Genomic DNA, 71,321 nt, shown 5'->3' with positions numbered 1-71,321 from the left:
TCGTGACAAGAGGATAAAATATCTATGATATGATCATAGAGATGAATATCTGAATTATGAGTTTGGCACAAAATTAAGACATTGTGGAAATCGTTTCACAACTAATACAGCCTGGAACACCATAGTGTGATGGTGTGTCCGAACATCATAACTGCACCCTATTGGATATGATGCATACCATGATGTCTCTTATCGAATTACCATGATAGTTTATGGGTTAGGCATTAAAGACAACCACATTCACTTTAAATAGGGCACCACGTAATTCCGATGAGATGACACCGTATGAACTATGGTTTAGAGAAACCTAAGCTGTCATTTCTTAAAAGTTTGGGACGCTTATGTGGAAAAATTTCAGGCTGATAAGCTCGAACCCAAAGCGGATAAATGCATCTTCATAGGACACCCAAAATAGTTGGGTATACCTCCTGTCTCAGATCCGAAAGCAATAAGGGATTGTTTCTAGAATCGGGTCCTTTCTCGAGGAAAAGTTTCTCTTGAAAGAATTGAGTGGGAGGATGGTGGAGACTTGATGAGGTTATTGAACCGTCACTACAACTAGTGTATAGCAGGGCACAAAGAGTTGTTCCTGTGGCACCTACACCAATTGAAGTGGAAGCTTATGATATTGATCATGAAACTTCAGATCAAGTCGCTACCAAACCTCGTGGGATGACAAGGATGCGCACTACTTCAGAGTGGTACGTAATCCTGTCTTGGAAGTCATGTTGCTACACAACAATGAACCTACGAGCTATGGAGAAGCAATGGTGGGCCCGGATTCCGATAAATGGCTCGAGGCCATATAATCCGAGAGAGGATCCATATATGAAAACAAAGTGTAGACTTTGGAAGAACTACTTGATGGTCGTAAGGCTGTTGAGTGCAGATGGATTTTAAAAGGAAGACAACAATGATGGTAAGTGTCACCATTGAGAAAGCTCGACTTGCCGTTAAGGTGTTTCCCGACAAGTTCAAGGAGTTGACTACGGTGAGACTTTCTCACTCGTAGCGATGCTAAGAGTCTGTTGGAATTATATTAGCGATTACTGCATTATTTATGAAATCTTGCAGATAGGATGTCAAAAAACATTGTTTCCTCGACGATTTTCTTGAGGAAAGGTTGTATGTGATACAACCGGAAGGTTTTGTCAATCCTGAAAGATGCTAATAAGTATGCAAAGCTCCAGCAATCCTTCTAAGGACTGGAGTAAGCATCTCGGAGTTGGAATGTATGCTTTGATGAGATGATCAAAGATTTTGGGTGTATACAAAGTTTATGAGAAACTTGTATTTCCAAAGAAGTGAGTGGGAGCACTATAGAATTTCTGATGAGTATATGTTGTTGACATATTGTTGATCAGAAATGACGTAGAATTTCTGGAAAGCTATAGGGTTATTTGAAAAGTGTTTTTCAATGAAAGCCTGGATTAAGCTACTTGAACATTGAGCATCGAGATCTATAAGGATAGATCAAAACGCTTAATGGTACTTTCAAATGAGCACATACCTTGACATGATCTTGAAGGTGTTCAAGATGGATCAGTCAAAGAAGGAGTTCTTGCCTGAGTTGTAAGGTATGGAGTTAAGACTTAAAGCTCGACCACGGCAGAATAGAGAGAAAGGACGAAGGTCGTCCCCTATGCTTAAGACATAGGCTCTACAGTATGCTATGCTGTGTACCGCACCTGAAATGTGCCTTGCCATGAGTCAGTCAAGGGGTACAAGAGTGATCCAAGAATGGATCACAGGACAGCGGTCAAAGTTATCCTTAGTAACTAGTGGACTAAGGAATTTTCTCGATTATGGAGGTGGTAAAAGAGTTCGTCGTAAAGGGTTACGCCGATGCAAGCTTCGACACTAATCCAGATTATTCTGAGTAGTAAACTGGATTCGTATAGTAGAACAGATATTTGGAATAGCTCCAAATAGAGCATGGTAGCTACATCTAGGAGATGACATAGAGATTTGTAAAGAACACACAGATCTGAAAGGTTCAGACCCGTTGACTAAAACCTCTCTCACAAGCAACATGATCAGACCCAGAACTCATTGAGTGTTAATCACATAGTGATGTGAACTAGATTATTGACTCTAGTAAACTTTTTGGATGTTGGTTACATGGCGATGTGACCTGTGAGTGTTAATCACATGGCGATGTGAACTAGATTATTGACTCTAGTGCAAGTGGGAGACTGTTGGAAATATGCCCTAGAGGCAATAATAAATTAGTTATTATTATATTTCCTTGTTCATGATAATCGTTTATTATCCATGCTATAATTGTATTGATAGGAAACTCAGATACATGTGTGGATACATAGACAACACCATGTCCCTAGTAAGCCTCTAGTTGACTAGCTCGTTGATCAATAGATGGTTACGGTTTCCTGACCATGGACATTGGATGTCGTTGATAACGGGATCACATCATTAGGAGAATGATGTGATGGACAAGACCCAATCCTAAGCCTAGCACAAGATCATGTAGTTCGTATGCTAAGAGTTTTCCAATGTCAAGTATCTTTCTTAGACCATGAGATCGTGTAACTCCCGGATACCGTAGGAGTGCTTTGTGGGTATACCAAACGTCACAACGTAACTGGGTGACTATAAAGGTAGACTACGGGTATCTCCGAAAGTGTCTGTTGGTTGACATGGATCAAGACTGGAATTTGTCACTCCGTATGACGGAGAGGTATCACTGGGCCCACTCGGTAATGCATCATCATAATGAGCTCAAAGTGACCAAGTGTCTGGTCACGGGATCATGCATTACGGTATCGAGTAAAGTGACTTGCCGGTAACGAGATTGAACGAGGTATTGGGATACCGACGATCGAATCTCGGGCTAACATTGAACAAGGTATTGGGATACCGACGATCGAATCTCGGGCAAGTAACATATCGATTGACAAAGGGAATTGCATACGGGGTTGATTGAATCCTCGACATCGTGGTTCATCCGATGAGATCATCGTGGAGCATGTGGGAGCCAACATGGGTATCCAGATCCCGCTGTTGGTTATTGACCGGAGAGTCGTCTCGGTCATGTCTGCTTGTCTCCCAACCCGTAGGGTCTACACACTTAAGGTTCGGTGACGCTAGGGTTGTGAAGATATGTATATGCAGTAACCCGAATGTTGTTCGGAGTCCCGGATGAGATCCCGGACGTCACGAGGAGTTCCGGAATGGTCCGGAGGTAAAGAATTATATATAGGAAAGCTGTTTCGGCCATCGGGACAAGTTTCGGGGTTATCGGTATTGTACCGGGACCACCGGAGGGGTCCCGGGGGCCACCGGGTGGGGCCACCTGTCCCGGGGGGCACATGGGCTGTAGGGGGTGCGCCTTGGCCTTCATGGGCCAAGGGCACCAGCCCCTAGGCCCATGCGCCTAGGGTTTCCAGGGGAGGAGTCCCAAGTGGTGAGGCACCCCTAGTGCCTTGGGGGGGGGGAGAATACCCCTCCCTTGGCAGCCGCACCTAGGAGATTGTCTAGATACATATTGAAAGTGGGAGCAATTAGCTAGAGTAGCTCCGTGCAGAGCATTGTTGACATAAATATTTGCAAAATACTTACTTACGGATCTGAATATAACAGACCCGGTGACTAAAATTATCTCACAAGCAAAACATGATCACACCTTAGTACTCTTTGGGTGTTAATCACACAGCGATGTGAACTAGATTACTGACTCTAGTAAACCCTTTGGGTGTTGGTCACATATCGATGTGGACTATGGGTGTTAATCACATGGTGATGAGAACTATTGCTATTAAATCACATGGCGATGTGAACTAGATTATTGACTCTAGTGCAAGTGGGATACTGAAGGAAATATGCCCTAGAGGCAATAATAAAGTTATTATTTATTTCCTTATATCATGATAAATGTTTATTATTCATGCTAGAATTGTATTAACCGAAAACATAATACATGTGTGAATACATAGACAAACAGAGTGTCACTAGTATGCCTCTACTTGACTAGCTCGTTAATCAAAGATGGTTATGTTTCCTATCCATGGACAAAGAGTTGTTATTTGATTAATGGGATCACATCATTAGTTGAATGATCTGATTGACATGACCCATTCCATTAGCTTAGCACCCGATCGTTTAGTATGTTGCTATTGCTTTCTTCATGACTTATACATGTTCCTATGACTATGAGATTATGCAACTCCCGTTTGCTGGAGGAACACTTTGTGTGCGACCAAACGTCACAACGTAACTGGGTGATTATAAAGGAGCTCTACAGGTGTCTCCAAAGGTACATGTTGGGTTGGCGTATTTCGAGATTAGGATTTGTCACTCCGATTGTCGGAGAGGTATCTCTGGGCCCTCTCGGTAATGCACATCACATAAGCCTTGCAAGCATTGCAACTAATGAGTTAGTTGTGAGATGATGTATTACGGAACGAGTAAAGAGACTTGCCGGTAACGAGATTGAACTAGGTATTGAGATACCGACGATCGAATCTCGGGCAAGTAACATACCGATGACAAAGGGAACAACGTATGTTGTTATGCGGTCTGACCCAAAAGATCTTTGTAGAATATGTAGGAACCAATATGGGCATCCAGGTCCCGCTATTGGTTATTGACCGGAGACGTGTCTCGGTCATGTCTACATTGTTCTCGAACCCGTAGGGTCCGCACGCTTAAGGTTTCGATGACAGTTATATTATGAGTTTATGAGTTTTTATGTACCGAAGGAGTTCGGAGTCCCGAATGAGATCGGGGACATGACGAGGATTCTCGAAATGGTCGAGACGTAAAGATCGATATATTGGACGACTATATTCGGACATCGGAAAGGTTCCGAGTGATTCGGGTATTTTTCGGAGTACCGGGTAGTTACGGGAGAAGCAATGGGCCTTGATGGGCTTTAGTGGGAAGAGGAGAAAGGGCCAAGGGGCTGCTGCGCCCCCCTCCCCTCTGGTCCGAATTGGACTAGGGAAAAGGGGGCCGACCACCTTTCCTTCTCCTCTACTTCCTTCTCCCTTCCTCCCCTCTTGGTGGACTCCTACTAGGACTTGGAGTCCTAGTAGGACTACACATCCTGGCCGCACAAATTGCCTTGGCCGGCCTCCTCCTCCTCCATCCTTCATATACTGAGGCAAGGGGCACCCTATGAACAGAAGTTGATCTTCGTGATCGTTCCTTAGCTGTGTGCGGTGCCCCCCTCCACCATATTCCACCTCGATCATATTATAGCGGTGCTTAGGCGAAGCCCTGCGACGGTAGTACATCAAGATCGTCACCACGCCGTCGTGCTGACGGAACTCTTCCCCGACACTTTGCTGGATCGGAGTCTGGGGATCGTCATCGAGCTGAACGTGTGCTAGAACTTGGAGGTGCCGTAGTTTCGGTGCTTGATCGGTCGGGTCGTGGAGACGTACGACTACATCAACCAAACGCTTCCGTTGTCGATCTACAAGGGTACGTAGATCACACTCTCCCCTCTTGTTGCTATGCATCACCATGATCTTGCGTGTGCGTAGGAATTTTTTTGAAATTACTACGTTCCCCAACACCATGGGCCTCCCCCTGCGCCTAGGGATGGAAACCCTAGGGGTGGGGGCGCCCCACCTGACTTGGGGGACAAGTCCCCCCTTGGCCACCGCCCCCCCCTTGGAGATGGGATCTCCTAGGGCCGTCGCCCCCCCTAGGGGCCCTATAAATAGTGGGGGGGAGGGAGGGCAGCCTCACCCAAGTCCCTGGCGCCTCCCTCTCCCCTCGTAACACCTCTCCCTCTCGTTGGAGCTTGGCGAAGCCCTGCCGAGATCACCGCTGCTTCCACCACCACGCCGTCGTGCTGCTGGATCTCCATCAACCTCTCCTTCCCCTTGCTGGATCAAGAAGGAGGAGACATCTTTCCCAACCGTACGTGTGTTGAACGCGGAGGTGTCGTCCGTTCGGCGCTCGGTCATCGGTGATTTGGATCACGACGAGTACGACTCCATCAACCCCGTTCTCTTGAACGCTTCCGCTCGCGATCTACAAGGGTATGTAGATGCACTCCCCTCTCCCTCGTTGCTAGATGACTCCATAGATTGATCTTGGTGATGCGTATAAAATTTTAAAATTCTGCTGCGTTCCCCAACAGTGGCATCATGAGCTAGGTCTATACGTAGTTTCTATGCATGAGTAGAACACAGGTTGTTGTGGGCGTTGATTTTGTCAATCTACTTGCCGTTACTAGTCTTATCTTGATTCGGCGGCATCGTGGGATGAAGCGGCCCGGACCGACCTTACACGTACGCTTACGTGAGACTGGTTCCACCGACTGACATGCACTAGTTGCATAAGGTGGCTAGCGGGTGTCTATCTCTCCCACTTTAGTCGGATCGGATTCGATGAAAAGGGTCCTTATGAGGGGTAAATAGAAATTGGCATATCATGTTGTGGTTTTGGCGTAGGTAAGAAACGTTCTTGCTAGAAACCTATAGCAGCCACGTAAAAACTTGCAACAACAATTAGAGGACGTCTAACTTGTTTTTGCAGCATGTGCCATGTGATGTGATATGGCCAAAAGGATGTGATGAATGATATATGTGATGTATGAGATTGATCATGTTCTTGTAATAGGAATCACGACTTGCATGTCGATGAGTATGACAACCGGCAGGAGCCATAGGAATTGTCTTAATTTATGTATGACCTGCGTGTCAACATAAACGTCATGTAATTACTTTACTTTATCGCTAACCATTAGCCATAGTAGTAGAAGTAATAGTTGACGAGACAACTTCATGAAGACACGATGATGGAGATCATGATGATGGAGATCATGGTGTCATGCCGGTGACGACGATGATCATGGCGCCCCGAAGATGGAGATCAAAAGGAGCAAAATGATATTGGCCATATCATGTCACTATTTGATTGCATGTGATGTTTATCATGTGTTACATCTTATTTGCTTAGAACGACGGTAGCTTAAATAAGATGATCCCTCACAATAATTTCAAGAAAGAGTTCCCCCTAACTGTGCAGCGTTGCGAAGGTTCGTTGTTTCGAAGCACCACGTGATGATCGGGTGTGATAGATTCTAACGTTCGAATACAACGGGTGTAAGCCAGATTTACACACGCAATACACTTAGGTTGACTTGACGAGCCTAGCATGTACAGACATGGCCTCGGAACACGGAAGACCGAAAGGTCGAACATGAGTCGTATAGAAGATACGATCAACATGAAGATGTTCACCGATGATGACTAGTCCGTCTCACGTGATGATCGGACACGACCTAGTTGACTCGGATCATGTATCACTTAGATGACTAGAGGGATGTCTGTCTGAGTGGGAGTTCATTAAATAATTTGATTAGATGAACTTAATTATCATGAACTTAGTCTAAAAACCTTTGCAAAATGTCTTGTAGATCAAATGGCCAACGCTCATGTCAACCTCAACGTCAACGCGTTCCTAGAGAAAACCAAGCTGAAAGATGATGGCAGCAACTATACGGACTGGGTCCGGAACCTAAGGATCATCCTCATAGCTGCCAAGAAAGCATATGTCCTAGAAGCACCGCTAGGTGAAGCACCCATCCCAGAGAACCAAGACGTTATGAACGCTTGGCAGTCGCGTGCTGATGATTACTCCCTAGTTCAGTGCGGCATGCTTTACAGCTTAGAACCGGGGCTCCAAAAGCATTTTGAGCAACACGGAGCATATGAGATGTTCGAAGAGCTGAAAATGGTTTTCCAAGCTCATGCCCGGGTCGAGAGATATGAAGTCTCCGACAAGTTCTACAGTTGTAAGATGGAGGAAAATAGTTCTGTCAGTGAGCACATACTCAAAATGTCTGGGTTGCACAACCGCTTGTCCCAGCTTGACATTAACCTCCCGGACAAGGCGGTTATTGACAGAATCCTTCAGTCGCTCCCACCTAGCTACAAGAGCTTTGTGATGAACTACAATATGCAGGGGATGGTGAAAACTATTCCTGAAGTATTTTCAATGCTGAAATCAGCGGAGGTGGAAATCAAAAAGGAACATCAAGTGTTAATGGTCAATAAAACCACTAGTTTCAAGAAAGGCAAGGGTAAGAAGAACTTCAAGAAGGACGACAAGGGAGTTGCCGCGGCCGGTAAATCAGTTGCCGGGAAGAAGCCAAAGAATGGACCCAAACCTGAGACTGAGTGCTTTTATTGCAAGGGAAAGGGACACTGGAAGCGGAGCTGCCCCAAATACTTAGCGGACAAGAAGGCCGGCAACACTAAAGGTATATGTGATATACATGTAATTGATGTGTACCTTACCAGTACTCGTAGTAGCTCCTAGGTATTTGATACCGGTGCGGTTGCTCATATTTGTAACTCAAAACGGGAGCTGCGGAATAAGCGGAAAATGGCGAAGGACGAGGTGACAATGCGCGTCGGGAATGGTTCCAAGGTCGATGTGATCGCCGTCGGCACGCTACCTCTACATTTACCTACGGGATTAGTTTTAAACCTCAATAATTGTTATTTAGTGCCAGCTTTGAGCATGAACATTGTATCTGGATCTCGTTTAATACGAGATGGCTACTCATTTAAATCCAAGAATAATGGTTGTTCTATTTATATGAGAGATATGTTTTATGGTCATGCCCCGCTGGTCAATGGTTTATTCTTAATGAATCTCGAACATGATATTACACATATTCATAGTGTGAATACCAAAAGATGTAAGATTGATAATGATAGTCCCACATATCTGTGGCACTGCCGCCTTGGTCACATCGGTGTCAAACGCATGAAGAAGCTCCATACAGATGGACTTTTGGAGTCTCTTGATTTCGAATCATTTGACACGTGCGAACCATGCCTCATGGGTAAAATGACCAAGACTCCGTTCTCCGGAACAATGGAGCGAGCAACCAACTTATTGGAAATTATACATACTAATGTGTGCGGTCCAATGAGCGTTGAGGCTCGCGGTGGCTATCGTTATGTTCTCACTCTCACTGATGACTTAAGTAGATATGGGTATGTCTATTTGATGAAACACAAGTCTGAGACCTTTGAAAAGTTCAAGGAATTTCAGAATGAGTTAGAGAATCAACGTGACCGAAAGATAAAATTCTTACGATCAGATCGTGGGGGAGAATATTTAAGTCACGAATTTGGTACGCACTTAAGGAAATGTGGAATCATTTCACAACTCACGCCGCCTGGAACACCTCAGCGTAACGGTGTGTCCGAACATCGTAATCGCACTCTATTGGATATGGTGCGATCTATGATGTCACTCACTGATTTACCGCTATCATTTTGGGGATGTGCTCTATAGACAGCTACATTCACTTTAAATAGGGCACTGTCTAAATCCGTTGAGATGACACCGTATGAATTATGGTTTGGGAAGAAACCTAAGCTGTCGTTTCTAAAAGTTTGGGGATGCGGTGCTTATGTCAAGAAACCTCAACCTGAAAAGCTCGAACCCAAGTCGGAAAAATGCGTCTTCATAGGATACCCTAAGGAAACCATTGGGTATACCTTTTACCTCAGATCCGAAGGAAAGATCTTTGTTGCCAAGAACGGGTCCTTTCTGGAGAAAGAGTTTCTCTCGAGAGAAGTAAGTGGGAGGAAAGTAGAGCTCGATGAAGTACTGCCTCTTGAACCGGAAAGTAGCGCAGCTCAGGAAGATGTTCCTGTGGTGCCTGCACTGACTAGAGAGGAAGTTAATGATAATGATCAAGGTACTTCGGATCAAGTTGCTACTGAACTTCGAAGGTCCACAAGGACATGTTCCACACCAGAATGGTATGGCAACCCTGTCCTGGAAATCATGTTGTTAGACAAAGGTGAACCTTCTAACTATGAAGAAGCAATGGCGGGCCTAGATTCCAACAAATGGCTTGAAGCCATGCAATCCGAGATAGGATCCATGTATGAAAACAAAGTATGGACTTTGACAGACTTGCCCGATGATCGGCGAGTGATAGAGAATAAATGGATCTTTAAGAAGAAGATGGACGCGGATGGTAATGTTACCATCTATAAGGCTCGACTTGTCGCTAAGGGTTATCGACAAGTTCAAGTGGTTGACTACAATGAGACCTTCTCATCCGTAGTGAAGCTGAAGTCCATCCGAATCATGTTAGCAATTGCCGCATACTATTATTATGAGATATGGCAAATGGACGTCAAAACGGCATTCCTTAACGGCTTTCTTAAGGAAGAATTGTATATGATGCAGCCGGAAGGTTTTGTCGATCCTAAGAATGCTAACATGGTATCCAAGCTCCAGCGCTCCATCTATGGGCTGGTGCAAGCATCTCGGAGTTGGAACATTCGCTTTAATGAAATGATCAAAGCGTTTGGGTTTATGCAGACTTATGGAGAAGTCTGCGTTTACAAGAAAGTGAGTGGGAGCTCTGTAGCATTTCTCATATTATATGTGGATGACATACTTTTGATGGGAAATGATATAGAACTTTTGGACAGTATTAAGGCCTACTTGAATAAGTGTTTTTCAATGAAGGACCTTGGAGAAGCTGCTTACATATTAGGCATCAAGATCTATAGAGATAGATCGATACGCCTCATAGGTCTTTCACAAAGCACATACCTTGATAAGATATTGAAGAAGTTCAATATGGATCAGTCCAAGGAGGGGTTCTTGCCTGTGTTGCAAGGTGTGAAATTGAGCTCAGCTCAATGTCCGACCACGGCAGAAGATAGAGAAAAGATGAGTGTCGTCCCCTATGCCTCAGCCATAGGGTCTATCATGTATGCCATGCTATGTACCAGACCTGATGTAAACCTTGCCATAAGTTTGGTAGGAAGGTACCAAAGTAATCCCGGCATGGAACACTGGACAGCGGTCAAGAACACCCTGAAGTACCTGAAAATGACTAAGGATATGTTTCTCGTATATGAAGGTGACGAGGAACTCATTGTAAAGGGTTACGTCGACGCTAGCTTCGACACAGATCTGGATGACTCTAAGTCACAAACTGGATACGTGCATATTTTGAATGGTGGGGCAGTAAGCTGGTGCAGTTGCAAGCAAAGCGTCATGGCTAGATCTACATGTGAAGCAGAGTACATGGCAGCCTCGGAGGCAGCGCATGAAGCAATCTGGATGAAGGAGTTAATCACCGACCTAGGAGTCATACCCAATGCGTCGGGGCCGATCACTCTCTTCTGTGACAACACTTGAGCTATTGCCCTTGCCAAGGAGCCCAGGTTTCACAAGAAGACCAGGCACATCAATCGTCGCTTCAACTCCATTCGTGAAAATGTTCAAGATGGAGACATAGATATTTGCAAAGTACATACGGATCTGAATGTCGCAGATCCGTTGACTAAACCTCTTCCGCGAGCAAAACATGATCAACACCAGGACTCTATGGGTGTTCGATTCATCACAATGTAACTAGATTATTGACTCTAGTGCAAGTGGGAGACTGTTGGAAATATGCCCTAGAGGCAATAATAAAATGATTATTATTATATTTCCTTGTTCATGATAATTGTCTATTATTCATGCTATAATTGTGTTATCTGGAAATCATAATACATGTGTGAATACATAGACCATAACATGTCCCTAGTGAGCCTCTAGTTAACTAGCTCGTTGATCAAAAGATAGTCATGGTTTCCTGACTATGGACATTGGATGTCATTGATAACGGGATCACATCATTGGGAGAATGATGTGATGGACAAGACCCAAGCATAGCACAAGATCGTGTAGTTCGTTTGCTAGAGCTTTTCCAATGTCAAGTATCATTTCCTTAGACCATGAGATCGTGTAACTCCCGGGTGCCGTAGGAGTGCTTTGGGTGTACCAAACGTCACAACGTAACTGGGTGACTATAAAGGTATACTACAGGTATCCCCGAAAGTATCTGTTGGATTGACACGGATCGAGACTGGGATTTGTCACTCCGTATGACGGAGAGGTATCTCTGGGCCCACTCGGTAATGCATCATCATAATGAGCTCAATGTGACCAAGTGTTTGGTCACGGGATCATGCATTATGGTACGAGTAAAGTGACTTGCCGGTAACGAGATTGAACGAGGTATTGGGATACCGACTATCGAATCTCGGGCAAGTAACGTACCGATTGACAAAGGGAATTGAATACAGGATTGATTGAATCCTCGACATCGTGGTTCATCCGATGAGATCATCGTGGAACATGTGGGAGCCAACATGGGTATCCAGATCCCGCTGTTGGTTATTGACCGGAGAGTCGTCTCGGTCATGTCTGCGTGTCTCCCGAACCCGTAGGGTCTACACACTTAAGGTTCGGTGACGCTAGGGTTGTAGAGATATTAGTATGCGGTAACCCGAAAGTTGTTCGGAGTCCCGAATGAGATCCCGGACGTCACGAGGAGTTCCGGAATGGTCCGGAGGTGAAGATTTATGTATAGGAAGTCCAGTTTCAGGGGTAATCGGTATTGTACCAGGACCACCGAAAGGGTCCCGGGGGTCCACCGGGTGGGGCCACCTATCCCGGAGGGGCCCATGGGCTGAAGTGGGAGGGGAACCAGCCCCTGGTGGGCTGGTGCACCCCCCATGGGCCTCCCCCTGCGCCTAGGGTTGGAAACCCTAGGGGTGGGGGCGCCCCACCTGACTTGGGGGGCAAGTCCCCCCTTGGCCGCCGCCCCCCTTGGAGATGGGATCTCCTAGGGCCGGCGCCCCCCTAGGGGCCCTATAAATAGTGGGGGGAGGGCAGCCGCACCTAAGTCCCTGGCGCCTCCCTCTCCCCTTGTAACACCTCTCCCTCCCGTTGGAGCTTGGCGAAGCCCTGCCGAGATCACCGCTGCTTCCACCACCACGCCGTCGTGCTGCTGGATCTCCATCAACCTCTCCTTCCCCTTGCTGGATCAAGAAGGAGGAGACGTCTTTCCCAACCGTACATGCGTTGAACGCGGAGGTGCCATCCGTTCGGCGCTCGGTCATCGGTGATTTGGATCACAACGAGTACGACTCCATCAACCCCGTTCTCTTGAACGTTTCCTCTCGCGATCTACAAGGGTATGTAGATGCACTCCCCTCTCCCTCGTTGCTAGATGACTCCATAGATTGATCTTGGTGATGTGTAGAAAATTTTAAAATTCTGCTACGTTCCCCAACACTTTGTGCACCTCACAATCCTATATATGTGTGTACATGAGTAATACCATCTAGTAATGATATTTCAAGATTATCTAGTCGCTATGTGGTATGTCTTCTCATGATAAATTCAAATTCTAAATTTTCCATTAATTATCTCTTGTTGGATCGTTATTTTGCCTCTTGTTTATCTTTAATTGGTATCACATTATGGGGGGGTAATATGCTATGTGTATATTACTAGCCTAGAAAATGTGTACATTTGTTATTGTAATTTATCTTGTTCCTAGGTGGCATGTTAGCTCTACAAGTTGCAATTTGCTTTTTGTTTGGTGCAAAGATGATGTCAGATATCCTTGCTATCTACCACCGGGAATTATTTCCAAATACTTCTTGTCTTCTGACAATTGGTACTCACTCTTGTGTGGTAGAAATTATTGATCATCTTTACATTAGCCTTTGCTTTTATTTGCTTTATCTCTTGCCTAGGATTGTGTCAACTCCCATTGTATTCCATACCACTTGTGGATCTTGTTAATTTCTTGACCTTGTCTAGTGTTTTCTAGATATAGTGAAAGTGGTGATCCCACCTCGTGCATTTTGTATTCAAATGCAAATTCTCTATAATGCACTAGTCTTGGGGGAGCTATCCTATTCTCTATAAAACACTCATCTTGTGATCCTTATCAAGTGTGTGTTTGTGGAAGGCAAGCAGTTTCTTTTTGGTGCTTTGTGCCATCATGAAACTTTGTAGAGGGCTTGGTTTGTTTGGAACCATTCTCTCTTTTGGGAGTTTGACATCTTTCTTTTTGAGTGTATCAATGGATATCTCATTCCTTGATGTATCTTTTATGGATATCCTCCAAGTGATGATTTATTCATTTGGTATCTTTTCTTCTCTTGGTATTTCTTTGTCTTTTGGTTTCGGTTCTTGAAAGTCTTGAGCATGCATATGTACTTCTTGTAGTTTCTGTGGCATGTTTTCTTTCTTTGACACAATATATAGGGGGAACTCCACCAAGTCTCAAATTGGATGAGATGTGCATGAAATTCATTTTCATATCTATATGCACATATTTATGTGGAGTTTGTCCTATGTGTTGTTGGTTCTCTAACTCTTTGGTCCCAATGAGTTTGGGTACCATTTTGTTTGTGTTGTTGTTCTAGGAACAAGTGGAGATGCATTGGATGCTCGGCTCACTCACAAGGAAGGTGTTGTCACCATGTGCTTATTGGAGTCAAGCTAGGATGATCAATGAACTACTTTGTACCTTCAATTGGTATCTACTACATCCTTCCAATGCTATCTCGGTAACAAGTATCTTCATATACTTCATGCACACATTTCTTGCATCAACCTTGTGTAGGTTGTATCATGGCATGTTATCCATTCTTTCTTGTGATACCTGTTTCCTTTCTCAAAGCATCCCAACAATGATGTCTTGTTGCTAGTTGTGATGTCTTTGATGTTCGTGTGGTTGGAATTCATTTATATACAATAAGACCATATCTAGCCATGTGCTATGCTCTCAAGCAAATATCTTATTGGTATATGTATGAATTCCTTTTGGATATCTTGTTCCTTCGTGTTGTAACTATTTCGGGTGTACATCCTTCTTTGTAGATATATATATCATCATGATTTCGTCTACCTAGAATCTTATACACTTGAGAGAAGTTGCATATCTAGATGATATCCTTTCTTTCACGTCCACCTTGTCTTTCTTATGTTATTTCTTTGGTGGCTCCGTGAAAGCTTTTGCCATGAGTGTGTGTCTTCTATCGTTACATCTTGATGCACTCTTGTGTGGTGAAGATTATTTTCCTCATGCTTATCTTTACGAGGTTTTTGCCATCTTAATTGCTATCCCTCGTCTTGATGAGCCTTTCATCTTCTATCTTTGTTGGAAATATGCCCTAGAGGCAATAATAAATTAGTTATTATTATATTTCCTTGTTCATGATAATCGTTTATTATCCATGCTACAATTGTATTGATAGGAAACTCATATACATGTGTGGATACATAGACAACACCATGTCCCTAGTAAGCCTCTAGTTGACTAGCTCGTTGATCAATAGATGGTTACGGTTTCCTGACCATGGACATTGGATGTCGTTGATAATGGGATCACATCATTAGGAGAATGATGTGATGGACAAGACCCAATCCTAAGCCTAGCACAAGATCATGTAGTTCGTATGCTAAAGCTTTTCTAATGTCAAGTATCATTTCCTTAGACCATGAGATTGTGCAACTCCCGGATACCGTAGGAGTGCTTTGGGTGTGCCAAACGTCACAACGTAACTGGGTGACTATAAAGGTACACTACAGGTATCTCCGAAAATGTCTGTTGGGTTGGCACGAATCGAGACTGGGATTTGTCACTCCGTGTGACGGAGAGGTATCTCTGGGCCCACTCGGTAGGACATCATCATAATGTGCACAATGTGATCAAGGAGTTGATCACGGGATGATGTGTTACGGAATGAGTAAAGAGACTTGCCGGTAACGAGATTGAACAAAGGTATCGGGATACCGACGATCGAATCTCGGGCAAGTATCGTACCGATAGACAAAGGGAATTGCATACGGGATTGATTAAGTCCTTGACATCGTGGTTCATCCGATGAGATCATCGTGGAACATGTGGGAGACAACATGGGTATCCAGATCCCGCTGTTGGTTATTGACCGGAGAACGTCTCGGTCATGTTTGCATGTCTCCCGAACCCGTAGGGTCTACACACTTAAGGTTCGATGACGCTAGGGTTATAAAGGAAGCTTGTATGTGGTTACCAAATGTTGTTCGGAGTCCCGGATGAGATCCTGGACGTCACGAGGAGTTCCGGAATGGTCCGGAGGTAAAGATTTATATATAGGAAGTCCTATTTCGGCAATCGGGACAAGTTTCGGGGTCATCGGTATTGTACCGGGACCACCGGAAGGGTCACGGGGGCCCACCGGGTGGGGCCACCTATCCCGGAGGGTCCCATGGGCTGAAGTGGGAAGGGATCCAGCTCAAAGTGGGCTGGGGCGCCACTTCCCTTATGGCCCATGCGCCTAGGGTGAAGGGGGGACCCTAAGGAAGAGTCCCAAGGAGGGAAGGCACCTCCTAGGTGCCTTGGGGGGGAGGGAAACCTCCCCTGGCCGCCGCCCCCTAGGAGATTGGATCTCCTAGGGCTGACGCACCCCCCCTTGGGCTCCCTATATATAGTGAGGGTAGGAGGGCCTCTTTAGACACCCCTTATGCCTTTGGTGCAGCCCCTCCCTCTCTCCTAAGTCCTTCTCCTCTCCCGTGGTGCTTGGCGAAGCCCTGCAGGATTGCCACGCTCCTCCACCACCACCACGCCGTTGTGCTGCTGCTGGATGGAGTCTTCCTCAACCTCTCCCTCTCTCCTTGCTGGATCAAGGTGTGGGAGACGTCACCGGGCTGTACGTGTGTTGAACGCGGAGGTGCCGTGCGTTCGGCACTTGATCATCGGTGATTTGGATCACGACGAGTACGACTCCATCGACCCCGTTCACTTGAACGCTTCTGCTTAGCGATCTACAAGGGTATGTAGATGCACTCTCCTTCCCCTCGTTGCTGGTCTCTCCATAGATAGATCTTGGTGACACGTAGGAAAATTTTGAATTTCTGCTACGTTCCCCAACAATCTTCACCACGGGTTGTCACAAGCATAGGTTCTCTATATGCTTATTAGTAAGCTTGTGAACCCATTTGCTAGTTGTGTGTGGGAATGATAGGCCTTGCACCGTGTGCCTCATTCTTTCAAGACTTTATTGATGCTTAATGCTCTTCTGTACATTAGTCTTCTCAAGTGCATTGCCTTGACTCACACACATCTTTTTGGTTGAGCCCACTCTTAAGTTGCCTCTCTTACTTGTTGCTCAACCATGTGTTTGTTGCAAGTACTAGGCATAGTTTCATATATGCTCTCTTGCACTTGTTGTAAGTTTCTATTGATTTTGGGGGAGCTATGATCCTATTTTGTGCACTTTGTATCCAGATACAAAAATTCTTGATGTGCACAAATGATGGGGAGCTTCTCTAGTTTCTTTAGAACACTGCTCTGCTCTTATCATTATATCCTTTATTCATGTGGCTCGTAGGATCATTGGCCTGGTTGGTTCAATTGGTATCCTTTGATAGCTTGCTTCAATAGATATCTTTTGATTGCTTGATTGCTTGTTTCTCTCTTTGTTATGTCTTTGTGGCATATCTTCCTTTTGAAATCTTTGGGCCTCAATATAGTTTGTCTTCCTCCAAGTATTTACCGTTGTATGTGTGTTTTGCATTCCACTCTCTTGTTGAGAAATACACAATTTATGGAGGAACACATTTTATATTGGCCTTCTAAGCTTGTGAAAGAACATGCGGTGCCCCCATGTTTGGTTTTGGTAATTGATGACAATCTCTATGGACTAATGGTTGCCTTGAGTTATATTTGAAGGTTTTTGTCCATAGGCTTTTCTTGGAGTACATGTGTTGGTTTCAAGGAGAGTTTGTGTCGACCAAGGTGCTATTCAAGGAATTACCTAAAGATTGGTCTTGTGAGAGGTTGATCAAGACTAAGTCAAAGAGTGAATCAAGTTGACCAACCCACAAAGCATAGAAGATGTACCGAGAGGGATCAAGTGATCCCATGGTATGGTAAGCATTGTCAATTACGCTTCGTGTACTAACCCATGGTCTTCGTGAGGATTCTTTGTGGGGTTAGGTTGCGGTGTGCAAGGTCAAGTGGAGCATCACAAAGAGATCAAATGCTTGAAGCTTGCCGTCCTTTGTGGTGACAATGGACTTGGGAAGATGTGCGGAAGAGTGGCTCACCCATAGTGGAGTATGGGGGGAGCAATCAACTAGTCTTCATCAAGTCAACCCAATCAAGAAAGGTGGTCCAACTTGAGGGAGTCAAGATCGTCTTCATCTAGCTCAAGTGGACCATGTGCAAGGCAAAGGTTTGCCCTTGATAGGTTTTCTATTTTACCGGTCTCATGATGGTAGTTGGGAGACTGGGTTATAGGATCGATTGCCGTACTATCAAGGGGGGCTCTCGATGAGTAGCTTGATCGTATCGTTCGCTGAGAGCTCAAACCATTGCATCCTTGCATCATCTTTTTTGGTTCTTGTTTGGTTCTCTTTGAGAGTCTTAGAGCTTTTGGTCATCTTGATGACAAGTTTGAGTTCATCGAAAACGGAGTTCGCTTGCATACTCTATGATGTTTTCGTTGTTGGAGGTTTTGCCGGTTCTTCTTGGTTGGAGGTTTCCCTCCTCTATTTGTTGGCATACCTCCCCTGCCTCTTCTTACTATAACCAGTCGCTATTTTGATGCTACTCGTCATCTTGTTTCCAACAAGCTTGAGTTTGCTCAATTCGGAGCTCATATGCAGAAGTTATGGCAGTTCTTGTTCTCTTGAGTGTGGTTTTGTCAGGGTCCGCGTTGGAAAGGTTTGGGTGGATTCATCATGTACACGTCTCCTTATTTTCCCCTCCTTCTTCCTTGGAGCTTCCTCCGTTTTCTTGCCTCCCTTGTGTGGCTGCCGTTGTTGGTTGCGGTAGTACTGCTCCCAGGAAAGCGGTAGTACCGTAGGCATCAGCGGTAGTACCGTGTAGTGGCACGGTAGTACCGCAGGTGCCCACGGTAGTACCGCTCCCCTGGAGCCACACTACCGCTGCCCACCAGGCTAGTGCCGCCCCTTTGCGGTAGTAGGAGCGGATGTAATTTTTTACATCCACACCTACCGCGGTAGTACCGCTTTCGCGTGCGGTAGTACCGCGCTATGCGGTCAGGCAGTAGTACCGCCCCTCGGCAGTACTACTATGTCGGGTTTTTGCTACTTCCGTTTCTTTGCGGAAGTAGGCACGGAAGTTTCCCTTTTCCCCTGGTTGGGACTTTTGCCTCGCGGTAGTACCGCATGGGGGGCGCGGTAGTACCGCGCGTGCGGAAGTTCCGCCCCCAGCTCCTGTGCGTCTGTTTATCAGTTCTGTGCTGGGGTTGCGGCAGTACCGTGGGTCGGTACAGTAGTACCGCACAGCCGTGCGGTAGTACCACTTGGTTGCAAGAAGTAGTACCGCGCGGCCTTGCGGTAGTACCGCTGGCCAGGCGCGGTAGTACCGCTGGCCGCGGGCTGGTTGGTGGGTAACGGTTGGATTTTTCCTCACCTATAAAAGGGGGTCTTCTTCCCCAATGGACCTTATCCTTTTAGCTCGTGTTCTTCCCCCATTGTTGACCTTCTTCGAGCTTTCTAACTCTCAATCCCTCCAATGATTCTTGCTAGTTCTTGAGGGAAAAGAGAGAGGAGATCTAGATCCTCGTTTCCACCAATCACTTTCTCCTCTTTGTGAGGGGAACCCCTTGGATCTAGATCTTGGAGTTCTTGGTGTTCTCCTTCTTGTTCTTCCTCTCATTTTCCTCCCTAGCACTAGTTGCTTCCGTGGGATTTGAGAGAGAAGGACTTGGGCACTCTGTGTGCCCTTGCCATTGCATTTGGTGCATCGGTTTGAGTTCTCCACGGTGATACGTGGAAGTTACAAGTTGAGAAGCTTATTACTCTTGGGTGCTTGGTACCCTTGAGCTTGTTCCTCTTGGGTGCTTGGGCGCCCTAGACGGTTGGTAGTGTTCGGAGCTCAATCATTGTGGTGTAAAGCTCCGGGCAAGCTTCGGGGTCTCCAATTAGGTTGTGGAGATCGCCCTGAGCAATTTGACGGGTACCGGTGACCGCCCCCAAGGGTTGCCAAAGTGTACGGGTTCGGTGACCGCCCCCAAGGGTTGCCATTTGTACGGGTTCGGTGACCGCCCTCAAGGGTCCCTTAGTGGAATCACGGCATCTTGCATTGTGCGAGGGCGTGAGGAGATTACGGTGGCCCTAGTGGCTTCTTGGGGAGCATTGTGCCTCCACACCGCTCCAAACGGAGATTAGCATCCGCAAGGGTGTGAACTTCGGGATACATCGTCGTCTCCGCATGCCTCGGTTATCTCTTACCCGAGCCCTTTACTTATGCACTTTACTTTGTGATAGCCATATTGTTTCTTGTCATATATCTTGCTATCACCTAAGTAGTTTATCTTGCTTAGCATAAGTTGTTGGTGCACATAGGTGAGCCTAGTTGTTTTAGGTTTTGCGCTTGACAAATTAACCGTTAGGTTTATTCCGCATTTGTTCAAGCCTAAACCGTAATTATTTTAAAGCGCCTATTCACCCCCCCCTCTAGGCGACATCCACGATCTTTCAGCTTGTAGCCCATTTTGGCAATCGATGCCAATGGGGGAGAAGTTTCAGAGAGTTTTGTGGAGAAGTTTAGAGAGTTGTCTCTTCTGGCTTTGGTTTGTTCCTAAGCATACGCATCTCCTTCGCATGCATTATTGGTTGTTGCATTGCATGGTGATGCATAATTCCTTATATAAACTCTCTTCAAAGTGATTGTCATCAATTACCAACATGGGGGAGATTGAAAAGACATGCGGTGCCCCTATGTGTGGTTTTGGTAATTGATGACATTCTCTATGGACTAATGGTTGCATTGAGTTATATTTGAAGGATTTTTCCATAGGCATTTCTTGAAGTCCATGTGTTGGTTTCAAGGAGTTTATGGGTTGACCAAGGTGCTATTAAGGAATTATCCAAAGATTGGTCATGTGAGTGTTGAGCTTATTGCAAGCATGTCTTGAAGAAGATTGTGTGATCATTCATGTTTACCTTCAAGACATCATCCAAACGAAGAGAGTTGGAAAGATTCAAGGTTGATCAAGACTAAGTCAAGAGTGAATCAAGTTGATCAACTCACAAAGCGTAGAAGATGTACCGAGAGGGATCAAGTGATCCCATGGTATGGTAAGCATTGTCCATTGCACTTTGTGTACTAACCCATGTTCTATGTGAGAGTCTATGTGAGGTTAGGTACGTGTCCATGGGCTTGCGTCAAGAGGAAGATATCATACAACCCATGGAAAGGATGACATCAAGTGGTGGTCGTCATCAAGATTGCCGTGTGCAAGTTCAAGTGGAGCATCACGAAGAGATCAAGTGCTTGAAGCTTGCCATCCAGTTTGGTGTCAATGGACTTGTGAAGATGTGCCAAAGAGTGGCTCACCCATAATGGACTATGGGGGAGCGATCATCTAGTCTCCATCGAGCCAACACAATCAAGAAAGGTGGTCCAACTTGAGGGAGTCAAGATCGTCATCATCTAGCTCAAGTGGACCATGTGCAAGGCAAAGGTTTTCCCTTGATAGGTTTTCTATTTTATCGGTCTCATGGTGGTAGTTGGGAGACCGGGTTATAGGATCGTTTGACGTACTATCAAGGGGGGCTCTCAAGTTGGTAGCTTGATCATATCATTAGTAGAGAGCTCAAACCATTGCATCCTTGCATCATGTTTCTTGGTTCTTGTTTGGTTCTCTTTGTGAGTCTTAGAGCTTATGGTCATCTTAATGACAAGCTTGAGTTCATCGAAAACGGAGTTCGCATGTGTCTTCTATGATGTTTTCAGTGTTGGAGGTTTTACCGGTCTTATTCGAGGAAGGGTTCTCACCATTTTCTTATGGGCCTTTTCTAATTTGCTTCTTATTGTTATTTCTATCAAGATTGTGTTAGCCCTTGTCGCTAGCTTTCCAACAAACTTGGTTTCGTCGAATTTGGAGTCCGTTTGGAGAAGTTGTGTCAGTTTTGGTGTTCTGAAAAGGCTGCAGCGGTACTACCACGGACAGGAGCGGATGTAATTTTTTACTACCGCTTTTGGGAGCGGTACTACCGCTCTTGGGAGCGGTACTACCGCTTGGGGCAGTACTACTGCGGCCTCTTCCGTGGCTACTTGCGCTCGGGACCAAAAACTCATCACAAGTCCAGCGGTGATAGGCACGGATGTAATTTTTTAGTACCGCTCGCAAGCAGTAGTACCGCTACCCTTAGCAGTAGTACCGCTACCCCTAGCGGTAGTACCGTGAGGTCAAGCGGTACTACCGCTCCGACGGTTCTTCTGGCTTTTTTGCCTCCTCGCTATTGTGTTTCAAAGGGCTTCGGTAGTACCGCTCCTTGGAGTGGTAGTACCGCTCGGTGCGGGCCGTGAGCATAATGGTTGGATTTTTCTCCACCTATAAAAGGGGGTCTTCTTCCCCAATGAACCTTATCCTTTGAGCTCGTGTTCTTCCCCCATTGTTGACCTTCTTCGAGCTTGCTAACTCTCAATCCCTCCATGGATTCTTGCTAATTTTTGAGGGAAAAGAGAGAGGAGATCTAGATCCAAATTTCCACCAATCACTTTCTCCTCTATGTGAGGGGAACCCCTTGGATCTAGATCTTGGAGTTCTTGGTGTTCTCCTTCTTGTTCTTCCTCTCATTTTCCTCCCTAGCATTAGTTGCTTCGGTGGGATTTGAGAGAGAAGGACTTGGGCACTCCATGTGCCCTTGCCATTACATTTGGTGCATCGGTTTGAGTTCTCCACGATGATACGTGGAAGTTACAAGCTGAGAAGCTTATTACTCTTGGGTGCTTGGTACCCTTGAGCTTATTCCTCTTGGGTGCTTGGGCGCCCTAGACGGTTGGTGGTGTTCGGAGCTCAATCATTGTGGTGTAAAGCTCCGGGCAAGCGCCGGGGTCTCCAATTAGGTTGTGGAGATCGCCCCGAGCAATTTGACGGGTACCGTTGACCGCCCCCAAGGGTTGCCAAAGTGTACGGGTTCGGCGACCGCCCCCCAAAGGTTGCCATTTGTACGGTTTCGGTGACCGCCCTCAAGGGTCCCTTAGTGGAATCACGGCATCTTGCATTGTACGAGGGCGTGAGGAGATTACGGTGGCCCTAGTGGCTTCTTGGGGAGCATTGTGCCTCCACACCGCTCCAAACGGAGATTAGCATCCGCAAGGGTGTGAACTTCGGGATACATCGTCGTCTCCACGTGCCTCGGTTATCTCTTACCCGAGCCCTTTACTTTGTGATAGCCATATTGTTTCTTGTCATATATCTTACTATCACCTAAGTAGTTTTTCTTGCTTAGCATAAGTAGTTGGTGCACATAGGTGAGCCTAGTTGTTGTATGTTTTGTGCTTGACAAATTAACCGCTAGGTTTATTCCGCATTTGTTCAAGCCTCAACCGTAATTATTTTAAAGCGCCTATGCACCCCCACCCCCCCTCTAGGCGACATCCACGATCTTTCACTTGACCGCTTGTTTTGCACCCGAGGATTGCTAAGAATGGATTTACCCAAATTTATTTTTGAGTCGACTTACCTATTAAGTCACTTCTTTTTCTTAGTCGGATGTATAGACACGTTTTAGTGTGTTTGTTAACTCATTCCACTATCTATGTAGTGCATATCAAAATATCCAAAACACCTTATATTGAACAAAGGGTGTATTAAATAGAATATAAACTGAAGATACCTACGCTTAAACCATTAAATAAAACATATAAAAAAGATACCCACGCTCAAACCATTACCAGAGTAAAATAAAAAGATGCGATTAACTAGACTTCTTCCACAACGATGCCTTCAAAAAGAATAAGCGGCATCACACCATCATTGCTACATACGACCCACGACGAAGTTGTGCATTTATGTTGCCTAGACCAACACATCAGCAACGTTTTTCAAGATAAGGATTTTCATCTTGGTTGCCGATACCAACGACCGAAGCTAGCACATCAATAAGAAGACAATGGCGCGCGAGATAACGACGAGACCAACCACCGAAGTCAAGCATTGGCGAGGGGACAACACATTTAATAAGGTAGTGACGCAAGTTTATCGTTGTTGAGACCAACCAATCAAAGCCATAAAATAAGTTTTCACTCCACAATCCAGACATGAATCAGTAATCGAATCACCATATGAAAGACAGATCTTTCGATAGTCACCCCGGCATGTACTCCATGTCAAACAGAAATGACACTAGCAGATGGGTGGGACATCCTCCTACAATAGAGCACTGCTCGAGCCGTCAGGGTGTCGTCCATGGCGCGTCCCTAATATGCCAATAGCCACACCACACCCGTGTGAACTGGACTGTAGCATCTGTCATATCCCCGAGGCTGTTGCCTCAGCTTCCTACGTGTTAACGACCAGCATTTTGCTCAAGGCCATCGCCCCCCCCCCCCCCTAACAGCAGAGATGTAGTGCTATTTTGCTGATGAATAGTGCTAAAATTAGTGATTAATTCCTGTCAAATGCATGTTTTTCATTGGCTTGGCCCTCCCCAAGCAGTTTTAACATCATTCGGCCCCGTTGATACAATTTTCTTGGCTCCGCCATTGGATGGAATAGCGACTTCACATTGCGATCACATCCAAATTGTAGGGGGTGGAGTGCTTGTACTCCAAACTTTCTAAAGCCCCGTCAGCTTTATTTTCGCTTTGACGGAATTCGAATGTGTGGACCGGTTGGCGCGCACGCGCATGTGACTCGGTTGGCTTGTGCGACACGCAGGCCGTGTCGTGTCCAATACTAGCATGATATTAGTATCTCTTTCTCTGGTGAGGCGAGCCATGGCAGGGAGGGCAGGGCAACACAACATTGGATGACGCTGCGCGTGTGCACGCACATAAATCTTCGCCTGCTTATCTTTAAAATTATTATCATTATTCGGAAATCTTCACTTCATACAAGTTGCAAGGCCGTAGAATAAAAATGTCCCGGCTCGTGCCACACGTATTTTACTACTGTACGTGATAGGTCAACCATGTAAGTACTACCGTGACAGTGACAGCATAGTACTCCCTCCATTTTAAAATACTTGATTTCAATTTGTTTAAAAATGGATGCACCTACATACTAAAACATGTTTAAATACATTTATATTTTGACAAATAAAATGCATGTATTGTAGAACGGAGGGAGTACAAATCAAGGAGGGAGCCGCATCTTCCTACTTGCGCGAGAGCGACTTCCGTTATGTTGGCTCCAAAAATGTAGTGCGACTGTTGCCATTTGAGAATCAGTACCGACTCTAGTAAAGATTGTGCTGCCACATGTGTTGTGTCATGAAAAATGAAAAGGTGCTTTTAAGCAGGGACATGCATAAGTTGCATATATGGATACATTGTTGCATGCGGCCAATATTCTATTCTCGCTAAAAGAAAAGGAATTGCAGCTTTCTTATAGTATTCCGAAGCAAAGGGAGCACTATAAAAACGTTTGTCCCTTTTCTTTTTTTTCTCTTGGCCGATTTGCCCTAAATCCGACGGCCGCCTCTTCATTGTCGTCTTCTTTTCTTCCTCGCCCAGCCTAACCCGGCGCTCGTCACCCTCCGCCATCGGCCTATCTGCTTGCCGTTGTCACCCATGGACAGCGGCTCTGCACATCGTCTCATGGCCTTGCCCTGCCCGACCCGCCCTCTCCGTCGTGCTATCGTTGCATCAACCATCCCCCATTTTCCTTAAAAGCCTCCTGGCTTCGGCGAGCACCCCCGCACACACACCTGTCAAACCTCCGTCTCGTCTTCATGCAAGGGGCTGCCACAGACGGCAATGTCATCTTTGTGTCAAGCTCGGGGCTGACATATTATCGATCGAACCTAATTTATTTGTACTCCTTTTGTTTCATAATATAGTGCATATATATCTTTTGAAAAGTCAAATTTTACATACTTTGACCAAGTTTGTAGATGAAACTACCTATATCTACAATATGAAATATGTATAATGTGAAAACACGTCTTATGATGTAATAATATGTATTTGGTATTCAAGATATATATGTTTTTATATGCAAACTTGATCAAAATTTGTAAAGTTTGACTTCTCAAAAAATATATACGCACTACATTATGAAACGGAGGGAGCATCCTAAAGCTGCGATGATTAATTAGGATCGAAAGAGAGTAGATTTTCTCGAAAAGATATTGCAAATTTTGTTCCGGCGCCACTTTACCACCACTTGGCACTTGGCCTACCATTTGAACCGCGGTAACACCACTAACTAACCCCGAGCTTTTAACCCATTGCATTAGCGACGGCTGACAAAGCGATTAACCAACCCCAAGACGGTCAGGCAGTTTCCGCTTCGTCGTCTTCTCCGGGTCCTCCACCTCGTCGCCTCCCTCCCTCCACCCCTCGAACTCCTCGCCCCGCCGGCTCCCAAATCCCGCCTCCCCGCCTTAATCCCCTCCCACCGCCGACGCGGAGGAGACCGGCCACCAGCCGTCTCGCCGCCGGATTCGGCCACTGATCGAGGGCTGCTTGCCTTGCTTTGGGTGCTCGGATTGGATGGCGGGCCGGTCGCGGGGCCCCTGGTCGGCGTAGCGGGCTGGCCGGCGCCATGTTTGCGCCGAGGAAGGTGGAGGACGAGATGGCGCTGGGCAGGCAGAGGACCGTCAGGTGAGCCGCGGCGGCCTAGCTGCCCGATCTGCTGCTTTTGGTCAGGGATCCAGCATTTGGGGCCGTGCTTCGGCGCGAGCTTCGGGGCTGGGGGCCCGGCAGCATCAGTGTGATTCGTGTCGTTATTCTGTTAGAGCAGGCAGTTGCAGTGTCTTAAATTTTAAGTTGTTAAGCTATACTGTAGGCTGTAGCATGGAGCTTTTCCCCTTTTTGGTTGATCTGGTCGGCGTTAAAGTAAAAGGCAGCATCACATAAAGTAAAACTGTTGATTGAGAACCCAATTCGTGTTGAGGTACAGTAATCTTCTGAACCGTTTTGAAATACAGGGATCCAGCATTTAGGACTGTGCTTCGGCGCGAGCTTCGGGGTTGGGGGCTCGGCAGCATCAGTATGATTCGTGTCGTTAGTCCGTTAAGAGCATGCAGTTGCAGTGTCTTAATTTTTTTGAGTTGTTAAGCTGTACTAGCATGGAGCTTTTCCCCTTTTTGGTTGATCTGGTCGGTGGAATTTAGCATTTATGGATAAAGTAAAAGGCAGCATCACATAAACAAATACTGTTGATTGAGAACTAAATCTGTTTTGAAGTACAGTAGTCCTCTGCTTTTTTGATATGGAATGGAGAATATTTCTTCTGAATTGTAAAAAATTATTATGCATGTTCTTAGTAAGGAATATGAAATTGCAACCAAGTGAGATGCTCTATTCCATGTACTGTGTGTTCTGAATGGTTCAAATGCCATCTTTTGTGATGCTGCTGCCATTCACAGGTTCTATGATGAGAGGGCAAAGCCAGCGATACCGATCCAACAGAAACAGGCAGCGTTCGCTGCTAGTAAACTCGGCGTCGCGAGCTCAGGGAAGAACAAGATTTTCGTGGGAGGGGATGCGCAGCAGTACAAGATTTTCGATCCGTCAAGTGACTTCATCTTGATGTGGAACCGCATTTTCCTTTTTTCGTCCTTCCTTGCTCTATTTATAGACCCCCTGTACTTTTACGTGCCCAAAATCGTCTATGGCGACACCTATTCCTGTGTTGGGACAGACAGACATTTAACCATCATCATTACATTCTTCCGATCAATTGCCGATCTCTTGTATGTGGTTCACATCATAATGAAGTTCAGAACTGCTTTTGTTAAAACGAGCTCAACCTTGCGGGTTTTTGGAAGAGGAGACCTTGTCACAGACCCTAAAGAGATTGCATGGAAGTATTTGAGATCTGACTTTGCAATTGATGTGGTGGCTGCATTGCCTTTGCCGCAGGTAACTTGCTAGTCTTCCTTTTTATTCTAATAAATGGAATATTAACAGTACTAATGAAGTAATGATCCCTGGTTTTAGGACGTTTGTCGTGATTGTTAGTATTTGCAATATTTGATCTTATTTAACGCAGATGTGCTATATTAAGCATGAAATTGTAAGATGAGATTGAACTCAAATAATTTTCTTCAATGCAGTTGCAGTCCAGGCATTTTCTGAAAATATGTATCTTTACTTTATGTGCAGATCATAGTCTGGTATGTGATACCAGCTATCAAGTATTCTGGTGCTGAGCATAACAATAACATTCTGGTGCTTATAGTTCTTGCTCAGTATCTTCCAAGACTATATCTCATATTCCCTTTAACTTATGAAATTGTCAAAGCTACTGGAGTTGTCGCAAAGACTGCCTGGGAAGGGGCTGTATACAACCTGCTACTTTACTTGATAGCTAGTCATGTACGGTATCTGTATGCAAACTTTCATCATTTCGTATCTTGAAGTTCAATTTAAAGTCAAATGTATTGCTCAAGTTTTCATCCTTTATTCTTTCTTATGTAGCAAATTTCTTAGAATCCCTGTTCTTTTTCATTCAGGTTCTAGGTGCACTATGGTACTTGCTATCTGTTGATCGCCAAACAGCCTGCTGGAAAATGAATTGCAGGAATGAAAGTGATTGTAATATTAGGTACCTAGACTGTGATACACCAAATCAGACATGGGCTAGTACGACTGATCTCTTCAGCCGCTGCAATGCTAGCAATGACAGCATCACCTTCGACTATGGCATGTTTCAGCCTGCTCTGTCAAATCAAGCGCCTGCTCAGGGTTTCTTGAGAAAGTTCTTCTATTCCCTTTGGTGGGGTTTACAGAATCTAAGGTATTTCTGTCGTGGACATCTTGATATTGTAGGGTACTAAATACTAAGTGGGAAACTTAGGTTGCAGTTTCCTTTAAAAATCGGCGGCTCTTTGATATCGTTATATACTTATGTTAGTTGAAAGTTTTGATGAGAACCTCAGAGCATTATGTGTTAAACAAAATGTGTTCGGATCTTACTCTTTCAGTCCCAGTTGAATGTACATTGCAAAATTAACTTAGAAGTTCTAATCTTGTCATTATCAGTTGTCAGGATCGATAAGTGGTTCTCTAACATGGTATATGTTTCGTCCATTTTCTGTACAGTTGCTACGGCCAGACTCTTTCTGTGAGCACCTACATTGGTGAGACACTGTACTGTATATTCTTGGCGGTACTCGGTCTTGTCTTGTTTGCGCATTTGATTGGAAATGTGCAGGTACATTTTATACATACTTAATTATGCTCTGTACATTATAAAAGTTTGTTATTCATGAGCATGAAATTCATCATTTTAGTCATAATGTATTAATGTAAACTGTTTTTTTAGAATATGTTATCTTACATTATTTTTATTATTATTCCAGACCTACCTGCAATCTATCACTGTGAGGGTTGAGGAGTGGAGATTAAAGCAAAGAGATACTGAGGAGTGGATGAGACATCGTCAACTTCCTGATGAACTGCGGGAAAGAGTTAGACGATTTATCCAGTACAAGTGGCTTGCAACTCGAGGTGTGAATGAAGAGTCTATATTACAGGTTCTACCAGCGGATCTACGGCGTGACATTAAACGCCACCTTTGCTTGGATCTTGTTCGCCGGGTAGATACTTTTACAAACTTTTCTACAAATACATAAAACTGCATGTTTGAAACTTCCGGGTTTGCCCTTTGGACTAGACTTCTTGTTATTATTATCATGTGCTAATCTCTCTTTCTACTGTGAGGTTTCAGGTACCCTTTTTCTCCCAGATGGACGACCAACTTCTAGATGCCATATGTGTGCGTCTTGTATCATCACTGTGTACAAAGGGCACATACATTGTCCGTGAGGGTGATCCCGTGGCTGAGATGCTTTTCATCATCCGCGGGAAACTGGAGAGCTCCACAACAAATGGTGGCCGCACAGGCTTCTTCAATTCAACTACGCTGAAAGCTGGTGATTTCTGCGGTGAGGAACTTCTTGGATGGGCTCTTGTCCCGAAGCCTACCGCCAGTTTGCCGTCATCCACTCGCACAGTGAGGGCACAAATAGAAGTGGAGGCCTTTTCACTCCAGGCTGAGGATCTCAAGTTTGTGGCCAGCCAATTTAGGCGGTTGCACAGCAAGAAGTTGCAGCACACTTTCCGATACTACTCACACCATTGGAGAACCTGGGGCGCGTGCTTCATCCAAGCTGCCTGGCGGCGCTACAGGAGGAGGAAGATGGCGAAGGACCTGAGTATGAGGGAGTCATTCCATTCCATGAGATCAGAAGACTCGGATGGTGAAGATGACCCTCCACCAAAGAAGAATATCTCTCTAAGAATGATGGCCGGGAAAGTCATGGCTGGGAACAGGAAAGGGCTTCAGGCCATAAAAGAGTTGCCGACACTAAAGAAGCCGGACGAGCCAGATTTCTCGCTCGAACCCTACGAGTAAGGTATAATGGTCTATCCAGAACGGTCACTGATCCTCTAGCCCTGCTACCAAGTTAATCGTCTTTGCTGCATTGAGGAGACTGTAATCCGGTTGGAATTTGGATTCGCAGAACCGGTCATTGATGCGAGAATTCTAATTAACACTGAATCCCAAATGCATCGTGGGAGACCTTACGAAGAGATGCTAAACAGATTATATACTACACATAGATATTCTAGTCATCGTTATGTTGTACATTCAAGATGTGTATCTGTGTTTGTAAAATTCTTGGTGCCTCAGCACAGGGCGCCGCTACACTGACTGTCTCAGCTTCAAAAAATGCTGACATTGAAGCCATAGTATGAAGTACTCCTTAAAGAAATACAAGAGCGTTTAGACCAGTGATCTATAAACACTCTTATATTTCTTTATGGAGGGAGTACCTTTTTGGAGTCTTTTTAGTACGAGGTTTGCTATTTTGTGTAAAGAAATGCAGAGCATATCCCCCATCGGGCCATCACACAGTCTATTTCCATTTGTTAAAGCTTGAGTAAACTGTCAGCAAATTATTTTTTGACGCTACTGATTCTGCCAGGCCACTTTGCTGTAGCTGAAACTGAACATGAATTTAGCAGAAAGCTACCAGTTATTGAACATTGAAGGACCAAAATTTGATTGAGAGAATTGGCAAGGGCCGCGCGAACGCGTACCCCCTCTATCACAAATTACGACGTCCACTCTCCCACTTGGGGAGATGGTAGGCCAGCGCATCCACCAGGTGCAATGTGGACCACTAGCCTAGGCCACGACTCTTCTTGATCAGCCGTCGACCCCGTCCAGGTAAGTATGTTGCAACGATGCACCAGGGGCTCATTATATAGCAACCTCTCCCTCCCCTGCCTCCTCTTGTTGGCGAGGTGGTACTAAACAAACTAAGAGCGCCGTGGTGTACTGGTGCAAGGTCGTGGGCCTGGTTCTGATGGGCTTCCGGTGCTCAGGCCTAGTTCATTAGAAAAACTCTCTCTGGAAGGTAGGCGTGGGCTGTCCGCGGCGAGCGCTACCCACATCCAAGCCCACATAAATCATCTTCATGCCCTAAAAAAGGAAAAAAAAATCATCTTCGTGGACGTCCACGGGTAAAAGGTGCTGAAACGACGTGGACTGTCCTGCCATGGCCGAGAGGAGCCCCCGCCCCCGGCCATGGCCACTACAAGATCCCCGCTCGTGGCCACCCACTGCCCCCGCATCACGGGTTCTCCTGATCCACTGCGGCAAGTTCTGCAGTCATAGCAGCGGCGGAAACGAAGGCAGTGAAAGGCCGGCATGGCCGCGCGGGGGAGCACCACCGGAGGGTGTTGGGGCCGGGAGGCCAGGTGCTTCTGATGCCCATCGACGGCAAGCGCCACGTGTGGCACAAGGGTTTGGCGATATCAACGAGGTCTGCAAGAGCCCCGAGGACCCAAGAAGGGAAGAACAAGGTAAGCAGATGCGCAGTCTTTGAAGATATATTCAGTTCTCTCCTCTCTGGTTATTTTTGATGTTTTCAGATTATGTAGTAGTAGTAGTTATGTACGAGAGAACGCAATCTTGCTGTGCACAAACTAGTGCGTTTTCCATATGAAGTTCATCCATGTCAAATCTTTGTGCTGACTTGTAGGAACGCTGCTGCAAGATGAGTTGTGCCAATGTGTTTGTCAAAGCAGACTTGCATAACAGGTAGCGTATATCAGTATATGTGTGTGTGCCTAAGCTAGTATCGCTCACTTTGGAAATGAAATTAAAGCTTGGTCAGCTGGAAGGAAGCTCAGCTGTTGGACAGACCAGATAAGAGTTCCTTATATACATTGGGGTTCTCTGTTAATTTTGCTATGCTAGTCTAACTGATGATACCCTGAACCCTGCACCCCGTCCATGAGATCAGAAGACTCGGATGGTGAAGATCGATGTCCCTCCACCCAAGAGGAATGTCTCTCTAAGAAATAAGAATGGTGGCCGGGAAAGTCATGGCTGGGAACAGGAAAGGGCTTCAGGCCATAAAAGAGTTGCCGACAGTAAATGCTTCTCGGTCGAACCGTACGAGTAAGGTACTCCCTCCGTTCCAAATTACTCGTCGCAGAGATGGATGTATCTAGAACTAAAATACATCTAGATACATCCATACCTACGACAAGTCGACAAGTAATTCGGAACGGAGGGAGTATAATGTTCTATTCAGAACGGCCACTGATTCTCTAGCTCTGCTACCAATTTAGTCTTCTTTGCTGCATTGAGGAGACTGTAACCCAGTTGGAATCCAGATTCGCAGAACCGGTCGTTGATGCGAGAATTATAATTAACACTGAATCCCAAATGCATGGTGGGATTCCTTACCAAGAGATGCTTAACAGTTTAAAGTACACATAGATAATATAGTCATCATTACATTGTACATTCAGATGTAGAGTATCTGTGTTTGTAAAATTCTTGGTGCCTCAGCACAGGGTGCCGCTACACTGACTGTCAGAGCTTCAAAGAAATCCTGACATTGAAGCCATAGTCTGTACCATTTTGGAGCCTGTAAAGTACAAGGTTTGCTATTTTGTTGAAAGTATAGACTGTAAAGGCCACTTGAACATCGACTTCAGATAGTGCTGCATATGCGTCTGATCACACTATCTATTTCTAAACAGTCACACTGGATTGAGTGACCTGTCAGCAATTTGAAACACCATATATGCAGACTCTGCAAGGCCAGGATAATAAAGTAGTAAATGAAACTGAACGTGAATTCAGCACAAAGAACCACTAAAGTAGGAAGGACCAAAATTTGATTTAGAGAACTGGCAGGGGCCGCGCGAAAAGTGGTAAATGAAACTGAACGTGAATTCAGCACAAAGAACCACTAAAGTAGGAAGGACCAAAATTTGATTTAGAGAACTGGCAGGGGCCGCGCGAACTAGGCGACGACTCTTCTTGATCAGCCGTCGACCCCGTCCAGGTAAGAGCATCTCCAACAAGTTGTATGTTAGTCTTGTTGGTAGAATGTCCATGTCATCAACCATCGCCATTGATAGCCAAGTACTCTCAGCTTACATACAATTCATTAGAGTAGTTGTATGATAGCCAAGTACTCTCAGGTGGCCATCGCCATCGAGACCATGCTCGACGTCACGACCATGTCGGTAGATGAGCTCACCGGCCGGCTGCACGTCGTCGAGGATCGCCTGGAGGAGGACAACAACGACGGCGGCTCGGGTGACCGCCTACTTCTCATTGAATAGGAGTGGCACGCCCGTATGAAGGACAAGGTACAGGGCAGCAGCTCCTCTGGTGGGAACGGCGGACGTGGCCGTGGCGGCGGGCGCAACGGCGGCGAGCGAGACAAGGCGCCGAAGCGCAATGGCAAGTACCACAACTGCGGCGTGTGGGGGCACTTCGCCCGCGAGTGCTACAAGCCGCACCAGGAGCGGCGTGAAGGCAGCGAGGAGGCCCACCTCGCGCAAGGAGAAGACGACCAGCCGGCAATCTTGCTAGCCCGGTGTGCGACGAGGTCGTGCACGACGCTGCGCCGGAGGAGAACAGCGGGCGCGCTGACGCCCCAACAGGCGCGGCGCTGGCGCCGAACGGCAGCCGCGGAGCAAGTCCGGGCGCCACGGAGGTGGTGAACCTCAACGAGGAGCGCGTCGTGCCGGTGGACGCGGGCGCCGGTGTGTGGTACTTCGACATCGGCGCGAGCAACCACATGACCGGTGACAAGGAGCTGTTCGCCACGCTCGACGAGTCTGTCAAGGGCACGGTAAAATTCGGCGATGGATCGCCCGTCAGCATCTGCGGGCGCGGCACGATCGTCTTCGAGTGCAGGCAGAAGGGCCACCGGGCGCTCACGGACATGTAACTGATCCCGAGGCTGCGCAGCAACATTGTGAGCCTCGGCCAGCTGGACGAGCTCGAGTGCAAGACGGTGGTCGAAGACGGCGTGCTGGAGCTGTTCGACCGCGACCGCGCGCTGCTCACACAGGTGACGCGCTCCAAGAATAGGTTGTACACCATCAGGCTGAAGATGGCGGCGCCTGTATGCCTCCTGTCCGTCATGCAGGACGAGGCCTGGCTGTGGCATGGACGCTACGGCCACCTGAACTTCCGTTCTCTCCGTGCTCTCGCTGAGAAAGGCATGGCGGAGGGCGTGCCGTCGATCGAGCGCGTCGAGGAGTTCTGTGACGGGTGCGCCCTTGGAAAGCAGCACCGCGTCCCGTTCCCGCAAGCGTCCAAGTATCGCGTCGAGCGTGGGCTCGAACTGGTCCACAGCGACCTGTGCGGGCCGATCAAACCAGCCACGGCGGGCGGGAATAGGTATTTCTTGTTAATGGTCGATGATCATAGCCGTTTCATGTGGATCGAGGTGATCAAGTCCAAGGATGAGGCGTTCAAGCGCTTCAAGCGGGTCAAGGCGCTCGCGGAGGCGACGCCGGGCAGGAAGCTCCTGGCGTTTTGCTCCGATCGTGGCGGCGAGTTCAACTCCGCCGTGTTCCGGGAGTACTGCGATGACCACGGCATCAAGCATTGCACCACCGCTCCCTACACGCCACAGCAAAACGGTGTCGTCGAGCGCCACAATCAAACGGTGGTGGAGATGGCGCGCTGTCTGTTGAAAAGCATGGGCGTGCCGGCGGTCTTCTGGGGCGAGGCCGTGCGCACCGCGGTCTATCTGTTGAACCGCGCGTCCACACGCAGCCTGGATGGGCGAACTCCGTACAAGGCGTGACACAACCGGAAGCCCAAGGTACATCATCTTCGTGTGTTTGGATGCGTAGCACATGTGAAGCGCCTCAGCCCCGGCATCGACAAGCTGGCTGATCGCTCGACGCCCATGGTCTTCGTCGGCTACGAGGACGGCGCCAAGGCCTACCGGGTGTACGACCCGGCGACGAAGCAGCTGCGCGTCACGCGCGACGTAGTGTTTGAGGAGCACCGAAGATGGGACTGGAGCGGCGGCGCTGACGCGACGCCTACGCCATGCGCCACATTTGAGGTGGTGTACCGTGACCTGCCGACCGGCGGGCACCACGATCTGAGCGCAACACCACAGACCGCCACGCCCGAAGGACCAGGTCTGGACAGCCCACCGCAGGCAACGCCGGGCACAACGGCCCCGCGCGCCCACAACTGGGCGACGCCACCGTCGCATGACACCGAACGGCATGACGCGGCGGTCGGCGCTGTGCTGCGGTACAGGCGCATGGCCAACATGGAGCAGGAGCTCGACGATGCTTGGGAGGATGAGCAGGTGGAGGTGAACCACCTCTGCTTGCTAGCCGCGGAGGAACCAGGCGGCGTTGAGGAGGCAAGAGGAGATCCCAGCTGGAGGCGCGCCATGAAAGATGAAATGGACGCGATCAGGAGCAACGACACCTGGGAGCTCGCCACGCTCCCGCCCGGTCACGTCGCCACCGGGCTCAAGTGGGTCTTTAAGGTCAAGAAGGATCCAACTGGCAACATTGTGAAGCATAAGGCGAGGCTTGTCGCGAAAGGCTACGTGCAGCTGCAGGGGGTGGACTTCGATGAGGTCTTCGCTCCGGTGGCGCGCATGGAGACCGTGCGCGTCCTGCTCGCGCTCGCCGCGCACTCCGGGTGGCAAGTCCACCAGATGGACGTCAAGTCCGCGTTCCTGAATGGCGAGCTGGTCGAAGAAGTATACGTGCACCAGCCCCCCGGTTTCATCGACTCCGACAACGAGAACAAGGTGCTCAGGCTGCGCAAGGCGCTCTACGGGCTGCGCCAGGCCCCGCGCGCCTGGAACGCCAAGCTCGATAGCGAGCTCACCAACCTGGGCTTCGAACGAAGCCCTCTGGAGCACGCCGTGTATCGAAGGACAACCGAAGCGGGTGTCTTGCTTGTCGGCGTGTAAGTTGACGATCTGGTGACCACCGGCACTGACGTGAAGGAAATCAAGAGCTTCAAGGAGCAGATGCATCATCTGTTCGACATGAGCAACCTTGGCCTCCTGAGTTATTACTTGGGGATCGAGGTTGAGCAGCGTGAGGGCGTGATCACGCTGTGTCAGAGCACCTATGCAGAAAAGGTGCTGGAGCAGGCAGGGACGAAGGACTGCAACTCGAGTCACACGCCCATGGAGCACCGGCTGCAGCTGATCAAGGGCGACACCGGCGGCGGCATCGACGTCACCAAGTACTGGAGTGTTGTTGGGAGCTTACGCTACCTCTGCAACACTAGGCCGGATATCACGCACGCCGTCGGCATCGTCAGCCGGCACATGGAAGCGCCGAGAGCGCCGCACTGGGCGGCGGTGAAGCAGATCCTCCGCTACGTCCGAGGGACCTCTGGCTATGGGTGCTGCTACAAGAGGACCATGGAGGAGGCCGAGCTGGTGGGATACAGTGACAGCGACCTCGCCGGCGACGTCAACGATCGCAAGAGTACAACTGGGGTGGTGTTCTTCCTCAACGGCAGCCCAATCACATGGACATCGCAGAAGCAGAAAGTCGTCGCCCTCTCCTCCTGTGAAGCAGAGTACATGGCGGCGGCGACGGCGGCGTGCCAGGGCATCTGGCTGAGCCGTCTCTACGGCGAGCTGGCCGGGAGCGGCCCCATGACGGTGAAGCTATTCATTGACAACAAGTCAGCGATTGCGCTGAGCAAGAACCCGGTGCATCACGATCGGAGTAAGCACATTGGCATACGCTTCCATTTCATTCGTGAATGTATCGAGGATGGAAAAGTGCAGGTTGATCATGTTGGAACTGAAAGACAACTCCCCGATCTCCTCACTAAAGCACTAGGGTGCGTCAGGTTCAGTTTGCTGAGGGAGTGCCTTGGTGTCGTCGAAGTGAAGGGATCTTAGGCAACAGGATTAGGTGGTGATTTGTTGGAAAAGTTGTAATCCTGTCGCACCTCTTTTCTCGTAGTTTTTGCTTTCTGCAAATAAACCTGACCATGTAGCGTGAGCGTGTTCACGTACTGGTCGGAGCAGTAGTTAGGTAGGCTTGCACATTGCTACATCTAGCTCGTGGGATGGCACGAGCAACGGTTGTAACGACGGAGCCTTGTGCGTGGTCAAGGAACGTGGGATGGCACGTCCGCATAGCTTGGTCATGGCGCAAGATTAGAATCGATCTGTTAGTTAGTTCTTGAGCTGTTAAATAAATAGAGAAACAGAAAAGCTGCAAGTCGCACGCAGCGCAAAACCTCTCTCTCGTGTGTGTGTGTGTGTGAGTTCATCGAGCCCGTAGTCTAGCTACAACATTTTCTTGCTGATATGAGTTACCTGAAGCCATGGACTGATTATGATTCCAAACTGACAGAGGGAGATGTGTGCAGTCTTAGAAGATGTATTCAGTTCTCTCCTCTCGGGTTAATATTGATGTTTTTCAGATTATGCAGCAGCAGCAGCAGTAGTAGTTCTGTACTATGAGAGACTATAATCTTGTTGTGCACAAACTAGTGCGTCTTTCATCTGAAGTTCATCCATGGTCAAATCTTTGTACTAACTTGTAGGAACACTGCTGCAAGATGAGTTGTGCCAATGTGTTTGTCAAAGCAATGGGTGGGTGCTTCAGACTTGCATAACATGGTATCGTATATGTGTATGTGCCCAAGCTAGTATAGCTCACTTTGGAAATGAAAGCTTGCTCAGCTGTTAATTTTGCTATGCTAGTCTAATTGATGATACCCTGAACCCTGAACCTGAAGCTTCAGTTACAGGTAGGACCTCACGCCGGGAGGAGTTTTATTATGAGAAGCTCCAATTTTCCTTATTCTGAATTTTGCAGGTTATCTATTGTCCTAGAGATTGTAATACGGTGAGCACACATTGAATAAACTAGCATCTGATGCTTCTAATTAATTTTTACACTCTTGAAGCATGGATGTTAGCAATTGAGAGTCATGCACGTACGCAGTTGGCGTTCTAAAATTTTGTATGCTCTGAAGACAGAAAATATATCCACGTGAACTCTGAAGACAGAAACGGGTACTCTGAACCCTACGTTCATCGCTGTGTGACGCTAAGTGTTTTAAATCTTGCAGGACCAAATATAACCAAAATATGTGGACATCCTGCTAAACACACTTGTCCCACAGAAATCATACGTGGGCACGTGCGGGCCACAATATAAATTACCACAATTTCCTGCCGTGCTAGACAGGCAGTAATTATATAACTAGTGCAAATGTATTGTTCCGTGCGGCCTAGAAGCACCTCATCTCGATTTCTCATGTATTTATTCTGCTTATGTATCTTTACTTAATGTCCAGATCATAGTCTGGTATGTGATACCAGCTATTCGTACTCACTGCTGAGCACAACAATAACATTCTTGTGGTTATAGTTCTTGCTCAGTACTGTATCTTCCAAGACTATATCTCATATTCCCTCTAACTTATGAAATTGTCAAAGCTACTGGAGCTGTTGCAAAGACTGCCTGTGAAGGGGCTGTATACGATCTGCTACTTTACTTGTTAGCTAGTCATGTACGGTATCTATATGCTTTTATAGGCAACCTTTCATCGTTTGATATGTATTGCAATTTTATTAGGATCCCCTGCTCCTCTTCATTCAGGTACTAGGTGCACTGTGGTACTGCTAGGAGCATTTGTTGCTCGACTGATATTACGCCAAATCAGACATCGGCTAGTACAACTTATCTTCAGCAGCTGCAATGCTAGTACTATATCAATAATAAAGGTCCAATGTTTAATTTAAGGAATTGGCAGGGGCCGCGCGGACGCGTACCCCCTCTATCATAAATTATGACGTCCACTCTCCCACTTGGGGAGATGGTAAGCCAACGCATCCACCAAGTGCAATGTGGACCACTAGCCTAGGCCACGACTCTTCTTGATCAGCCGTCGACCCCGTCCAGGTAAGTATTTTGCAACAGTGCACTGAGGGATCACTATATAGCATCCTCCCCCACCCCTGCCTCCTCCCGTTGGCGAGGTGGTACTAAACAAACAAGACACAGAGGGGTTTTTTTTTAGGTGCAGCCGGTGCAAGTTCATGGGCCTGATTCTGGTGAACCTTCGGTGCTCAGGCACAGTTCATTAGAAAACGATCTTTGGGAGAAGAGTTTGTACGTTTTTTGCATAGAAGGTTGATTTCAAATGGATTGTCTGGGCTGGGTAGATGATCCACGGTGGTCAGGCCTCGTGGGCTCAGGTGGAGGATGTTGCAAATAATAAATATAAAGAGGAGAGTACGAGATGATGATCCCATAATTATTTACCATGGGATCACGGACCCCTTAACCTTGGAGACGTTTGCATGCATGAGGCTCTTGCTTTGGCGGATGACTTGGGACAGTAGAGAATTTGCGTGGCATCGGACTGCCAAGAGGCGGTTAATGATATCAATAGGGGAACAGGAGGCCCCAATGCTGCGTTGGTACATGAAATAATGAACCATTGTAATAGTTTTATCACTTGCACTTTTGTTTTCGAGCGTAGGAACTTCAATTTTGAAGCTCACCATCTCGCCAAGTTTGCTTGTAATCTACATATAGGTAGACATGTTTGGTTGGGCAATCCCCATGACCCCAATCTTGTACCTATGACAATTACTTCTGAATAAATAAAGCAGGCGAGATTTCTCAAAAAAATAATTTAACAAGTTGGAGCCAATGATGATCGCATGCAGCTGAAAGATTTTTTTTTTCGCGGGTACACATGCAGTTAAAAAGTTACTGTGGATGCATACTAGCGAATACTCCTTCCTTCCCAAAATATAACACAATTGACTTTCCACGGTCTTTAATGCATAACTTTGATCACTAATATATACAAAATTATATGAATCTAGCATGTATAAATAGTATCACATATTTGTCGTGCAAACTAGTTTTATTTTATAGTATATCTTTATACTAATTATTTAGACATGCTACAAGTGAAAATCATAGTTAAAATTATGTCAAACAGTCCCTGCAATTTTTTTTGTCAAAGAGCAAAACAAAAAAAGTCAACCGCGCCTTATATTTTTTAAATGAGTGAGTACTTTTTTCAGAACAACCGAGTAGCTTTAATTAAGGATTATATACTTTTTTAGAATTAATTAAGGAATATATAATTTTTTTAGTCTAGGAATATATACATGGGAGGAGGACGCGAGTTCTAATTAAATTGCATGGAGACTTGTAAAAACACAAGGTCGTGGGTCTGTTTCCTGGTGGACTTTCGGCCGGGTCCAAGTGGGCCAAAAGTGCGCTTGTGCGCCTCTCTCGAAAAAAGCAAAAGAAAAGCAGTGGAGCTCCCCGCTCTTGTCTCAGACTAGTCACAGTGGGGAGTAATTTAGAGTAGTAACATGCATATGTTATTACTCTATATTACTACCTCTACAGTGGATAGTAACATATATATTGTATTATGCATCACTTCATTTATTAAGCTATAGACTCATCTTTTTTTGATATGTGTAATGTTACAATAACTAGCTATGTTACTACATGCCTCTCTTTCTTTATTAATTACATGCTACATCATCTATTTTGCAACCTATGTTACTCCCATTATAGGTAGTCTCACATGTGTCCCCTTGCTGCTTCAACAGCGAGCACAGCAGACCCCAGCACGCTACTCCAGACCACATTTGCAAGCAATCCTATACTCCACTAATTAGCAGCCACCTCGGCAACTGAAAGGTAATTTGCAACATGCTGATTCTGGAAGGCCAAGTTGATGCAACTAAAACTAAACATAACTTAGTAGAAGGCCTCTCAAAGATCAAAATTTGATTTAGAGAATTAACAGGGGCCGCGCGAACGCGTACCCCCTCTACCACAAATTACGATGTCCACTCTCTCACTTGGGGAGATGATAGGCCAGCGCATCCACCAAGTGCAATGTGGACCACTAGCCTAGGCCACGACTCTTCTTGATCAGCCATCGACCCCGTCCAGGTAAGTATGTTGCAAGGGTGCACCGAGGGCTCATTATATAGCTGGCTCTTCCTCCCCAGCCTCCTCCCGCAGGCGAGGTGGTACTAAACAAAACTAGAGCACCGTGGTGTTGCAACTGTGGGGTGCGAGGTCGTGGGCCTGATTCTGGTGGAGTTTTGGTGCTCAGGCCCACTTCTTTGAGAAAACGGTTATCCATAGAAGAGAGAGAGAGAGAGTGTGTGTGTGTACGCTCGTTTTTGCATAGAACTTCAAAAAGTGGCAACGTGTACCAGCGGAGGGGTTGGACATACTGTGATAGTGATGTTTGACTGTCAGAGCTTCAAAGAAATCCTGACTGGAAGCTTCAAAGAACATTGCAATGTGCATCAGAAAAACCAAGTGTTATATGGCAAAAGATTGAAATCTATCACTTCTTTCAATTATCATCTAGACATGAGGTCTGTGGTTTCCGGCGAAAAGATATGCTCTACATGATGATCTTTCAGGATTCAACAAAATATACCTGCGAAAAGGCCACGCGCCTTGTAAGAGAAATAAGTTGAGAAATGCAACCATAATACCATAAAATTGGTTTACCTGTTGCTATCATATACGGGGTATATAACTGGGTAAACTGGAGAGTTCTCAATTATATGCAAAAACTTCTTCAACTTCGTGTTCAACTGCCAACAGAAAGCGTAAGCTACAAGTGACCAAATGTATGTACAGAGAGAGTATTTAAGGAAAATCAGAACTCAGCACCAAGGGTATAGAACTACAGAACTTTAGAAAATTATATGGTTCCCACGATCATAAGTAGCAATATTAAGTGAAGCAAAGACGGCTCTATAACCTGCAGCATAGCTACGTACTCTGTAGAAATCCATCAATTCATCCGCTCTGAACTTTTGCTCCTGAACCATTGCTGGGCAGAGGAGGAACAGGAGCAAGGGAACATGGAAGAGGAAGAAGAGGGCAGGGTAGGAGATGGGATTCAGGGCGTGCCAATAAATGAAGAAAAGAAGAAGGAAAGTTCATAGGAACTGAGACTGGGGGCTGAGGAATTGATATGAACAGTGGTCATCCTTTCATGAAATGGAAATTTACATACATTTGCACAGTTGAGAAATTACATACCCTTTGGTGGGCAAAATGAAGCATCAGCAAGAAGAGCGTGCTATGGTACACAGATACGAAATACGCGGGCGGATGGCAGGTGCCCCATGCATTCAGATGACCCAAAACCAAGCAACAAACGAACCGAGGACCAGCCCAACCACAAGGAACAGCACTATGACGATCCCCGCGGTCTCGGAGTGGTGTATGGGCACGGCCTTGGGCGCGAGGATCATGAGCACGGAGGTCAGGTACCCGTTGGTGAGCCCGAGAAGGCAGGTCAGCACGGTGACCGGGATCTCGGTGCGGAAGTAGCTGGGTCCGTGCAGGCAGCCATAGAAGAGGGGATAGAACAGGAGCCTCGCGAACGAACCGGCAACGGCAACATTGGAGTTCTGCAGGAGGTAGATGGCCGGCAGGCACTTGCCGATGAGATCAAACACGTTGTAGGCGCTGATGAGCATGATGGGGTACCAGTCCTTGAGCGCATCCGAGTGCACGTCCTCCGTGATGAACCCCGGAAATATGGACAGGGTGACTGCATAGATGAGAACCACTCCTATCCCGTACCACTTCACCGTCCCGACAATGCTCCACAGCGTCGACCTCCAGGCAGGCCCCGTCATGCCGCCGCCCACCTCCGCCTTCTGAGCCCTCTGCTTGATGTTCTTGTAGTACACTACGACGGGAAGCCTGCGCGCCACGTTGTAGCACACTATGCAGATGATCATGACCACCATGCCAACCATGAAGTACAGGATTGCGCTTTGCCTTAGCCCATTGGGGTCCTGAGGGAAGCTCGCTTTTGTGATCACTCGAAGTGCTGAGACAAGTACACCTGTGGAACACAGATCATGAAAACAATGCATCTAGCATCAGCCCATCACATAGATCCTAATATATGCCTCCGACATTTTGACAAACAAAGTAGATGCTAGCAAGTTCCAAAGTCGGCAAAGCACAATCTATATATGCTCCACTGAAATTTGAAACCACTTATTGGTTGTTCTAACAGATTTTATAGTACCTGCTGCACTGTCAGTTTATACTCTCAAACTCTTCAGCTCGATAAGGCTGTATGCTGCCTGATTTCTGAACAAACAACCAAACCAGTTTCTAGTCTAGGGGCAATTCAGAAAACTAGCTACAGGGCAAAAACAAACGAACCGGAAGAAAACAGAGGGGGAGAAAGGGGACCTGAAGCGGCGGTTCCGGCGACGACAGCCTGCATGTAGCGCTCGGGGAGCTCCCCGGCGAAGCCGATGACCCCGCCCTGCACGAGCGCGTCGGCGACGCCGCACATGACGGTGGCGGCGACAGTGACGTCGAAGGCGCCGTAGAGGCGCGGGGTGCCCTTGACGTAGACGGCGTCCATGACGGGGACGACAAGGAGCGCGAGCGTGAAGAGGGTGAGCCCTGTGTTGATGCGGGCCGGGGCGCTGGACTTGGGGAAGACGAGCACGATGAGGAGCAGCGGGAGGAGGCAGGAGAGCATGTAGGAGACGGAGAAGACGCGGTCGACGGGCGCGCCCGGGTAGAGGTAGGAGAAGTAGTCGACGGCGGTGATGTAGGCGTTCCAGGGGAGCAGGAACCCGGCGCCGAGCGTGAAGAAGATGAGGTAGCCGACCCCGAGCCGGTCGGCCGGCGGGGGAGGCGGGCGCTCCGCCTCCGCCGACCCCGCCGGCGGCGGCAGCAGCGCCGTCGTGGCCTCCTCGTCGCCGCCGGCCATGGCTTGGTCGGGTGGATTTGGGAGATCTCGGATGGGTGGACTTGGGGGATCTGGACGGGTGACTTGTTTTTTTGGGCTGCTCGAGAGAGAGAGAGAGTTCCGGCTTTGTGGGCTTTCGTGTAGTTGAGGAGGTTCGTGCTCCTACGCTACGCTATGCGACTTCTAATGTAATGATGCACATGTTGCATTCTTTATTGTGTCCCTGACAGCCGTGTGCCGACTGGTGATTCTTTGCTTGATTTTTTGTCTTTGCTTTATCCCCCATGTGGCATCACGCTATCAGCTATGATCAATATATACGCGCATACACTTATCCCTATAAACACACACATCCCCTACCCTGTGAGCATCTCCGAAAGATTGAGCCGGCATATCATTTTAAAATTTACGAAGTGACCGTAGACGCCTCGACGTCGACGGAAACATCTCCTCCGACTGAAAGCGCATCGCGGGAAATTCTGAAATAAATCCAGAAATAAATGCAAACACCAGAATTTGAACGTTAATGGGCCGGGATACCATAATCTCTCTAACCATCCAACCACAAGTTGGTTCGCCATGTCCAGGTCGTTGCTAATGCGAGGTCGAGTCATTGTCGTGTTTTTTTCGTGATATTGGGCTGGCGATCTGTTTTCTCTCTCTTTGTAATCCACTCACATTCCTTTCCAAAGCCTCACATCTAGTGGGCCTTTGTTTTTTCCGTGGTCGGCTGCGTTTTTCTATTTCTTTTCACAGGTCTGTGCAATGACTCAATTCACACTTCACCTCGGCTTGGTGCGGACGTCCTGGCATGGGAACCAGAACAGAATGGTATTTTCTCTGCCCGAAGCGCATATCGGCTGGCTCTCGATGATCGTCTTCATCAATCTTCAGTCGCGGCGAGCAGGGACCGGACTGGCGACGAGTCGTCTGGGCTTTATTATTGAGGTGCCCTGCTCCTCCGAAGGTGCGTGTGTTTGCGTGGCGTGTGTGGCTACTGATTGTTTACCCACTTGAACTAATAAGCACCGTCTTAAACTTGAAGTCTCTAATCTGTGCCCGTTGTGTGCTACCGAACCGGAGGACACATTCCATGCTCTATGTAGGTGCCCACGAGCAGTCGAGCTGTGGCGAGCAATGGCAAAACAATGGGATATTCCAGACGTCCGGAGGCTAGTGAACACAGGGACGAATTGGCTCCTCCATGTGTTGGCGGAGCTGTCAGAGGAAGGGCGCTTGTGTACGATGATGACGCTATGGAGATGTTGGCATGTGCGCAACGAGATCGTCCACAATAAACGTCCGCCACCCATCAAGGTGTCGACCCGATTTCTCTCCAGTTATATTACCTCCCCGCTAGTCGTACAAGCCAGCCCTCATGCTGATCATGTCAAAGGTAAAATGGAAGCTGACCAACTAAGCAAGAACAGTCCGTTATCACATGTGCGCTCGGAGCGAAAGAACCTTGCCTGGGAGCCTCCGCTGGCGGGCTGGGTGGCGTTGAGCAATGATGGCTCTTTTTCGAAAGTGGACAACACAGCAGGAGCTGGCATGGTGCTTAGAGATGAAGGTGGTGCAATTATATACTCCTCCTGCCGTGAGTTTGAAAGTGCAACTATCCCTGGGTGGTTTTGGTAATTTCTAACAACATATAGCTCATTGAGCTAATGCTATTTCAAGATAAAAATTTCAGGAAAGCTCAATGACTGGCATGGCATGGATTAGAAAGTGAACCCTTCAAAATGCTAAGGACAAAAGATTGGCTCAAGCTCAAAGCACAAGACTCTACATTTTCTATTTCAGTGATCCAAGATCACATTGAGTCTATAGGAAAAGCCAATACTATTAAGAAGGGGTGAGGAGTTGCTTAATGAGGTTCTTGCTCAAAATGCTTAGTGATATGCTCCACAAACCCTCCACTACTTTCTCACATCCACATATGTCCAAACCAAAAAGTCCAACTCGGCCCTACCGAAATTTCATATCCAGAGCCACCGAGTTCAGTTGACATAGCCACTGCCAGAAACCCTAGTCTTTTCGGTCTCACCGATAGGGATCTCGGTCTCACCGAGATGGGATTGTAATCTCTCGGTTTCCCTTCGTAACGTTTCAGTCAAACCGAGATGAGCGATCGGTCCCACCGAGATTGCAATGCAAACACTCTGTTTCCTTTTCGTAACGTTTTGGTCCAATCGAGATGAGCGAATCGGTCCTACCGAGTTTGCCTGACCAACTCTCTGTGTGTCTATTACCAAAATCGGTCTCACTGAGATTACGTTATATGCCCTAACCCTAATGAAATCGGTCCCACCGAGTTGACATGTCGGTCCCACCGAAATGCCTAACGGTCACATTATGAACCAAATCGGTCTGACCGAGTTCTCTGAATCGGTCCCACCGAGTTTAGTGATTTGTGTGTAATGGTTAGATTTTGTGTGGAGGCTATATATACCCCTCCACCCACTCTTCATTCGTGGAGAGAGCCATCGGAACATGCCTACACTTCCAATACACATTTTCTGAGAGAGAACCACCTACACTTGTGTTGAGGTCAAGATATCCCATTCCAACCACATAAATCTCTCTAGCCTTCCCCAAGTTGCTTTCCACTCAAATCATCTTTCCACCAAATCCTATCCTATGTGAGAGAGAGTTAAGTGTTGGGGAGACTATCATTTGAAGCACAAGAGCAAGGTGTTCATCATCAACACACCATTTGTTACTTCTTAGAGAGTGGTGTCTCCTAGATTGGCTAGGTGTCACTTGGGAGCCTCCGTCAAGATTGTGGAGTTGAACCAAGGAGTTTGTAAGGGCAAGGAGATCGCCTACTTCGTGAAGATCTACCCTAGTGAGGCAAGTCCTTCGTGGGTGACGACCATGGTGGGATAGACAAGGTTGCTTCTTCGTGGACCCTTCGTGGGTGGAGCCCTCCGTGGACTCGCGCAACCATTACCCTTCGTGGGTTGAAGTCTCCATCAACGTGGATGTACGATAGCACCACCTATCGGAACCACGGATAAAAAATCTCCGTGTCAACATTGCGTTTGCTCCCTTAAACTCCTCCCTTTACCTTCATGTGAAATTGTTTTACATTCCGCTGTTATACTCTTAGAATTGCATGTGTAGGTTGATTGCTTGACTTGTGCAAAGTTGCTAAAATCTTCCAAGAACTAAAATTGGGAAAAGACTAGATTTTTATTTGGTCAAGTAGTCTAATCACCCCCCTCTAGACATACTTTCGATCCTACAAATGGTATCAGAGCTTTGGTCTCCATTTGCTTTGATTTCCATAGCTTTTGGTGGTCATAGCCTTGGTTTCACAACCTTGGAGAGTATGGCGTCTAGCGAGGGAAATTACCACCGTAGATATACTTACTTTGATGGTACAAATTTTGCTAGTTGGAAGCATAAGATGAAAATGCATATTCTTGGACATAACCCCGCCGTTTGGGCTATTGTGTGTATTGGCTTGCAAGGTGAATTCTTCGATGGGAAAGAACCAAACCGTGAAGCTACCGCAGAAGAGTTGAAGATGCTACAATACAATGTTCAAGCGTGTGATATTCTCTTCAACGGATTATGCCCCGAAGAATTCAACAAAATCAGCCGTTTTGAGAATGCATAGGAAATTTTGGATACTTTGATTGATATGCACGAAGGTACCGACTCCGTCAAGGAATCCAAATTGGATGTGCTTCAAAGTCAACTTGAAAAGTTGAAAATGAAGGATGGTGAAGGTGTCGCTGAAATGTACTCTAGGCTTGCTCTCATCACAAATGAGATTGCCGGCTTAGGAAGTGAAGAGATGACTGATAGATTCATCATCAAGAAGATCCTAAGAGCCTTGGATGGAAAATATGATACCGTGTGCACATTGATCCAAATGATGCCCAACTACAAAGATCTCAAGCCAACGGAAGTCATTGAAAGAATTGTTGCTCATGAGATGTCACTCAAGGATAAGGAAGAGCTTCACAATAAGTCAAGTAGTGCTTACAAAGCCTCGTGTGATGCTCCCACATCATCAAGTGAGAAGAAAAGCTTCAATGAAGAATTGAGTCTAATGGTGAAGAACTTCAACAAGTTCTACAAGAGTAGAAGCAAGGAAAGAAGTTCCAAGTCAAGGTCCTACAATGACAAAAGATCTTCTAGTCGTAAGCGTAATTGCTACAATTGTGGAAGACCCGGACACTACTCCAATGAGTGTATGGCTCCCTACAAAAGAAGAGAAGATTCTCCCAAAATAAGAAGTAGAAGAGAAGAATCACCATCAAGAGAAAGGAGTAGAGATGATCATTATGAACGAAGATCCTCTCGGAAAAGCAAGGATTCGGAAAGAAAGGATAAGTCATCAAGGAGTTACACAAAAAGAAGACATCAAGCTCATGTTGGTGAATGGGTATCCGGTTCCGACTCCGACCATCACTCCGACTCCGAATATACTCAAGATGAAGGTGTTGCCGATCTAGCACTTGTGTCAACCAACTCCTACGACATATTTGACTCACCAAATGAAGGAATTGGGAGATGCTTCATGGCTAAAGGTCCAAAGGTAATACACCCCGAGTATGTTGATTTCAATAGTTCATGATGATTTACTTGTTGACAACTCTAGTTATGAGAACTATGATGAAACGTCAATTAATCATGCTAATCAAGCTAAAACGAATGATGATGATAAGAAGGTGATTGAGTGTCTAACTAAAGAATTAAACACTCTTAAGTTAGCTCATAAACTACCTTGGAAGATCATCGAGAACTTTTAAAGACTCATGAGAAGCTACGCTTTGAGAAGCTCAACCTTGAGCAAGAGCATGAGTTTTTAAAGGCGATCAATGATGAGCTTCGAAAGAAAAGTTCTTCTTACATTGCCAAGCGTTTACTCCTGTCTACTTACATGCCACAAGTTAAATCTAGCAACAAGAACAAGAAAGATGCTTCATCTAGTAGTAACAACAATCATGCTAAATCCAATGTTGTTGCTTCTAGTAGTTCTCTTGATTCCACTAATGATTCTCTTAGCCAAGTTACACTTGAGCAAGAAAATAGCTTATTGAAGGGAATTATAGAGAAAGGTGTTTACAAGAGCCTTGCCGGAAGTAAGCAATTTGAGGAAACTTTACGCAAGCAAGGAAGACACCGGAAGAATCAAGGTGTTGGTTTTGAACAAAAGTTCAATGCCAATGGAGTTGAGTGGGAATAAGATCAATACCCCAAGACGAAGTTTGTTCCTCAACAAGACAAGTATGATCCTACATCTTTCAAAGGGACACAAGCTCAAGATGATCTTCCACCACAAGACCACAAGCAAAAAGGTAAGGACAAGCTTCAAGAGGAAATTGATGCATTTGAATAAGCACCTAAGGCCTTGGTCAAGTGGGTTCCCAAGACTACATCAAGTTCTACTTCATCAAGTACGACTACAACTCCAAGGATTCCCATCAAGATGGTGTGGATCCAGAAGAAGAAGAACTAGAGAGTTCTTGAGGGTGACTCAGTCAACATACTTCACTCCTATCATTTTGGCGAGGACAAGTGCAAACAACTTCCATATCTTGTACTAGTTTAAGCAGTCACAAACCCTTTTGTTGGTAAGACAAGGGACAAGGTAACCTAATGCTTTCATGGAAAACATCTTGTGTACACATCACTCTATGTATATGGATATCCTTGTTTGTTCCTTGTGGGACTAACCCGTGTAGGTATTGAAAGTGCAACTCACTCCAAAGGATTGCCCCGAATGATCTACATCTCCATTGAGCATCCACATATTCAACACCTACATAATGTCATCATCGACAAAACCCAAGGTTAGTTCATCCCTCTTAGGGGGGATATCACATCTAGGGGGAGCTTTACTCTAATTAATTGAGCTAAAGCAACTCTAATGGTGTGAACACAACAATGCTTTATGTAAAAGTGGTAACCCAACTTGTGCTTAAACGATGAGTATGACCTATGATCAAATGTTCTCATTTGACTCCTAAGTCAATATACTCATATATAGATGACCTAGTCATCGCCAAATTGCTTGATAGATGCTAGAGTGTTTGTGCATGTTTTGTCACATATTTCATTTGCCATTTTAATTGTGTGAGCATGTCGGATGCATATTTTATTCATTCAAGGACATCCATTTGTTGCTTTGATTGTTTGGCTCTTTTTCTTTTGCCAAATGGATGGACAAGAATGGCTAAGAACTCCCTCTAGCTATCTATGCTTTTCTCGTCTCAAACTCTATTCATGCTACATCACAAAGTTTGATCAAGTCAGATTCGAACCACTATGTGTGAGGAGCACTCGGAGCCCCCGATTCGTCATAGACTTAAACTTCCATAACCTCTTTGTGCATTTCGGTCTGACCGGTTCACCCCTTTCGGTCCTACCGAGATCACTAAGTTGATCTAGGGTTTTCAATCTCGGTGCAACCGATTAGAACCTTTCGGTCACACCGAGTTGCAGTAATTGCTTGCAGTTTTGCATCTCGGTGCCACCGAGTCGTTCCACTCGGTCACACCGACAGGGTCAGGTTATATATACCGACGGGCCAACTTTTGGAAAAAATTTCGAACCTCTTCGCCCGCGCGTAGCCTGCTCTGCCTCCTTGGGTCTCCAGATCGTCCTCTCATCGCCAGCGACCTCCCGCCGCTGGTCTCCGCCGTCGTTAACGGCAATCTGCCCTGTCGTTGCCGCCGTAGCAAGTTCACCGCTGAACTAGGGTACGAACTTGATCTTTGTGCTAATCCATAACTCTGATTCTTAGCACATTGCTTTGCCATGATTCTTGCCACGATTGAAATCATCCTGTCCAGCAAAAACGTCTCGTAGATTAGTTTTGATTTGACAATTTAGGGTTAGGTCTCTGCCGAATTCATCTGGGACCGACCGAGTTGTAGAAATCGGTCTCACCGATTTGGCTTAGGCCAAAGCACATGCGTTTTCGGTCTGACCGAAAATCGCAAATCGGTGTGACCGAGTTCGATTCTCTGTGAAACCCTAGCAGTCTCGGTGCCACTGAACTGTGACTCGGTCTGACCGAGTTCACTAGTTTAGGTTCCAAAAGCTGCTTCGGTATCACCGAGTTTACAAATCGGTAGATCCGAAATGCTTTCTGTGAAGAACTAAAACTAAGTTTTTAAGTCATCTGTTTTGCAAAACTCATGTACTTTGTGATGCTCATCTTCTCTACCTCATCTATAATTTATTCACAGGGTTTGCTGACTGGTTGCCTGCAAGATGTTTGACCAGAGTGACAACCAGAACAAGTCTGAACAACAGGTGCAGATGAGTGAGGGTTCTGATCCCTCTAGCAGCTATGATGAGGGCAGCAGGAGCACACCAAGCAACTTGCCAAAGGCTGCTACCAGGTCAAGGAAGAAGAGAACTTTTGACTCAGAGGATGAAGATTATGTGGCTGTTGAAGATGAAGCCACTTCAAATAAAAAGGTGCTAAAGAAGGAGTATGGCACTGCTGCTGCAACTAAGCCAGGAAAGAAAACAAAAATGCCAGCAAGAAGACAACCTATGTCAAAGCCAAGAAAAGTTGCCACAGGTGGAACCATGAAGTTCACCATTGAATCTGAAGAAGAAGTAGCTGGTGAGGATAAGAAGAAGAAAAGGGCAAGAACTACTAAAGCCAAAGTTCTTGGCAAGCCCTCAATGAGGATTGATTCTGCAGAAGAAGAAGAGTAGGAGGATGCTGCACCAGAACCCAAAGCTCAAAAGCTTATGGGGGATGCAATCAGATCAGGGGCTGCTCCATCAAAGCCCAAAGCTACTCCCAAGGCATCTGCTCCAGCTCAGAAGCCCAAGAGAAGCACTAGAAACATTCCAGCTGCAGAGAAGAACAAGTCCCCAGTGCCTGAAGCTGCTAAAGAAGATGAAGCTCAAGTGTTGAGGACGTTGAAACCTAAGATCCCTAACCACAATGATGCACACCCAGTTGCAGAAAACATGAAAATCAGGAAGGATGCAGGATTCAGACTATGGAGACAGTCTGATCCATATGCTATCGGGAGAAGAACTGCTGTGAACTACATGTTTCACATGAAGGAACAACAAGATTTTTATGAGACAGTTCTGCTTGACAAGAAGCCCATTGTGTGTGACATGAGATGGGTTGACTGGGAGTTCATCAAGGAGAATGAGGATCACTTCCCTGGTGTACATGATAGCTTCAAGGCATGTGGAGTTGAGACTTTTGTTGCCCAGAAGCTCACTAAGTGGAATGATGAGCTCATTATGCAGTTTTACTCCACTGCCCACTTCTATCCAGATGGAAGGATAGTATGGATGTCTGAGGGTACTAGATACCAGTCTACAGTTGATGAGTGGGCCAAGCTTATCAATGCTCTTGAGGAACATGAGAATGACTTGGATATTTATGCAGAGAAGAAGAAAGACCACAATACAATGGACAACATGTACAAAGAGATCCCAGATGCTGCTTTGGATACTCATAAGTTTGGATCTGTCCACTTCTTGCTATCTGGTCTCCCTACCATAAACTGGTTTCTAAGGCACACACTGCTACCCAAGTCAGGTGATCACAAGATGATCAGAGGACATGCTATAAACTTGCTGCATATATTTGATGTCCCACAAAAGTTCAAGGTCATGAGTTTGATTGTAGAGACAATCAAGAGGACTACTGCTGACCAGAAGAGAAGTTGTGGGTATGCCCCACACATTCAGGAGCTCATCAACTCAAAGATGGGCATAGGCACATATCTTTTGGATAAGGAGCACCTGGCCATATACCCTGAAGTTGAAGACAACACAGTGGTGATGAATGAGAATGAACCATCTTCAGCTCAAGCACATGAGAAGAGAGAGAAGACTAAAGCTGAGAAAGCTGCAAAGATGCCAACTGTAGAAGAGGCATCTCAGGTATTCTTGAAGAGCAAGCAAGACCAACTTGGATATCTGATCCAATCCACGCTGAGGATTGAGAAGGGCTTGGCCACCCTGACCAAGAACCAGGAGAGTTTGGAGAGGATCATTGAGTAGAAATTCTATGACCTTGATGTCAAGGCAACAGAGATCCAAACTGCAGTTGAGCAACTTCAGGAGGAAGCAGAGGAGAAGAAGGGCAAGTCTACCACAGATGCTTTTGCTAGAGTGCCCAGAGGCCAGAGATCTGCTGCAGTGCCCATGACAAACACTAGAGCTACAACATCAGCACTAGCAGCTACAGCTCCGGTTCCACCTCCAGCAGCTACTCCACCAGCTCCAGCTACATCATCTGAAGCTTTCATCCTTGGAGTTCTCTCAACACCACCTCCCGAAGATCAAGCCTAAGAGTCGTTTAGCACTATGCTTTTTTGAACTTTTTTGGTAACTTGTTGCCAAAGGGGGAGAAAAATGTATAGATCATAGGCTTCCAGAGAGAGTGTTGCCTTTCTATCTCTCTTGCTATTTTGGTCGAAACTTTATTGTGTGCTTGTGTGAGATACTTTATGTCCTTGTGAGGTACTTGTTTGATCACGTGTTTGATCATATGCTACCCTTAATGCTCGTTGGATGATATTATCTCTTATATCCTTAGATGATCATTCACTTGCTTGGTGATGAGTGCATGCTTTTAATTTCTATCATTTTGAGCGCTCCACCAAGATGTATGTGACATGGAAGAGTAACCCATGATCCTAATCGATTGTGCATTTGCATTCAAAAGCAAATCTTAAATAATGCACAAATTTAGGGGGAGCTCTTGCTTATCACATACTTCTCAAAGCGACGATGTTTTTCAATCTTATTTATCATTTGTCGAAGCTTTGATCTATATGTTGTCATCAATTACCAAAAAGGGGGAGATTGAAAGTGCAACTATCCCTGGGTGGTTTTGGTAATTTCTAACAACATATAGCTCATTGAGCTAATGCTATTTCAAGATAAAAATTTCAGGAAAGCTCAATGATTGGCATGGCATGGATTAGAAAGTGGACCCTTCAAAATGCTAAGGACAAAAGATTGGCTCAAGCTCAAAGCACAAGACTCTACATTTTCTATTTCAGTGATCCAAGATCACATTGAGTCTATAGGAAAAGCCAATACTATTAAGAAGGGATGAGGAGTTGCTTAATGAGGTTCTTGCTCAAAATGCTTAGTGATATGCTCCACAAACCCTCCACTACTTTCTCACATCCACATATGTCCAAACCAAAAAGTCCAACTCGGCCCTACCGAAATTTCATATCCAAAGCCACCGAGTTCAGTTGACATAGCCATTGCCAGAAACCCTAGTCTTTTCGGTCTCACCGATAGGGATCTCGGTCTCACCGAGATGGGATTGTAATCTCTCGGTTTCCCTTCATAACGTTTCAGTCAAACCGAGATGAGCGATCGGTCCCACCGAGATTGCAATGCAAACACTCTGTTTCCTTTTCGTAACATTTCGGTCCAATCGAGATGAGCGAATCGGTCCCACCGAGTTTGCCTGACCAACTCTCTGTTTGTCTATTACCAAAATCGGCCTCACCGAGTTTGTGTAATCGGTCTCACCGAGATTACATTATGCCCTAACCCTAATGAAATCGGCCCCACCGAGTTGACATGTCGGTCCCACCGAAATGCCCAACAGTCACATTGTGAACCAAATCGGTCTGACCGAGTTCTCTGAATCGGTCCACCGAGTTTGGTGATTTGTGTGTAACGGTTAGATTTTGTGTGGAGGCTATATATACCCCTCCACCCACTCTTCATTCGTGGTGAGAACCATTGGAACATGCCTACACTTCCAATACACATTTTCTGAGAGAGAACCACCTACACTTGTGTTGAGGTCAAGATATCCCATTCCAACCACATAAATCTTGATCTCTAGCCTTCCCCAAGTTGCTTTCCACTCAAATCATCTTTCCACCAAATCCTATCCTGTGAGAGAGAGTTGAGTGTTGGGGAGACTATCATTTGAAGCACAAGAGCAAGGAGTTCATCATCAACACACCATTTGTTACTTCTTGGAGAGTGGTGTCTCCTACATTGGCTAGGTGTCACTTGGGAGCCTCCGTCAAGATTGTGGAGTTGAACCAAGGAGTTTGTAAGGGCAATGAGATCGCCTACTTCATGAAGATCTACCCTAGTGAGGCAAGTCCTTTGTGGGCGACGACCATGGTGGGATAGGCAAGGTTGCTTCTTCGTGGACCCTTCGTGGGTGGAGCCCTCCGTGGACTCACGCAACCGTTACCCTTCGTGGGTTGAAGTCTCCATCAACGTGGATGTACGATAGCACCACCTATTGGAACCACGGATAAAGAATCACCGTGTCAACATTGCGTTTGCTCCCTTAAACTCCTCCCTTTACCTTCATGTGCAATTGTTTTACATTCCGCTGCTATACTCTTAGAATTGCATGTGTAGGTTGATTGCTTGACTTGTGCAAAGTTGTTAAAATCTGCCAAGAACTAAAATTGGGAAAAGGCTAGGATTTTATTTGGCTAAGTAGTCTAATCACCCCCCTTAGACATACTTTCGTATCCTACAGAGTTACAACACTGTGCAACGCCGTTGCAATCTGAATTAGCAGCTTGTGTGGAAGGTGTCTCCTTAGCCATCTACTGGTCAGCTTAGCCAATCGTTATCCAGTCAGATTACTCAGAGCTTATTAAGATGACCACTGTGTTAGACAATTAATCCCATAGGATCTACTTAACAGATCATAAGCCAGACATTATATCACCTAATTGCATCAATCAGAGAGATGGATTGGGTTCTTACCACCAATGGAAGCAGCCATTGGTGTCGACGATGCGAAGTCCCGTGCCTGCTCGATGCAGGCTTGATGTAGATGCTCGCTGCAGGTAGTGGTGTCCCTCCGGGCGCCACCGGCACTACCCTAGAACAGGGGCAGAGCTTGGAGATGATCTTCCTGTCGTGCAGCGCTCCCCCAGATCGGTTAGGGTTTTGGGGATGTGGAGAGCAGGAGTAAACCGTACGAGAACTAGTCTGACGTAGGTGCCGGCCGCTCCCCCATCTGTTTTTATGTGCGCTGGCGACAGGGGAACAAAACCACTTGTTGGTTAGGACTTAGGGTGCCCCCGATCAGGGCGCGTAAGTTGGGGTCGAGGGGAACGCACATTGGTTCCTTACCCCTTCCCTTACGTTAACTTATCCTCTATTTTTCTTTTCTTTTCTTTTCTTTTCTGTTCAGCCCGTTGGGCCTTAGATCAATACCAACATTCTCCCCCTTGATCGTTAGGCTCAATAACTTTTGTCCATTCTCCATAGGAATAATATACCAGAGTAAGGTGTTACAACAGCCGATGAAAAGCCATTGAACCTCAATACTCATAGCACACATCCTATTTCGAAATGGAAAACATTTTACTTATTGGGAGTGGTTTATATTAGCGGTCCCATAATTCCATAATCAAGAGGCTTCCAATAATCCCATGTCGGCTACATGCTCATGAAATATATTGGGTGGTAAGCCTTTAGTAAGCGGATCCGCAAGCATATGTGCCGTACTGATATGCTTAACATTAATAGTTTGATCCCGGATTCTATGTCGAACAACACGGTACTTTAGGTCAATGTGTCTGGCAGCAGCACTTGACTTTTGTTATTCGCATAGAAAACTGCGGGTTCATTATCGCAGTACAATGTCAGTGGTTTGAAAATGCTGTCAACCACTTTAAGTTCGGGAAGGAAATTCTTTAGGAATACAGCCTGCCCAGTGGCCTCAAAACATGCTAGATATTCTGCCATCATCGTAGATGAGGCAACTATCTTTTGCTTGGAGCTTTTCCATGATATGGCTCCTCCAGCGAGTGTGAATATATAACCTGACGTGGATTTCATACTATCCACACACCTGGCAAGATCAGAGTCTGAATAACTTATAACTTCCAGGTTATCGGACTTTCTATATGTAAGCATGAAATTCTTAGTTCCTTGCATATAACGCAAGACCTTTTTTGCGGCCTTCCAGTGGTCCGGTCCTGGATTAGATTGAAATATGCCAAGCATCCCAGTTGCAAAAGCTAAGTCAGGGCGTGTACATACTTGAGCATACATGATGCTCCCGACAGCTGAAGCATAAGGAACCGACTTCATCTGATCATTTTCATTTTGGTTCCTTGGACATTGGAATGCCCCAAACTTATCACCCTTAACTATGGGGACAAGTGAGGAAGAGCACTTATGCATATTGAATTACTTTAGTACTCTCTCAAAGTATGCCTTTTGCGATAGTCCTAATGTTCCTTTGGACCTATCTCGATGAATCTCGATGCCAAGGACATACGAGGCTTCACCAAGATCCTTCATGTCAAATTTTGAGGATAGAAATCTCTTGGTCTCATGCAGCATATCTTTATCGCTGCAAGCCAATAGAATATCATCCACATATAGGACTAAAAATGTGAACCTACTGCCTTTAAATTTAACATATATGCAGTTGTCCACTTCATTCTCTTTAAAACCAAAAGTTCTAATAATCTCGTCGAACTTGAGGTACCACTACCTTGAAGCTTGCCTGAAGCCATATATGGATTTCTTTAAACGGCATGCCATATGTTCTTTTCCTTCCATGTCAAAACCTTTAGGTTGAGCCATGTAAACTTCTTCTTTTAAGTCACCATTCAAAAATGCCGTCTTTACATCCATTTGATGCAGCTCAAAATCATAACGAGCTACAAGTGCCATGACAATTCTGAAAGAATCTTTGGATGACACAGGCGAGAAGGTCTCCTTATAATCGATTCCTTCTCTCTGTGTAAAACCTTTTGCTACAAGTCTCGCTTTGAACTTTTCGACGTTCCCTTTGGAATCATATTTGGTTTTGTAGACCCACTTTCAGCCTACCCTTTTGGCTCCATCAGGAACTTCTACTAAGTCCCAAACATCATTCGAGCTCATAGATTTCAATTCGTCTTCCATGGCTACCAACCATTTGGACGAGTCTTCACTTTTAGTGGCTTCTTTATATGAGGTCGGATCTTGTGCCTTCCCTATGTCATTTTCATCCTCACACATGAAAGTGACATAATCACTAGAGATGGCCCTTTTCTTTTCTCATTGTGATCTTCTCGTAGGCTCATTACTATGTGCATTTTCTCTTGCCCGGGAAGGCTGAGGATTAACATTGGGTTGAGGCTCATCATTTGGCTGAGGATCCTCATCATGCTGAGGATCTTCATTATGCCGAGGCTCCTCGTCGGATTGAGGATCCACTTCAGGTTCGGGATCACCAGTAGGTGTCTCGTGCATATTAGGCATAGGGATAAAGTTCTATTGGATAGTCGGGGTTGGAACATACACCCGCTTCTCCTCAAGATCAATTGCCCTAACCTCAGTGATTTCATTATCCTCAAAAAACACCGCTTGCCTGGTTTCCACAAACTTGGTGGTATGGCCTGGGCAATAAAAGCGATATCCTTTTCCTCTATGAGGGTACCCAATGAAAAAAACTGTCTTTGGGTCCAACTTCTTAATGTGTGGATTGAATACTTTAGCTTCAGCTAGGCAGCCCCACACACGCATGTAATTCAAGCTCGGTTTCTTTCCCGCCCACATCTCATAAGGTGTGCTCGGTGCTGACTTAGTTGGAGCAAGATTCAGGATGTGTGCAGCTATTTTCAATGCCTCCATCCAAAGGCTTACTGGTAAGTTTGCATGACTAAGCATGCTACGTACCATATCCATAAGAGTGCGGTTTTGACGCTCAGCGACGCCATTTTGCTGAGGTTCACCAGGCATTGAATATTGGGCAACAATTCCATTTTCAACAAGATATTTCGCGAATGGTCCTGGAATTTTCCCATAAGGAGAATGTCGGGTGGTAGGTGCGACATATGCCAACGGGTGGCTTATCATTGTGGGAGCCAGTAAGACATCGCCGGTGCCTGGAAACGGGATAAGGCGAAGACATGCACGCCGGCGAATCTTACCCAGCTTCGGGGCTCTCCGTGGAGATAACACCCCTACTGCTGCTCTGCGGGGTCTCCGCATGATCACTAGATGAACAAGTAGCTACGCAATGCTCCTCGAGCTGTTTTGGTGGGAGGAGGAAGAAGGGAACGGCTAGCCTGCTTCTTCTCCTTGCGGGGTGTCTAGAACTAGCAGGGGGTCGAACCCTTTGCATGGGTGCCTCGGGGGGTTTATATAGGCCTACCCCCGGGGGTACAATGGTAATTCGACTGGGCGCGGGGCCCAGCCGTCTGTGACTGCACTCGCCGGCTTCTGCGCCCGCTGCTGGGGCCCGCCAACTGGTGGGTCCCGCCGGCTGCCGGCCCCTTGGTCGACAGGCAGGTCCCACTGTCCAGGGCCTAGTCGGCGGCTGGTCACTGTGGCTTCATCTTGGTGACGTAGGCTTCGTCGTGGTAGGCGTGGCTACAGTGCCGCCGCTCGTCTGGCGATCGCTGTAGCCTCACCGTGTCTTGTCTCCTTAATAGGGCGTCTCCTTCGAGGGAGGCGGCTAGCCGACTGCGGGGAGCCGGCTCCGTCTCGAGCTGACTGGTTGGAGGCGTGGCCGCCTTCGGGCGTCTCTCTGCCCGAAGGGGCCCACCGTTTGTGGGCCACGCTGGCGGTCCGTCGTGGGTGACGCCAAGGTCAACATGGCAACAGTGCCGCGCCGGACGGGTCATGCCTACCCCGTACGGCGCACTGTGCCAGGCGTGCTCCGGGATTCGGGGGTGGCAGGCTTCACTGTAGCCACGCCTCGTCGCACCGCCGTTAGGTGGGTGCAAACTTTGTGGGTACGGTCTTGACCGCTTTATGGGAGCCGGCTTCTTGGAGTCGGCCTTCTCATGGCCGGCTTCTCGAAGTCGGCCCTCCCATGGCTTTCTTCATGAGGGCTAAAGTCGGACCGCCTTCCGGAAGCCGGCCTGGGTGGCAGCCAGCAAGGGGAAGGCGGCTCCATGTCTTGGATTCTTGAGAGCCGGACGGGCTCGTAATTTTTTTAGAAGGGCCAGGGGAAGCCGGCTAGGCTATCCATGGCTATTTACTCCGACAGTAGTCCCCGAAGCTGATCGAGCTTCGAGGCGGACAAAGGGACGAGAAGCTTGGTCAGCTTCCTATCCGGAAGAGTCGGCTTAGCGGGTGTATGCCGACTTCAGAGAGCCTCGCGTCTTGCAGGCAGGAAGAGGGGGGGGGGGACCTGCGTGCTGACCGCGGGCCCTCCCGCGGCCACGTGGCAGCGAGATCCTGTGAGCGCACGCGCGCGATGGGACGCCGCAGCAGGCCCGGGCCCGCCACTCGCGAGCCTTGGTCTGGGCGCGGATCTTACGTGGCCCACAGGGGCCACTCGCCTTCCCGAGGCAGTTTTGTTTCGCCGTTAAGGCTCAATAATCGCGGGACGTGGGGAGTGGGCACGATCGATCCCCACGCTTCCCCACGCCGCGCCTCCTCGGCTCCGCCACGCGAGCCTATAAGTAGGGGGAGGAGGGAGAGCGACAGAGGTTCTCACGCTCTCTCCCGCTCCGCCCCTCCTAATCCTCGTTTCTTCCTCTCGCTGCCGTCGCAGCTTCCCATCACAGCACCCCCACATCGTCCTGCTCCCATGGCGCTGTCAAGCTCGTGGGACGGCTCCAACGTCCATGAAGACCATGTGGAGTTCCTCCGCCAGACTCGGCGCCTGCCTGGCGCCAACCTCGTGCAGGTTCGCCTGGCGCCGGAGACGGAGATCTCGCCGGCGCCGGAGGAGGGCGAGCGGGTCGTCTTCCGCTCCCACTGCCTGCGCGTCTTCGGCCTTCCGGCGAGCGGATTTCTGCACTCCTTCCTCGAGTTCTACAATCTCCAGCCGCATCACCTCACGCCCAATGCGGTGATGCTGCTGTCGGCCTTCGTCTCCCTCTGCGAAGGCTTCTTGAGGCTGCTCCCCACGCTGGAGCTCTGGGGAGAATTCTTCTAGAGCAAACTCGGCACCGTCGTCGCCGGCGTGCCTGCCCCCTGCGGGGCCTTCATCGCCATGAGGAGGGCGAGCGAGAACAACCCATTCCCGCCCATCCCCCTGATCTAGTCGGTGAAGGTCCGGCAGAAATCATATTTCTACGTGAAGAACGTCGCCGAGCAAGGAGACTACATCAACCTGCCAGCTTACGTAGCCAGCCCGCCGGCTAGGAGGCAGCCCTCGTGGAGTTTCTGGTCCCGGTCACTGTCTCCGGCCGGGAATGCCGCCGTCTCCCGGCTTCGGGTGATGATCCAGTCGGAAGGCCTGCGCGGGGCCGACTTGGTGGCCGCCTTCGTGGAGCACCGGATTCTTCCTCTCCAAAGCCGGCCCCATATGATGTGTCAGATGAGCGGCCGCTTCGACCCAAGCCGGCTGAGCACATGGGAAATGCCCCACGCGGAGCTGGCGCTCATGGTTAATTACATCGCCAACTGCAAGCTCGCCGGGGACTGGCAATACGGCAAGGCGCCGTATTCTTGCGCCAATCCTCCGCCCGTGGTAAGCTTCTCTCTCTATCTTCTTTTTGTCGTCAGCCGGCTTCATGACGGCCGGTCTCTGACCAGTCGATTCTTTTGAGCAGAACCCTCTTCTTCCGCCGCCGGCCGGGGCGGCAGGGATCGAACGCCAGTATGCCCCCGACCGCATGGTGGACGACGTTGACGACCCGGACTTGGGGGCGGCCGCCATGGAAGACGCCGTCGTGGGGGACAACGCCGAGCCCGGAGGCTCAAGGTTCACCGCGAGCTTCGAGGACTGGCCGGACGATGCTGAAGCCGAAGTCGCCCCACGTCGCCAGCCGGCGGCCGACTATCAAGGCGCGGGCTCGTCCATCGCACCGGCTGCCGGCGGCGCGCAGAAGCGCCGGGCCGCTTCAGGCCTCTTCGGCAGTCGGCCGAAGAAGTCCAAGCCCTCCACCGCGGCGACAAAACGAGACGAGGCGGCCGCGAAGGCGGCCCGCTTCCGCAAGGCAGTGAAGCAGCCTCAGGCGGTTTCAGCGTAAGTCGCCGGTTGCCTGGTCGCATGCCCTTCATCATTCTCTTTCTCTTCGAATATTCTTCTTAACTTTTTCTCGCTTGCTGGATAGGGCGCCGCTTTCCCTTGAGCGGGGTCCGGGCGGTTCTGTAGTGGGGCCGGCTGGAGGGTCTTCGAGCTCCCTCCGCGTGGACCCCCGCGCCGACCTCAGGGAGGCCACAGAGCGGAACGCCTGCGAAGCGCGGGAGGAGCGCGAGGCGGCGGAGAAGGCGGCCGCCCAGGCGGCGAAGGAGCAGGTCGACGCGGCAGCCAAGGCCCAGATGGAGGCGGCGACCGTGGAGACGGAGGCGGAAAGCTCGCGCAACCAGCCTCCGCTGCTCGCCATTCCCCTCCGAGCCGTAGCCCCCGACACCCCATTGCCCTTGGCGGAGGAGATCGTCCAAGACCCGCCGCTGATGGAGAGGGGGGAGGACCCTGTGGCCTTCGCGAGGAGAGCGCCGCCAGCAGCGCCAACCGGAGCGGGCCAAGGCGGCCAATCGTCAGCGGTGCCAGAGGGGCCGACCGGAGGTGAGCCGGAGAACAGAGCCGACCTCGAGGTGCAGCCGGCGACGAGCCGGCGCGCAGGGGGAGGCGCCGCTCCGCCGGAGTTGCGCAGAGTTATGGGCGCAGGCCAGTCGGCAGACGATCTGGAGGCGGCCAGTACTGCCATGCCCGAGTGGACTCCCAGCGGGGGGACTGGCGAGCTGAATGTGGCGGCTCAAGGGGTCCAGAGCCGGCTGCAAGCTCAGGCTGCCCTGCTGCAACAACTCACCCAGGAGTTCTTGTCGACGCGAGCCACCATCCGGGTGAGTCCTTCGTTCTTGGCTGCTTTGCTTTCTTAATTTCTTCGGTGGGGGCGCGTCAGCGCACCCACTGGGTGTAGTCCCCGAGATTCGGGCCGACTGCTGCGCGGTCGGGTCGGATCTTTCTCGACGGCTGCCTTACTTTGCTTTTTGTCTGAACTTTCAGGAATATCACAACCTTCGTGCTGCTGCCTTCAACTCCCAGGCTCGGGATTTGAGCCGGAGGACCGACGACCTGGCCGACAGCCGAAGTAAGTGCTCGATCTTGTCTGTTTCCTGTGGGGGCGCGTCAGCGCACCCACTGGGTGTAGTCCCCGAGATTCGGGCCGACTGCTGAGCAGTCGGGTCGGATCTTTCTTGACGACTCTTTCCTTATTGGTTTTTCTTTTTCTTTGTCTTCAGGGGCCAACGCCGACTTGAGGAAGGAGCTCGGCGAAGCGAAAGCCGCCGCCCTTCATACCAAGGACGCTGAGTACGCCGCCTTGGTCCAGGAACATGATCGCCTGGCCAAGAAGCTGGCCGACCAGGAGAAGAGCCACAGGGCGGCCCTGCAGGCGGCGCAGGATAGCGAAGCCGCCCTGAAGGCGGAGTATGAGACCGAGGCGGCGAGCTGGGCTGAAACCCGGCGAGCCCTGGATGAAGGCTTCGGCCGGATCGAGGACTTGATCGACGGTAAGCCGCCTTCTTCGCCCTTCTCCTGCCCCTTGCCGCCTGGGTTTTTGGCTTATCTTGAGCTGCTGCTTGTTGTTTTTTGCAGACTACTTCCCGGGCTACTCCGCCTTCGCCGCCCAAAGCATTGAGGCCCATCGCGAGGCGCGTCGTCAGGCGGGGGCCAACATCACGCTGGATGCGAACCGGACGCTTGAGGAGCAGCTCTTGGCTGTCCAGGCGCGGTTGCAGCCGGCTCATCGGATGCTTCGCCGGCTCCAACGTGCCGGGGCGCATGTGTTGGCCACCCTCTGGCCCGGCGAGATGATCCCCCGCACCCCAAGCCGGACTGCCGACTGGTTGGAAGTCGCCGTCGGTCGCTTTGAGGCTTGGAAGGCGTCGGCGGCCCGCCTCGGAGCCGGGCGGGCGTTGGAGTTCGTTCGGGCTTGGTACCCCGGGCTGAGCCTGGACCAGCTGCGCACTTGGCGGATGGAGGCCGACGCGGAGCTGGAGGAGGTGAGGCCGGCTATCGCCCAGCGGGCTTCGACGATCGCCGAGTGCACCGACATCAGCGTTTTCGCACCCGAAATCAATGATGACGGTGTTGCTCAGCCGGAGGAATGGTTCGGGCTGAACCCGGCGGTGGGCGAGGACTCGGCGGAGGAGATTGCCTCCAGCGACGAGGGCGAGGATGACGAAGAGGAGGACGGCGAAGACGTCGAGCCGGCTGGTGGAACAACCAGCCGACCTCAGGCCGACCGTGCTTCCAGCAACGAGGCGCGTGGCAGCGTGCCCTCTGCGGGAGGCGGTGACCAAGCCGAAGTTCGCCAGCCGGCCGCTCCTTCAGCCGGCGCGACCGTCTCCGCCAACCAGCCCGGGTCGTCGATCTTTCCGCCGGCTTGACCTGCCGTCTTTATCTTTCCTGCTTGTTGTCTTTTGAACAATCTTCATTAAGTTTCGCAGTTCCACCCACTGGGGTGTATCCAAACTATGTTGAATGCTGGCCTCTCGGAGGTCTTTTTATGTAAATATTGTTATGTGCATGTTTGGTTTCCATTCGCATATGCTTTTTTATCCTTAGGCCTTTTCCTTTGCCGCCTTCCCTTTTTGGGGAGGCAAGTACTTGAGCTTTCTTGGATTGAAGTGAAGTGAATGGAAACCGACCGGCCGGCTACTCTGGTAGCCAGTCGGCGGTGTGAGAAAAACCGGCTTTTGTTATATTAGTTCGTTAGTCCCTAGCCGTTTTTCGTGTGGGCGCCCGTTCCTACCTTTAACTCTTGCCAGCCGGACAGCCGGTTCTTCGAACTGCGACTTTTGGCAAGAGAAGGCTTGGGAGCCGGCACACTACTTGTCTGACTGCGGGTAGGACTTCTAATATAACTCCAGTCGGCCAGTCCCCGAGCCGACTAGTCGAACCCGGTGCCGGACGGAACAAGTAAATGAAATGACAAGGTCATAAGCATGATACTTTTCATTCATAAATAAGGGATGGCAGTCCCCGAGCCCTCCTCGGGGGGCCTATTGTCTTGTACTTAATACAAAAGTTAGCGTGATACATACTGCCTTTCAACTGTAAAACCTTTGAAGGAGGTTGGCGTTCCATGGTCGTTCCGACTCCTTGCCGGAGTCGTCTCTCTTGCGTGCCTTCGGCTTCTGTGCATCGATCAGGTAGTAGGAGTCGTTGCCTAGAGCTCTGCTGATGACGAAGGGGCCTTCCCAAGGGGCTGAGAGCTTGTGCTGGCCGGCTGTTCGCTGGATCAGCCGGAGCACAAGATCACCCTCTTGGAAAGATCTTGGCCTGACCTTCCGGCTGTGGTAGCGGCGCAAACCCTGCTGGTAGATGGCAGACCGGCTGAGGGCTAATAGCCGGCTTTCTTCCAGCAGGTCGACGCCGTCTTCTCGTGCTTCCTTGGCCTCCGCTTCCGTGTACATGGTTACTCGAGGCGAGTCGAACTCGATGTCAGTTAGGATGACCGCCTCGGCACCATACACAAGGAAGAAAGGGGTGAAGCCGGTTGACTTGTTTGGTGTAGTGCGCAGACTCCAGAGGACAGCCGGCAGCTCATCGAGCCAACAACCGGCTGAGCGCTCCAGAGGTACGACCAGTCGAGGCTTGATGCCGGAGAGGATGAGGCCGTTGGCTCGCTCGACCTGGCCGTTTGACTGCGGGTGGGCGACGGATGCTAAGTCCAGCCGGATACCTTGGGCTACGCAGAAACGTGCCAAGGCTCCTTTGGCAAAATTCGTGCCATTATCGGTGATGATGCTGTGTGGCACGCCGTACCGTGCTATTATGTCTGCGATGAATGTCACAGCAGTCGGCCCAATCAGCTTCTTGATCGGCTTTGCCTCAATCCACTTGGTGAATTTGTCCACGGTGACGAGCAAATGCGTCATGCCGCCACGCGCCGTCTTGAATGGGCCCACCATGTCCAGTCCCCACACGGCAAAGGGCCAAGTGAGGAGAATGGTCTTGAGTGCCGAGGCCGGCATGTGTTGCTTGGAGCTGAAGAGTTGGCACCCCTTGCAATATTTAACTAATTCTTTGGCATCATCCAAAGCAGTCGGCCAGAACAAACCATGGTGGAAGGCTTTGGCGACAAGTGATCTTGAGGCCGCATGGTGGCCGCATTCTCCTTAGTGAATGTCTCTGAGGATTGCAATGCCTTTCTCTTGCTCGATGCACCGTTGGAGGACTCCAGTGACACTGTGCTTGACGAGCTCTCTGTTGACGATTGTGTATGCTCCGGCTCGACGTTGGACTTGTCTTGCTTCTGTTTCGTTAGCCGGCAGGTCTTGGTTTACTAGGAAGTTGATGATGGACTGAGCCCATGATGGAGCCGCGACTTCTTCTACTGCCAACGTGGCTACTGCCACCAGGGTGGGCGGGCTGGGTGGTGAGGTGCTGGAGTCGGCCGCCGGCTGTTGTGCTGGTGCAGTCCCCGGGCCGACTACCGCAGTCCCCGAGCCGGTGCGGCAGTCCCCGAGCCGGCTGCCGAAGTCCCCGAGCCGGCTACGGGAGTCTTGGGGTCGCCTACTTGGTTCTTCGAGCCGGACCCGGCCGCATCGGGGTCAGGCGGCACGAAGATGGAATCGGACTCTGGAGACGGCTTAATAGATGGCTTGAGGAGGCGTTGTAGAGCGACGCCGGTTGGAATTGCTTGCCGAGTGGAGCCTATTCGAGCCAGGGCATCGGCTGGCTCGTTGTCGGCTCGCGGTACGTGGAGGAACTCGCATCCTTCAAAGTATCCGCTGAGTTGTTGGACCAGGAAGCGGTAGCTTGCCATATTCGCGTCCTTGGTGTCCCAGTCGCCGGATGATTGCTGGACCACCAGGTCCGAGTCGCCATAACATAGGATCCGGTGAATGCTAAGTTCTTTGGCAAGCCGGAGCCCGTGTATGAGCGCCTCGTACTCGGCCACATTGTTGGAGGCGGCAAAGTGGATCTGTAGCGTGTATCTGAGCTTGTCGCCTTTCGGAGAGGTAAGGACGACGCCGGCTCCCAAGCCGGTGCGCATCTTGTACTCGTCAAAGTGCATGCGCCAATGGGTGGAGTCGGGAGCCGGCGGCAGGTACTGGGTCTCGGCCCAGTCGACGAGGAAGTCGGCCAGTGCTTGGGACTTGATGGCAGTGCGGGGCTGGTAGAAGATCGTGTACGGGGCCAGCTCGATGGCCCATTTCGCCACCCGGCCGGATGCGTCCCGGCTGCCTATGATCTCGGCTAGCGGGGTGGTGCATACGATCGTGACGGGATGCTCTTGAAAGTAGGGCTTCAGCTTCTTGGCGGTGAAGTACACGCTGTAACACATCTTCTGGTAGTGCGGGTAGTTCTGCTTTGAGGCGGACAGCACCTCACTCAAATAATACACCGGCCTCTAGACCGGCTGGGCTCGGCCTTCTTCTGGGCGCTGGACTACGATGACGGTGCTGACCACCCGGCTGGTTGCGGCGATGTAGAGGAGCATGGGCTCTTTCTTAGTCGACGCCGCCAGAACGGGCGGCGTTGCCAGCATCTTCTTCAGCTCGTGAAAAGCTTGGTTGGCCTGGTCGTTCCACTCGAAGTGAGTGCTCTTCTTCATGAGGCGGTAGAGGGGGAGAGCTTTCTCTCCGAGCCGGCTGATGAAGCGGTTCAAGGAGGCCAAGCACCCGGTGAACGTCTGAATGTCTCGAAGCTTAGTAGGGATCGCCATTCTCTCGATGGCCTTGATCTTCACCGGGTTGCATTCGATGCCGCGTTCGGAGACCAGGAAGCCTAGGAGCTGGCCGGCTGGCACTCCGAACACGCATTCTCAGGGTTAAGCTTGATTTGGAACCGGCGTAGGTTCTCAAACGTTTCCTTGAGGTCTCCCAGCAAGGTGCCGCGCTTCTCCGTCTTCACCACGATGTCGTCCACGTAAACGTGAGCGTTCCTGCCGAGCTGCTTGAGGAGGCACTTCTGCATGCAACACTGAAAAGTGGCACCGGCATTTCTCAAGCCGAATGTCATAGTCAGGTAGCAGAAGGCTCCAAATGGCGTGATGAAGGCGGTCTTCAGGCGGTCGTCCGGATCCAGCTTTATCTGGTGATATCCGGAGTAAGCATCCAAGAAACTCAACAGCTCGCATCCGGCTGTGGAGTCTATCACTTGGTCAATCCTTGGCAGAGCAAAGGGATCTTTGGGGCAGGCCTTGTTGAGGCTCATGTAGTCTATACACATGCGCCACTTGTTATTCTTCTTCAGTACGAGGACCGGGTTGGCGAGCTACTCTGGAAAGAAAACTTCCATGATGAAGCCGGCTGCCAAGAGCCGGGCTACCTCCTCCCCTACAATCCTGCGTTTCTCCTCCGACAGTCGGCGAAGGGGTTGTTTGACTGGCTTTGCGTCTTCTCGAACGTGTAGTTTGTGCTCGGCGAATTTCCTCGGAACACCCGGCATGTCCTTGGGGGACCATGCGAAGATGTCCCGATTCTCACGGAGGAAATCGGCGAGCTCGCCTTCCTATTTGCTGTTCAGGTTTGCCCCGATGATGGCAAACCTCTCTGGATGCTCGGGGTCAAGAGGTATCTTCTTCGTCTCCTTGGCCGGCTGGAAAGATCCTTGAGCATCATGCTCCTTGGGGTCGGGGGACACGGCCGACTGCTTGCCGGCTATGGCCACGACTCGGTCCAGCATCTTCTTTTCTTCGGCAATCACAAGGGACTCGGCCAGCCGGCTGCTGGCTGCTGCGCACTCAGAGGACTTCTTGTAATCGCCGGCTATGGTGATGACGCCTTTGGTGCTTGGTATCTTCATCTTGAGGTATGCATAGTGGGGAACTGCCATGAATTTGGCCAAGGCAGGTTGGCCAAGCAATGCATGGTAAGGGCTCTCCAGGTCCACCACTTCAAACCAGATCGCTTCCCGGCGGAAATGCTCCTTGTTCCCAAAAAGCACATCGATCTTGATCTTGCCAATGGGGGCGTAGGACAGGCCGGGTACGATGCCATGAAACACTGTCCGGGTAGGCATGAGCTGCTTCGTCTTGATGTTTAGCTTCTCTAGGGTGTCACGGTACAGGATGTTGATGCTGCTCCCGCCGTCTATCGACACACGGGAGAAGCGGGCGGCGCGTCTGTCCGTTGCAAGGGTGGCTTCCAGGACCAAAGCATAAGAGTCGGGAGACGGCATCACCTCTGGATGGTCGGCCCGGCTCCAGCTGATGGGCTTTTCTGACCAATGCATGTGTCCGGCAGGGTTGGCAGCGACCACGCTGACTTCCTGGTGCTCTCGGCGTTTGCTGCTCCGGTCTTCGGGCTGGCTTGTAAAGACGATGTAGGTTGCTTGCTCGTCAGGGAACTCGTCATGCATGGCTCCGACTGTGGGCCGGGCTGCCGGAGGCGGAGGCGGCGGGCCGGCAGGCGGAGGCGGCGCGAGCCCTTCGCCTTTAGAGATTCGGGCGAGCCAATGGCACTTCCGGGTTGTGTGGTTGGACGGCTTCGCGCCGCTGTGGAACTTGCACGGGGCATCGAGAGTCTGCTCGTAGGAGAAGGCAGGCTGCCAAGCTGGCCTGCCGCCCTTGGGCTTCTTGGGCGCGGGCCGCCCTTTAGGCGGCACATCTTCAACTGTGGCCACCTGCCGACTGGCGGGAGGCGGCGCGGGGCCCTTGCGCTTGTGGTCGTTCGAGTGGGGGCGTCGGCCGGAATCCCCAGCCGGCGTCTTGGGCGCCGGGTTAAGTACTTTCCCGGACGCGTCTACCCGAAGCTCGGTCTTCATCGAGGAGTCGGCGGTAGCGTACTTGTCCACTATGTCCAGAAGCTCGTCGAGGGTAGTCGGGTCGTCGCAGAGGAGCTTGTTCTTGAGGAGGGTGCCTTCTCGGCATCCGGCCATGAAGTATTCTATGGCTTGCACCTCGTGCACCCCCTCGCAAGAATTGCGGAGCTCGGCCCAACGCGTGAGGTAATCGCGAGTGGACTCGGCGGGGCCTTGTACGCACAAGGAGAGCTGTCTGGGCTTGGGAGCCCGCTTGTAGGTGCTGGTGAAGTTGCGGATGAAGGCTTCTGTGAAATCTAGCCAGCTGTTGATGCTACGCGGCTTGAGGCTGTTGAGCCAGGTCCGCGCCGTGCCTTGCAGCATGAGGGGCACGTACTTCACGGCAACGCGCCAGTTGCCGTTGGCTATGCTAACCGCCATGGAGTAGTCGATCAACCAATCTTCCGGCTTCACGGAGCCGTTGTACTTGGGCGTGTCTCTTGGGAGCGAGAACCCTTTGGGAAAGGGCTCATCGCGGATGCGGGGGCCGAAACAAGGCGGGCTGACATCATCTTCTTCTTCCAACGCCAGGGATCGCGCCAGGCGGTCGATCCGATGGCGGGCGTCATTCTCGCCGACTCCTTCGCGGCGGCCTAGCCGGCCGCTGAGAGTCGGGTGCGCCACTGGCGGCGGGGCGGGATATCTCTCTCCACGGGGCGGAGGCGGAGGCGGGTCGCCCCGCCATTCCATGGCTCGGGGATGACCGTCCGCGTCTTGCTCGATGGAGATCCGGGTCCGGCTGCGGCTGGCAGCCGGCTCCTTCTCGCGTCACGCGCGGGTGTTGCTCGTAGTCGGCATCCGGGACGTTGCGCCGTGTTCTCAGCGCGGGGGAGGGCTTTCCGCGCGGGGGTCGGCTTCGTGTCGCTGCGCGGCTGCGTCAATCAATTGCTGGATGCGCCGGGTCATGTGGGGGAGGTCTTCGGCCTCCAGGCCGTCCAGCTCGTCTACGGCCGCCTGGGCGGCACGCAAGTTCTCGAGCGGAGTGGCATAGACCGGGCGGTCGACTCCCAGCGTGTCGGCGATGACGACGCCGCGTTGCTTGACAAGGCCGGCCTGGCTTGGCCCGCCCGGGGCCGGCGTGACGAAGGCGGCGCGGTCAGCTTCGCGCTGATAGGCCTTAGTGAGGCGTCTCACGGAAGCCAGCCTCCGGCCCTCTGCGAGGAGGGCGAAGCGGCGTGCCTCCAGTGCTTCGTCGTTGGCATTAGCCGGGAGGGGAGCGGACAAGTCGTGGGCCGCCGCGTGCGAGGCGTCGTGGGCGCTCTCGTCGGCCGGGCCGCCGTGGCCGACAACCATCACTTCGGTGGTGACAGCATCGTAGCCGTCGGCTCAAGGAAGCGGGTCGTTGTAGATCGCGACGTTGGTGGGGAAGGCATCGAACGAGGCCGTGTCGGAGTCGACAGGCATCGGGTCGGTGGAGCCAACCGACTCCAGGTCCGCAGCGGGCTCGCTGGTGACATGGAGCTGGCCGAGAAGATTGGCGAGGTGGTCGGTGCCCGCATCGGAGGCGAGCCCGTCGGAGATGAGAGTTTCGTCGAGGAGATCGGCGAGGCTGCTCGCCGCGCAGATGCTGGTGACGCCTTGCAGCGCGTCGTGGCAAGCGCCATCGGGCGTGCCGGGCTGGCTACGCTCGCTGGGGAGGGAGAGGGTTCCCGTCCAGAACAGGTCTCCGGACGACGGTGCACCTGGCCCCACGGTGGGCGCCAAATGTCGGGTGGTAGGTGCGACATATGCCAACGGGTGGCTTATCATTGTGGGAGCCAGTAAGACATCGCCGGTGCCTGGAAACGGGATAAGGCGAAGACATGCACGCCGGCGAATCTTACCCAGCTTCGGGGCTCTCCGTGGAGATAACACCCCTACTGCTGCTCTGCGGGGTCTCCGCA

General features: G+C 49.1%; 2 protein-coding genes and 3 non-coding genes across 5 annotated transcripts; 1 reads left to right on the top strand and 4 right to left on the bottom strand.

Moving 5' to 3' along the window:
• Nucleotides 1–26,032: 26,032 nt before the first annotated feature.
• On the top strand, nucleotides 26,033–30,526 carry LOC125515037 (cyclic nucleotide-gated ion channel 17-like). Its single transcript, XM_048680452.1, has 7 exons — nucleotides 26,033–26,386; nucleotides 27,154–27,649; nucleotides 27,893–28,105; nucleotides 28,243–28,526; nucleotides 28,832–28,943; nucleotides 29,092–29,328; nucleotides 29,460–30,526. Exons 1-7 carry the CDS (start codon nucleotides 26,328–26,330, stop codon nucleotides 30,144–30,146), a joined length of 2,088 nt encoding a protein of 695 aa, XP_048536409.1. The 5' UTR covers nucleotides 26,033–26,327; the 3' UTR covers nucleotides 30,147–30,526.
• Nucleotides 30,527–30,813: 287 nt separating this feature from the next.
• On the bottom strand, nucleotides 30,814–30,973 carry LOC125517853. Its single transcript, XR_007287851.1, has one exon. It is a non-coding gene; the product is annotated as a U1 spliceosomal RNA (small nuclear RNA).
• A 7,857-nt stretch (nucleotides 30,974–38,830) lies between these two features.
• On the bottom strand, nucleotides 38,831–38,991 carry LOC125517842. Its single transcript, XR_007287842.1, has one exon. It is a non-coding gene; the product is annotated as a U1 spliceosomal RNA (small nuclear RNA).
• A 1,870-nt stretch (nucleotides 38,992–40,861) lies between these two features.
• Nucleotides 40,862–41,022, bottom strand: LOC125517727. The gene has a single exon (XR_007287770.1). It is a non-coding gene; the product is annotated as a U1 spliceosomal RNA (small nuclear RNA).
• A 1,035-nt stretch (nucleotides 41,023–42,057) lies between these two features.
• On the bottom strand, nucleotides 42,058–43,975 carry LOC125515036 (equilibrative nucleotide transporter 1). The gene is made up of 2 exons (XM_048680450.1): nucleotides 43,307–43,975; nucleotides 42,058–42,947 (listed from the first exon to the last, which is right to left on the bottom strand). Exons 1-2 carry the CDS (start codon nucleotides 43,836–43,838, stop codon nucleotides 42,223–42,225), a joined length of 1,257 nt encoding a protein of 418 aa, XP_048536407.1. The 5' UTR covers nucleotides 43,839–43,975; the 3' UTR covers nucleotides 42,058–42,222.
• Between the last annotated feature and the right edge of the window lie 27,346 nt (nucleotides 43,976–71,321).

Source organism: Triticum urartu, chromosome 6, assembly GCF_003073215.2.
Source record: "Triticum urartu cultivar G1812 chromosome 6, Tu2.1, whole genome shotgun sequence".
Taxonomy (NCBI): Eukaryota; Viridiplantae; Streptophyta; class Magnoliopsida; order Poales; family Poaceae; genus Triticum; species Triticum urartu.
Note: the sequence above shows the minus strand (reverse complement) of the source record. Positions and strands in the feature narration are given on the sequence as shown.

Excerpts from the sequence above, each read along its gene's own strand:
- LOC125515036 (XM_048680450.1), bottom strand. The coding sequence starts at position 43,838 with ATGGCCGGCGGCGACGAGGAGGCCACGACGGCGCTGCTGCCGCCGCCG. Across the intron at positions 42,948-43,306 it reads CGCCGGAACCGCCGCTTCAG|GTGTACTTGTCTCAGCACTT; the intron begins GTCCCCTTTCTC and ends TGTGTTCCACAG.
- LOC125515037 (XM_048680452.1), top strand. The coding sequence starts at position 26,328 with ATGTTTGCGCCGAGGAAGGTGGAGGACGAGATGGCGCTGGGCAGGCAG. Across the intron at positions 28,106-28,242 it reads TTTACTTGATAGCTAGTCAT|GTTCTAGGTGCACTATGGTA; the intron begins GTACGGTATCTG and ends TTTTTCATTCAG. Across the intron at positions 29,329-29,459 it reads GCTTGGATCTTGTTCGCCGG|GTACCCTTTTTCTCCCAGAT; the intron begins GTAGATACTTTT and ends GTGAGGTTTCAG.